Source organism: Cibotium barometz, chromosome 5 (assembly GCF_041138505.1).
Source record: "Cibotium barometz isolate CiBa-2024 chromosome 5, ASM4113850v1, whole genome shotgun sequence".
Taxonomy (NCBI): domain Eukaryota; kingdom Viridiplantae; phylum Streptophyta; class Polypodiopsida; order Cyatheales; family Cibotiaceae; genus Cibotium; species Cibotium barometz.
The window spans coordinates 41,479,428-41,551,516 of record NC_141050.1 but is presented as its reverse complement, the minus strand read 5'-3'; the positions used below and the strand labels follow the sequence as shown (position 1 = coordinate 41,551,516).

Below are 72,089 nucleotides of genomic sequence, written 5' to 3'. Positions count from 1 at the left end.
GGGAAAGACCATTGCCAAGGTATTGGAGATGTCTTTGCTCCATTTTGGTACATGATTATGGTGGAATAAAGGAGTTACCTTTCACTCCCAGAGGGTGTTCCCTGTTTGGAGTTATCTTTCACTCCTAGAGGGCGCTCCCCATTTGGAGCCTATTTGGAGTTCAAGAAATATGGTCAATATCAACATGCAAACAATGACTCTTTTTACACTATGATGGAAAAGTAAAATTCCAAAATTCGTCATGTTACACAAGCACCAAGTATAGAAATGGTCAATAGTTAACAAAGAATACAAATTTGTTAGCTCTATATGTTTTCAACATACTCAATGAATAAACCTTCTCTTTCAATAGTGGGTGTATAGTTGTGTTTCATCATCATTGAGTTAATAGCTAGTAAAGCTCACAAGAAATTCCATGTTGTTCATCGCGCAGATTGTGCTAGCACACATCCACCAAATAGAAAATGGTATCCTTTGGTTATGCTATCACACATCCAATAGCACATGCTAATGTGTCGATGTGAACATGGACGATCACATCCCAATTAGGGGTGATCTCAATATGGATGCATTTATGAATGCCCTCTTGAGTTTTTTAAAGTCAATTGATGTAGATTCTTATGGGTCTACTTGCTGAAGGGGTGGTGAGGGACTATAGAGAGGTAAGAAGTAAAGGGTAGATAGGGTTGTTGTTTGCCCATATCTTGCACATTGGAAGAAAGTTTTGTGCATTTCTTGATAGAGATGGTGTGTTTCACAACTTTTGAAGGAATCCCCTATCTATATACTTCCACATTTTAATACTCTTTGAGTAAAGCTAACAATTTTGTTTCTTGTTCTAGGGTGAGGTATTTGGCAATAAATACGCTAACAAGGTTTACTTCATTGGCCTCAGTAGGGCCATCATAAGAAGAGGTATGAGGCTCTCCACCTCTTGGGCTTCTTTGGGCCCTCTTGCTATTATCTACCATGTTCCCTATGCTATAGGGCTTGAAGTACTCAAGAACTTTCCTTAGATCTTCTTCGGCAAGATCTTTAAGCTTGTCTTATTTCTCTGCCTTTGCCTTGAACTTGTTGAGTGGCTTGGTAGAGCTTTGCTTGCTCAAAGCCGCTAATAAGCTCTTTGTCATATTGGCCACTATCTTGGCTAGGAGCGTGATCGGGTTCAAGTTTGTTTCCCTAGTGTAGGTCTCATGTGGGTCTATGGCCTTGACATAATAACAAATCCAATGTAGGTCTATCTCCATGGGGAAACCATACCTTTTTGGCTTTCTCTAGGGTTTTCTCTCTCTTTGTCGAGTGTTAATGGTAAAAATGAGGTTTTGTTCTTCTGTTTAAGGAATCTTCACTAAAAGAGTCACTAGAAATCATGGTTCAAAATTATTATTATCTCCCACAAGGGATGATGCACTTAGCATGAACAAGAAGGCTATCTCAATCTCGTCCAATTTTGCAAATCTTGTTCCAAGCTTGTGTGAGAGAGTGTCCATGGTTCCCAAGGAGGTTATCTCAGTCCACCAATCCAATCTTGCAAATCTTGTTCCAATCTTGTGTGGAGAGTGTCCAGTATGACAAGGAGGTTATCTCAATCTTGCAAACCTTGTTCCAAGCTTCTGTGGGAGAGTGTCAACAGTTGCCAAGATGTGAATCCAATCCTCAAAGTCATCAAGCTATGGGAGTAGCCGAGCTCTAAAATAACTTATTATAGTAGGATCCACAAATGCTCAGCGAAGTGGCCCATGCTATTACCTAAGATTCATCCACAAGGATACCTTAGCCCATCCATGCTATTGCCTGAGACTCATCCACAAGGTTACCTTAGGTGAGTCTTCCATGATTTTAAGTTCACTTAAGGTTTGACCCCCCTCGTATATTTAAATATGCTTAAAGTGTCTTGATCATGTTGTTGGCGCTTTACATCTTGCATGTAAGGCCTTACAATGATCATGTTGTAAGGCCCTCCCCTTGGAAGTCCATTGCCACAAAAGGAGTCTTCCCTTGAGGATTCCTAGTTTGAGAACTAATTTTAGGAGTTGGTACTTGTCTTTGGCCCTCATTCCCTATTCCTCCAAATTTATGGATTGGGTAAAGAATTACCCACACCTAAGGTTGTTACTACAAAAGAGAAATTTCTCTTTTTTTGAGGTGGTAAAGAATTGCCCACCCCTGAGGTTGGTAGTACAAAAGAGAATTATATGTTCTACCGTTGAGGTGGCAATTGATGTGTAGTCTATTTGAGTGTTGATTGATTGATATAACCAAAGATTGGGTGGATTTGAAAAGGTATGGTTAGGTGGACTGAAAATTATGTCATATTAGAGGTTCATAATTCCATAAATCTCTCAGATTAGAGGTTCATTAAGAACTTTCTCAAGAAGATTAGTAAGCTAAGGCAGGTGGGTTCAGCAAATAAATCATAGATCAAAACTAGATTATGAGATAGGCTATCTGCCTTTCTATTAGTCAGTATCAACATGGTACCATCTGATCTCATCATATCCATGCTCCGATGATTGGATGTACTAATGCTACTATGTGAAGTAGCTCATACTCTAGCATGTGCATGATGTGTCTTAAGACATCCATCCATGTCACCTGTCATCTTGGACATGTCCTCCATGTCCTGCTCTATCAACCTGCCATTGTCACCTGTCATCTTGGACACATCCTCCATGTCCTGACTGCCACAACACTAGTCCATCTGAAACTCGCCTTAAATATGCATATGTTCTAAATGCAACAAACTAAATAGCATATACTACTACAGATCCAAGACCAAAACTGAACCCAGGTGTTGACCTCCTGTCAAATACTGCCCAGCCAGTATCTGTATAGCCACCCAAAAACAACTCACAATATGCCCAGTAATTCAGCCCATACTCACAGTCCATACTCAATTATTGATTTAGCATATCTACTAAGGATCCTCTTGACAGCATCCAGGTGTGGTTCCCTGGGCTACACCAGCTGCATAACTCAAATCTAGTCTAGTGATTGTTAGTAGATCAAGCTTCCCACCATCTGTCTGTACATACTGGGGTTGTTTAGAACATCTCCAAATTCAACACTTAACTTCAGATTATTGAGATTTTGATTCAATAGAGTAGAATGGCTTACTACTTGTCATACCATACCTTGCTAGCATGATATTCCATCCATATGCTGCTATCCTCGGGGCTTAATTCAGTCTATACAAAGCTTTCCTCAGCTTACACACATTTTCTGGAAACTTAGGGTGTATGTATCCTATTGGTTGTTGCATGCACACCTCTTATGTCAGCTCTCCATTCAAGAAGGCATTCTTAACATCCATCTCATGCAATCTCTAGGCTTCACCTGCAGCCAATGTACGATGGTTGCCATCATAGCTACTAGACTAAATGGTTCTTCATAGTCAATGCCATATTGTGTGTGCATAGTCCTTGGCCCCACCAACCCGGCCTTATACATGATAACTGATCCATCTGTATTATATTTGACCTTGTACATCCACTTTTGCAACCTATCACATGTTTTCCCTTTGGCAAATCAACTCCAAGTTTGGTTGTCATCCAGTGCATGCATATATTGCTGCTGACCTATTGCTTGTTCAAATGTCTTTGGCTCCTGGAACTGTTTGATGATTGATTCCAGCCCTTTCCATATGCATCCACATGTCCAATCATCTTTGAAGTAATGTTTACAGCATGTGGGGAGGTGAGACCAACATCAAAACCCATGCTTAGATCATCCCAGACACCATTTTATTTAAAACAAGGCTGCCATAAACTGCAGCCTGTTGTGTTCTGTGCTGCCACCTGTAACAGGTCTAATGAGGAACCCAAACCTTAGTTTGAAGTGAGGTTTGACATGGAGATAGTCCAGCATGTATACTACCACCTGGAGAAGTCAGATTCCCAAAACCATAGCTGAGCTGACTATGCAGGAACTTGGCCATTTGTGTACTGCCCTGCTACTACAAGTTCCCTTCCACCTGCATAATCTCCCTGACCATGGTGAGGTGTCACTTGATGCATCACTTACTTCACATGGCGGCATTACCTTCTGCCGTGTCATTGGCATGGGGGGTCCCATGTGAGTCACATCATCAAACACTACATCTCTGTTAGTGCAAAACTTCCTACTAGAAGGGTTATAGCATAATTAACTTAGCATCATACCTGATTATCAGCCATCGACACACGGGATTAGATTTGGTAGCGCAAAGTAAGTTGGAGAAGTTCTTCAATGGGATTGATGTTTATGATCTTTTCCAAGGTCTTGTTTCAAAAACTTTTTTTCAAAGTTTTAAATAAAAGGGCATGATTCACATATTTATCCTCATTAGGATCTTGGTTCTTTTTGCAAAGAACTCATAAGTGTGACAATGCAGTGGTAGCTATGGTGAAGTGTTTGTCTTGGGAACACACGAGGTCATAAGTGCAAACCTCTACTAGGTGTTCGCTCGGCAGAAAAAAAGCACCTACGAGCGGTGAAAAAACAATAACTATGGGAGGATTATGGGCTCAATGGCTAGTCCAAAAAAAAAAAACTCATAAGTGATAACACATAAGTGGTAAAGCACCTCTCTGTCCTTTTTTAATTGCATGCATCATCTAGGGGTTCTCTTCCACTCTTTGTAACGGGTTAAGAGTTAAGACCTTTCGATCTAATTTACACATAAATGGCAACATCCAACATTGAGAAGTTCATTCGCACAATTTTGCACATGGAGGAAAATGAAGAGACCCACCTTCACTTGATGGAGAAGGAGCTTTGGGAAGCCATCATTGACATAGGTAACCAAGATGAAAAGAAAAACAAAAGGTCCCTCGGGTGATTTTACCTCACCAAGACGTCAAGAGAGGTGCAGAGAACAACCACCTCCACAAGATCTTTGGAGCCAAGGTGAAAAATTCCAAGTCTATTTTCCTTAAGCAACAATTCTTTGCATTAGAAATGAAATTCTATAGCCTTTCTCGTCATCTCTATGCCTTCAAATGGAGAAGGAATCCAAGAGGATGACTTAGGACTAAACCATCTTGTACTTGTCTATTTAAAGAGGTCTCAAATCAATGCAAAAGAAGTATTGCATCTCGAATCACACATTGTATGTGCCCTTGTCATTGTACGATCAACCATCAAGCCTAACATCTTACGTGCATTGGCGCTTAACTAGCGGCACTAAGATGTGGGCAACGGCTGCTTAGAGCGCAGTCAGCAGCACACGAAGCCGCAAGTGTCGGCAAAGCCTCTTGCAAGCAATGACGACAAAAAATGTTTTATGTTTGCTTTTTGGGTGATGTTTGAAGCCTAGTTTGGTGCTTCACACTCGTGTGAAGCTTTCACACAACTGGCCGTCAGTTTGGGAACTAGGGGCTAGTAGTTCACATGCGGTGGCACTTGGCGTCCGTTTGAGGTGCGAACGGGGTAAATTGTGGATGAGTCACACTTGCAGGGATTTCTTCATCTTACATGCCATTGCAAGTATTTGGATCTCTGCGCTTGGAGAGTGTTCACACGTGATCTCCTTTGGGTGGTTGGGCACACTAGACCTCAGTGACCACTTCGTAGGTTAACATGGTTTCACCCACTTGATATACTGTAAGATACTTTGCCATCTGACCTGCTTGAACATGCACATATCTTTTGTAAGATGGCACTAGAACATATAAAGCGGCCTTACCATGAGCTTAATGTCAAATTTGGAAAGTCTAAGGACTTTGTGTACATACTTACTTAAGACTCGTAAGCCATACCATTTTTAAGTTTTAGCCAACCTAGTGTGAACACTAGTCACTTGTATATAAACACTAGTCACTTGTATATAAGTTAATTTTGAGAATAAACAATACACGTTTATTTCCTTACAATATAAAACATGTGAGATCTTACTCTTACTTTTTACTTGTGCTTCATTGGATCATTACATGCTTTCTTGAATAGGTTTGCTTGATGGTTGCTCCCTCTCTTTAGCTTCTTCTGGTTTTGTGAGAAAGAACCATCGCAAAGGCCACTCTCTTCTTGCCTCCATCTAGGCATAGGGAGCTCTTCCTTCACCCCTCATAAGCCATGGAGCATTCTGGTATAATAGAACCCGATGGATGAGTTAGAACACCCACATCGAGGGAGTTACATTATGAATTGAAGGAAAGACCCAACGACACATGATTCCACAAGGCTAAAGTAAATATGCGTTAACACGGGGAGAAGATCATTGCAACATGTTGAATTTCTTCATCCTGGATGGGTGCATAACAAGGCCATTGTGTTCGAGATATTATGCTTTTGTTGACGTTGAAAAAGGCAGCTAGTGGTTGGTCATGATAGGCAAGTAGAAATGAGTGGGTGCTTGTTTGTGCTTGCTTTGTTGGGAGGTGCTAGGATGGCCACATTAGTGGTGGTGGTGTGTGTAGATTATTGAGTGTGACCATGGAGCTTTTAGAGCTAAAATATAGGAGTATGTTGCATACTTTGAGATGCGGGAGTATACATGCTTTATGTATAGAAATTGGATAACTCATTTTTTCTCAGACAGAGGGGGAAGTGCCTGAACCAAGGTTCTCACATGTCAGTTTATGGTAGTCTAGAACAATTGGCAATGTGTTGAGATTGAGAGGGGGACTATGAGTATTTCATATTAGACATATTTGATTGGCAAGTTGGGAATGCATACCCAAACCTAGGAAGATGTGAGGTGATCATGCCTATGTCATTGCAGTGCTTATTTGGAGCTCTTAGACGGGATGACCGCATGTTGCTATCTATGCACATGGATTGATCATCACAGGCTGGCTTCCTAGATTGATCAAAACAAGTACGTCCTTTGGTAAAAGTTTAGAATTGCAGTACTAGTATTCAGAGGATGAGAGTTGTTCATCAAGACCTAGGTGGTTGGTCGGATGTAGATATCTCAAAGCTAGAGTTAGCATGGAAAATGTGTGACACTCCTACTAACACTCCTTGATCACGTTATTGTTGACATGGTTTTGTACCTTTTTCTATAAGTTCTAAGGTATATTTGATCGAAATTTCAATGTAACTGAGAGTAGGTGTTGGATCGAGGTACCATGGAAGATCGTACTTGAGGAGGACATGGAGTTGGTCTCATCGGTAAGTTTGGAGTGGATTATATATTTAGATGCGCGCATGGAGATATCATCTAGAGTTTCACAATGAGCATCAACATCAACATGTCTACATCAACTTCACAATCATGAGATGAGCAGGGGTGTTGGACCTAGTGTGCTTACTAGTTTTAGTGGTCACAATAGTCATGTGTGGACATGGTCCTAATTTGGTTGAGTGGTCTAATTGGCTAGGGTTACTCACCCCAAATCATTATAAAATAGGACCCTTAGGTCGTGTATTCACTTATCACTTATGTGAGTTTGAGGCACCCTATAGGAGATCATCCCTACCAATTGAAGGTATTGAGCCCAGCATAGGTCGGGTAGTGTGGATAGAGAGAAGATCATTGTAACCACTTGTCTTTCAACAATATATTCATGGTGTTAATCTTCATACACACTTTGTCATCTAGAACTAGGCATGCATCTAGGTGTGATGATTTGCTTGATAGCCCCCAAGTTGTTAGTAGAATAATTTAGGGAGAAACCTTCTAGATATTCTGTAGAATTTATGAAGGCTTGATGAAGAGAGTATCAAAGGGTTGTTTCATTGAGCACAGTGCATGTTATTTTGTGGTTAGTGTCTTAGTTTGTAGGAGGCATATCCACACTTAGGCATTAGGCAAAGGTATTTTGAGAAGTGCATGCCTGTTGGGAATTAATGCTCCACCCCTCATCATTGTTATTACATGTTACTCTATTTTGAAGTCCCCCCCCATTGAGAAGAATCCACTTTGTGTTTGAGCATATGTAGACACTAGGGTTGGCCACAAGACCCGAGCTTGAAAGTTGCACGTAGAGACCTATGGTCTTATGTTTAGTCTAATATTATCTACATCAGGTGATGTGGTCAATTCGGTCTTTGGATTAGTCATAGTGTGGTCGACCTTGTCTGACCTATGATAAAAACCAATCTTAGGTGCTATATATAGACAGGTTTGTCACCCTCTTCTTTCATGGTGGTGGTGAGATCGACCTTGAATGCATTGTGTCCCCTTGGTACATAGTAGTGCATGAAATTCTTCGTCTCAAAGTCTACCTAGAGTCACCATATTCTTCGTAGAGCACTTGGGTGGGTAGGTGCCAGGGTGGGCCAATAGGTGGGGTAGGCACCACGGTGGGTAGATGCCTAGGTTGGTAGACACCATTAGTTTGTAATTCAATTCAATATTATTTTCCATCTCTCTTGCCTTAACTTCTTGGTCTTATTGAAGATCCCATTTTTTATGTGAATGCACAAGTCATTGTCTCAAAGTCTACCTAGAGTCACCATATTCTTTGTAGAGCACTTGGGTGGGTAGGTGCCAGGGTGGGTAGACGCCCAATAGGTGGGGTAGGCACCACGGTGGGTAGATGCCTAGGTTGGTAGACACCATTAGTTTGTAATTCAATTCAATATTATTTTCCATCTCTCTTGCCTTAACTTCTTGGTCTTATTGAAGATCCTATTTTTTATGTGAATGCACAAGTCATTTTTTCTTACAAAGCCAAGTTGTATGATACTCATAAGAATGGACATATGTTATTGTCCTTATCATGTAAATTTAAAACTTTGTATGATATGTTTCATTCCCTTTTCTTGATGCCTTGGTGGTCATAGTATTATGAGTTCCTTCACTCTCTATTGTGTCCACCACCACCACGGGTTTATATCATCACCTTGATTGTGGGGACATATAATGCATGTGGTCAATTAGCCAGGCCACCTATTCTTGCTAAAGGATAATGGTGGTGTGGAGATAATGCATTGGTGGCACTATGATTATGTCATGTATTAGCTAGATGGTGGTGGCACATCCAGGAGGTTATGGAGAAACAAAATTCACAAGTAATCCTCTTCATTGATGTGTTATTTTCTCCTACATATGATGCATGGAATGAGAAAGTTCTTTCCCCATACAAGACGCCCATGATATTAGTGCCTTGTATGATGGGGTTTATTTATTTTGTGATATTTTTCATGTGAGATGTTTTGTAAAATTTGTGAGCTTTTTCAACACTACCCAAATAAAGAATCGGATCACTAATATTCTTCAAACAAATTTTTTTTTTCTAGATATCAAAAAATGTAGAATCAAATAAACCCTAACTTCATAATATTTTAGTATGAATGCAAGCATGTATGTAAGTTTGTATGTGAGTTCATACATGTAAGGTTAGTATGTTAGTATACATATAACCAACCTGTACATATACTAATAACTAGCTTATAAACAAAATGTATATTAATCTTCATTTCAACATACTAACCTAGCCTAATATATGAAGACTTTAAGAATACATATAGAAAATATATAAAGACTCTAAGATTACTTATAGACAATATGTATAAAGACTTTAAGAATATATATAAACAATACATATAGACTACATGTCAAGACTTTAAGACTGTATATAAATGATGTGTAAAGACTATAAAGGCAATATATTAGAACTTGTGTTGTGTTGTTTGTAAAGAAGTATTGATTTCATATACAAGCACAAAATTTTCTTGTAAATACTTTATTCTCTATGAAATGCTTGTCTTTACACTTTCATTTTGTGGATTACATGCATTCGAAAGACATATGTTTAACCAAGTAAAGATACTTATCTTATGATTGTCTACAACACACATGTTGCTTTTATTTTGGGACATGCATTGTAATGAGTGTGGCTTTGTTTATACTGTTATCTTTTCATTGCCTAATATCGTTATCTTTTCATTGTCGAGAAATCCTAAACCAATTTTTTCAATGGTGAACTAAAGTTGTTGAGTTTGTCATTGTGACACAAAACATATTTACATGACTATTCTCTGAAGTCAAAAGTTATGGCATGCATAAAGTGATAGGTTAACATGCCACACATGCTAGAATTTCCAAGAAGCTAGTTTTTTTTAAAAAAAGCTTCACATAATCAGAGCTAGTTTTTAATAGGAGATACTATTTTCTAGTCTACTTTTAATATTATCAATGATCTAGATTTCTACTATAGTGTTAATACTCTAGGTCTTGGAAAAATCTCATAAATTCTAAAAAGAAGTTTGCATGACAAAGCTTGCAAAAATAAAAGTGCCCCTATATGGTGTTGACTGTGACCAATTAATCAATTTATTTTCTATAGTGTTAATACTCTAGGTCTTGGAAAAAGCTCATAAATTCTAAAAAGAAGTTTGCATGACAAAGCTCTCAAAAATAAAAGTGCCCCTATATGATGTTGACTATGACCAATTAACCAATTTATTTTCTTTTGATGATATGTTTATAGACATTACTATAGATGGAAATGTGAAGCATGCAGATTACTAGTTATTGAGATAATGTTTTGTGCTCAACAAGAATGTGAATGGTCATGGGATCTTATTGGGGTCCTATGATCATATTTCATGCTCGTAGCATGATTGTGGGTGGGCACTACTTTCAACAAGTTTGAAGGCATGGAAAATTCATTAAGCTTGACTAGTATTAGGTTAATTGCAAAGCACATATATATATATATTCCCACCTTATGATTGTAATTAAGCTTCAGCTTGATCGATGTTTGCAGAGCCACAAATGTGGCTATCGGTCTCACTAGAAACTTGTTAGATGAGCATGATAGCTTATTGGAGGCTTCTAGGGTGCTAATGATAGATCCTTGTTCAAAGTTTCTTATTGTTTAAAAGTGCAAAAAATTCTTATCATTATTTTATTGAGATAGTTTATCATACTTTATGGGTATTTGTGCCTCATTAAATCTCATTATATCAAGGCTACTCATCATGGTGATTTGATATTTCCTTGTGATTGAATTTTTCTTCTCATTTGATCATTAAAATGTGCTCATTTGTCATTATCTATAAATATATACATTAGAGTCTTAAGGTCTTTTAACTAACCTAAGGTCTTTAAGTGTGTGTGTACACACATACACATACTTACACACATACGAACGTGTACACACACACACGCACATATGCACGCACGCACACACACGCGCTTTCAACTCTACTAACTTTGGAATTTCACATGAATCCAACTATCTTCTCATCACACTACATCTCTCCATAGAAGATGATGGAGATACACACATACAAAGTGGGTAAAAGTTCTAACCTTCCCTTCAAGATCTACAATTTTATTCATAGAGAAAGTAATCATCCATCTTAATTGGCCCATAATGTCATTATTGCTCAGCTTAATCCAATCATTTATTGCCATTCTAATCCACTCAAAGCATACTTATCCATTAAAAGCTTAATGTAATGTAACAATGGGTTTGAAAAAACAAGGCTATGGAGGATAGTATGTCACTATCTTAGCCATTCTGTATTTCTTGATGCTTAAGTTGATCACAACAAGTTAATGGATTTTGTAAACACTAGTGGAGCACTAGGACTTCTATACTAGAGGCCTACTGTACATATAAAACTATTCATGGAGTTTCCCTAATATGTCCTAATTTGGGATGGATGGAGGTTGGCAATTTAATTTTTATCCATTAAGGCATTATTACATCTCATTCAAAATTAAAGTCATTACTCTATGTCTCTTAAACATTATCCAGATTCCCATGGCATTAATACATTTGAGAAAATAAGCACATGCAATGGTATATAAAGTTGGTGACTTTCCTACAATGGTTAGCTTCACAATATTATCATGGCCACGCAAAATAGATGCCTTAAAGTTGGTAACTATCATTCATCACCTCCTCTTAAACAACCACGCACGTCAGCTTGCAAAAATGCCATGAACACATCTCTATATCTCTCTATATATATATTATATAAAGGAAGAGTTTCATAAAGCTACCACGTGGCATTATCAACTTGTTTGATCGATCATATGTGTACATGGAAAATTACATACAACAAATAGGCTTGGTGTGACCTTTGAGTCGACGTTGTTACGCATGCTTCATAGTGGGAAATACTACCTAGGTTGCGAATTGGATTATCCCAAAGATAGGTAATGGCATGGATAAGAGGAGGGCTACCACAGTGTTGAAAGTCATGAAAATGTTTCATGTACTCAATGCATAGAATGATGAAAACTTCTTTTCCAAAAATTTTCCTTTCAAGTTCTTCAAGAATGGATGTGGTCTTGGTAGAGTGAAGAACCAAAATGCTATGGTGATCGTCTCAAACAAGGAAGAGAAGCCGACGAAAATGATGTGCTCAATAGCAAAATCAACCCAATCTCCTTGGATAGTGATGATGAAGAAACTTCCTACCTCGACTACAACGACAAATATTCTTTTGTGTGGAAGAAAATCCACCTAGCAAAGCCTATTGTCAAGTCTCATGATTTTGTGCCTTTTTCGTCTAGTTGAAAAGGCAAGGAGGTGACTTTTATGTAAAATGTCACAAAGGGGAGGCAGTGGGCACAGGCTTGCTACCACTTGAAATTTTATGAATCTAAATACATACAATTTTTTGTTATTGAAAATAAAAAATATCAATGGAAGCAAATCCCTCACTACGTTGAAATCTTTTGGAGCCATGAATTTTCAGAGCTAGTAGAGCCATTAGTAGTAGACCCTCACAAAAAATTGAGATTAAGTGTATATACACTCATTCATTTTTCATGCTCATTTGCCCTCTTTTACAAATGGTTATATCCCCCCCCATATGTAAATGTTTGGATGACGTCGATTACTACTGTGTGTCATTGGGAGTGCATTGCTCGGCCTTGATTGTGTGGAGATGATGGTTTAGCAAAGATGATAGCCGCCTCCCTGAGAGTGTGCTGAATAGGAGACCACCACATGCTTGATAGGCTAGAGAACTAGGAAGGATCCCACGCTTCATAGGCTGAATATGTTTTCTTCCCAAGGTCTTTGATATGCTAGGTTGTTGTTCTAGACAGAGTGCTCTAGTTGCGTGAGGATTGCAACATGCTTTATGTTGTTGCTTGGTAATGAATTTGACCTTCTCTTCTTCATCAATTGGTTGATTTGATTTATAGTGTTGCTTATTAAGACAAGCACCTTTGTTATGTGCTTAGAGTGCTTAAGACATGCCAAATTTGATTTGTACAAACAACCAAAAATATGTTGCTAAAAATTTGCATTTAAGATCCTGTAAAGAGAGGATAGAGGCTACCAACTAAAATTTGATAAAGGTAGTAATACCTCTGATTGTTTGCTAACCGAGAAATTCAAAATAAAGCTAAACCTATCCTAGGAGCCCTAAGCTCTGATACCAAAATGAAATTCTAATTAACTAGGGAAGATTATAATAAGAGAAAAAAATCCATAATTAAAAAGCTAACCTAATTAATTAAGTAAGTATTAATAAAATACTAAAAGAATGGCTTACTTAATCAAGAATTAATCAAGCTCTAAAATAAGCAAGGAGTACATCATTAGCTTCATGGAAGCATCTAGAACGACAATCAACTCCACCTTTTCCATCTCTCCCAAAAAGCCCATGCCACCTCGTCACATAACCTTAAGGGATAACCTTAAGGGACACTTTGACACCTCATTACTTGCATCACTTGGGAATACCTTGGAATTTGGCATCTAGCCTTCTTACTTCTTCTTCTTACATCTATCTCAATAAATAACCTTTGAGCCGATTCTTTTATGGCTCAACACATTAAGGTGCATGCTTCCCCTCATTCCGCATGTACCCTTTATCACTTGTTTTTTCAACAAAGTTGAAAAGAAAAATTTGGGAGGATCATAACTTGCAAGAGTAATTGGCATGAAAGACGTTAGGTTTGATGGTTGATTGAACAAAGAGAAGGGCACATCTTTCTGATTCAAAATGCACGACTTATTTTGCATTGATTTTTTGAGACCCATTTATATGGTTTGATCCGAATCTTACTCCACCTCTCTTGTAATTTCTCTTCCTAGAATCACTCCATCTCCTCATGAATTTCTTCCTCACTCCACCTCTTCTCTTATAACTTCTCTTCCTAGAAATCCACCTCCTCATGGATTTCTTCCTCACTCCACCTCTTCTCTTATAATTTCTCTTCCTAGAATCACTACACCTCCTCTCATGGATTCCTTCCTCCTTACCCTCTCCTATAGCTTCTTTTCCTAGAATCACTCCACCTTCTCATGGATTACTTCCTTCTCCACCCCATGTATTATCTCATCATTAATTTGACCCTTCTATACTTTACACATTACCTTAAACAGTTTGGCATTGCTAACAAACCATAATTTCTAACAAGGATTCAAGGGCGCTAACTATTATGTAAAAACCTCATGTAGCACGTTGAGGGGTAATTTTTAAACCCCCCTATTTATGGATGTTTGTAATCTAGCTACAGTCCTTTTGAAAAGTTTAAGAAGAAATCCTCTTTTGTATTGATTTTTTTCCCATTTTTTAAGTTTAATAACCCTTATATATGTATATTGTTTATAACTTTACATGAAAATTAAACCCCTTATATTGAATGCACATGATATGGTACATCCTTTTTTATAGATCCCTCCTGAGAGGAGGAGGAGGGGGAGAGGGTTTTGGATTTAGGGCAGGGATGGGATGGGATGGGGGTGGGGTGGGGTGGGGTGGGGGGGGGGGGTGGGGGTGTGTGTGAGATGGGGTTGGCTTATGGGGAATATCATGAAAAGGATGTGCATCATCATCAATGGGGCAGGTCAAAGACATGCTCTCCGCTCACTCTTGCTCATAAGCTATCTTTTTCATCTCCTTTTCATTGAGCTCATGGAGTTCCTCCTATTCTTATCAGGTTCCTTACTTTTACGGCTTTGGGAACCCATTCTCTAAAAATCTAGAGAAGAATAAAGAAATATGAGGGCTATGAGCAAAGCTATAATTGACAAAGATAGTCATATTATGTAGGAAGGACATTATCCTTACCTTACATTAAAATGGATTTTTGAGGATACATATAATAAAACATCCTTGAAATGATGATTGAGAGGGTTAATTATGTAATCTTAATCCAATGGTATTTAATCTATGATTGGATTCAATATGATCTTAATGGACAAATTAATTTTTAAATTATATTTTTAAATTTAGTCAATATTAATTGTACTAAACTACATTATTTATTTTTAATACTTTTTCTATGTATAAAAAAAGGTGAATTTATTATTATGTTAATATTTTTTTAAACTTGTCTTCGTATACTAAGGTCTAAGGCCTTATAGTAAGTTTTTATCTTAATGTGGCATATGCATGTATCCATGCACACTATGGTAAACATGCAAATATCTATGCATGTTATGGGTGAAAATATATCCATACATACTATAGTTGACATGGTAAATGTATGTATTTCTGCATGATGTGGTGCCATGGTATATACATGTATATACCATGATGTGTTGCCATGGTATATACATGTATCCATGCATTATGTGCTTGACATGCCACCTTGAGTTGATGATATGGCACCTACTACATTGACATAGCAATACATTACAATGATGTGGTATTGGATGAGTTGGCATTTCATCTTTTACATGTCATATAGGGCCTAAAAGTGATGATGTGTCATCACACCAAAGATTACATGTGGTTGATGATATGTCAATGTATTGTGCATCAACAATGAAGTGGCAATATTAGATGTGGTAGGTTGAGGTGGAAATCACTATAGTAGCTAGCTTGTGTTGAGCCCAATGTCCTTTATCATCCTTAAAATTATGAAGTATCTAGCTATTGATGCATTACTTGGGTCACCTCTAACATGAAGAAGATGTGGATTAAGGCACTATAAGGCCATGCAAGGTAAGAAAGAGAGCTTAGGGGTTAGGGGAGTGCAAATCTATCTCTTACAGAGATCTATTATGTGCTTTGTGACATTTTTGGAGAAAATAAGAGTGACAAAGTCTATATTTAGCATGATAATGGTAGAATGTGCATGGGTATAGTGTGGGATAAGAAAAAACACATTTTTAGGTGTTGAAATTATATGCTCATTTTATAGATAAGGTGTGTGTGTGTGTGTGTGAAGCAAACCATCTCTTGTTGACATAAGGTTTGCCTAGAGGCTATAAAGGGATCATCTCTCTCTCATACTTTGTGAGAGGAGAAAGGTATTGCAAGCCTGTTTTTAAGCTAAAGTAATAGACTTTTTACTAGATTTTGTCTCTCTCCACGTTTAGGTTATCTTCATCTAGCTAGGTTTTCTCTCATCCATTTATTTCAAGTTTAGGATGGTTCAAAAGTTGAGGTGCATTAGGATAATTCGGGTCTAGATGCTAAGTCATGCTCTGTGAGATTCTAGGAGAAAAGAAGAGACCTAATTGAACAAGATAAAGATATCACATGCATGGGTATGGTTTTGAAACCTGAATGTTTGAATATATCATAGGGCATGGGAATGTTGGAATATGTCATGTCATGGAAATGATGGCATGAGTCATTGAGATGGTGCATATGGATGGGCATGGTATGGGGGAGGGTTGTTTGGGGAGGTTGGGTGCAGACAGAGAGAGAGAGAGAGAGAGAGAGAGAGAGAGAGAGGAGGGAGAGGGTGGCGACTTTTTTAAAACCCATATAGCACGTGTGTGTAATAAATTTGGGGAGGGTTGTTTGGGGAGGTTGGGTGAAGAGAGAGAGAGAGAGAGAGAGAGAGAGAGAGAGAGAGAGAGAGAGACACACACAGAGGAGGGAGAGGGTGGCGACTTTTTTAAAACCCATATAGCACATGTGTGCAAGAAATTTTTCCCTTTTTTTAACACAATCATCTACCCCTCTTTTTAAATTATACATGTTTGGATTCCCTATATAAAATTTTATAAATTAGTTACATTAAATAGCATTCTCTTTACACCCCTCTTCTTGCATGTATATGACATGGAATTCCCTCACTAATAAGTGTTAGATTTCAATGTTCACCCTCACTTTACTTTGTATCGGTTTAGTTAGCTCATGTTTTGTAAGGCACCCATTATGAGGAGAAGCCATGGTTGAACAACTTGGCATATAGGCCTAGACTAGACACTAGAGAGGGATCTTAGTGGTTAGATGGTTGTAATAGGTCTAGCATAGTGTCAAATAGGCTATAGGTACCATTAGCCAAAAAATAAGTTGCACTGAGGTAGGTAGACATGTTTCTTCTTGTGGGGCCTAAACAAGCTAAGATGAGCCCAAATGACCATGGGAAATGGGGTGGATTTACTACTAATGTGTTCTAGTCGTAGGGGCTACCCAAAGTCTATAGGTCAAATGTAGATGCACTATGATTCCCATCTCTACCTAATTCATCAATCATCAATCTGTGTTCACCTCCTTACCCCGTAGATGCACATGTGTGGAATGCAGCCATCATTAGATCTTTAATTAGTGTAATATAATCTACTTCTCTCTATCATTGTCTTCTATTGTGCTTAAGCTATGTTTTTAAAAAAGTTCATACATTTTGTGAGTGTTATAAGTTTACACCACCATTGTAGGTTTAGAGTTGATATGTTACATATGTATAGAGTGACCTCCTCTCCCTACCCCTGATCAAAGGATTAAACATTTCAAATTTTATTTTGGGGAAAAATTAATAAACATAATGCTGGGAGAGGGAGAGCTTGATTTCCTTATATAAGAAAACACACACACACACACACACACACACACACACACACACAAGAGAGAGAGAGATCGATGGCTGAAATGTCAATGTAATAATTCAGTTGATTGTAGTCATACGAGATGTGGGTATAAAGGTCTCATCATAATTTATGCCCTTATCCTAACCATAACCTTTTGCAAAAACAAGCCTTGCCTTGTAGCACACACAACGCTACCATCAGATTTACGCTTAAGCTTATAAATCCTCTTTGTACCAATGGCCTTTTTTCCATAAAGCGAATTCATCAAATACCAAGTGTCCTTTTTGAGAATTAAGTCATATTGATCTTGTATGGCTTGCATCCAATGATCATTTTTCTATGCTTCCTCAAAATAACTCAAAGGAAATAAATTCATTACATATACTGGCAATGAGAGCATGATCCACAAAAGAATAAGATGCATGCCGAGAACCTACACGTGTCTTGTTAGGCAAAAGGTTAGCTAATTTGCTATCTTGCAATCTTCTTCTCTTATCTACAATCCATAACATAAAGAGATAAGAGTATATACTATAAGGGAAAGCAAACTTATAATGGTTGGTCCATAGTGTGAACCCGACTATATGAGCTGATGCTATAATCCATAACATAAAGCAAACTTGTAATGGTTGGCCCATAGTGTGAACCCGAATATATGAGTTGATGCTATAACTATGTCACACTCTAGTAATCCAAATACGGCTCTCAAACAGCCTCCTGTCATCCCACCACTAACAACATATCAACCATAATCTCACCAACTATGTCAGTGTGGTAGTGCGGAAGTTATCACCTAGGTTGGTCAATCAATGTATGTAGAGCAATAGTTGAGCTCTCCCCCTAGAGCTCAACTCCACACACTACACTCCAAGTAAGCTCCTAAACCTGTGAAGCTTCTCTATACCAAGTGCCTTCATCAAGATGTTAGCCATTTGATTCTCTATGCTAATATATACCAGATCTACATAACCTACTAGAACCTTCTCTCTCACAAAGTGAAAACCTACCTCAATGTGCTTCATTTTAGCATGGTATACTGGGTTACTAGTGAACTATGTGCTACTCGTTGTCACGCTAAATGACAATAGCCCTATGTTGCCATAATAGCAACACCCATGTACTCTTCCTCTATACTTGACAAGGTAACTATCGGTTTATGTACCTAAGAATCCATCTAGTCACATCCAAGTGTAGCTTCCTGGTGATGTTGCATAAATTGACTTATAAGTCCAATAGCATAGCTCAAATCTGGCCTAATAATGGTCATGTAGATCAAGCTACCCACTATGTGTCTACACATAGTGGGGTCCTCCAAAAGCTCACATGTATCAATAGTAAGCTTTGTGTTATGCTCCAATGGAACTAAAATAGGCTTATAGCATATTATACTATACTTGGACAACATGTCCAAGCCATACTGCCTCTGTAAAACAACAAAATTCCATGAGGTGATTTCACCACCTCTATACCCAAGAAATACCGTAGCTCACCCAAATCCCTTATCTTAAAATTTTGCTTCTGCAAAAGCACCCTAACATCATATGTATGTCAGTATCACTATCACCAGAGTTAATCAAGTCATCCACATAAATGACATAGCATGGTTCCTCTATCTATCTTTTTCACATAAAGCAAAAAAACTGCATTGGATATTTAAAATCCAATGGTAACAAGATACTGCCTATTCTTTTTTGTCCATTCTTTGGGTGCCTTCTTCAAGCCATATAAGGCTTTGCATAACCTACACACAAAATCTAATGTGTGTTACTCTCACATAACCTGATGGTTGCATCATGTAACTTCTTCTTACAAATTAGTATGCAAGAATTCATTCTTTACATCCATCTGTTATAAAGGCCAACCCTTCACTTAGCCATAGCAATGATAGCTCTCATGATTACCATTCTCACAATCTTGGCTGAATGTCTCCTCGTAGTCAATTCCATACGAGATTCCATAAGTCTGTTCATAACCCTTGGCAACCAATCTTACCTTATACCTTCTCATCAACACTGATTCATCTAAGTTATGCTTGACCTTATACACCCATTTACATCTAATTTTCTTCTTTCCTTAGGTGAAGGCACTAACACCCATGTTACATTTGCATCCAATGATACCAACTCCTTATCCATGGCATCTTTCTATTTTTTATTTCCAAGTCAAAACAAGTGGGCTCCAGCTCTTGTATTGCTTTAAGCATGTAAGCATAATGATGGGTTGTATATCCATCATATCTCAACCTATCAAGAGGGTATCTAATCCTCGTAGACCTTTATCTTGGATCACAACCAGGTATCCTCAAAGTATCCCTAGTTCTCCTTGCACCAAGAGTAACCAATTATAGAATGCTAAGATCCTCATCAAGGATCTGCTTAGAGCCACAAGAGTCGCCATCCATATATGAGTGACCTACTAAAAACAGATCAAGCATAAAAGGTTGATCTACCTTTTCCTTCCCTTTGTATGATACATGTGTACCTAGATCTGTCCTCAACCTGCTGCCTGACCTTGGACTAACATTAGATCCACAATTAGAGGACTCTCAAGGCCCACTAAGCATATGTATTGTGGGTCAGCATCATCACTTCTTACATCTTCATCTTCTATTTCCTTCAATATGCATACCAGCTATTTTTCCTTTTTGCAATACCATTCTATGTTGCAGAGTGTACCTACATGTAAATTGTCTCTTGATTCCATGATTTCTCAAGAAATCACTTAACTCATTGTAAAATAAGTCTTCCTTGCCATTCGATATTAGAAATTTGATATAGCATTCATTTTTCCTTCTCGAGCCAAGGCTTTAAATCTTTGAAAGTGAGCAAACACCTCATTTTTATCCTTCATAAAATAGACCCTTATTTTCCTAGTGTGATCATCAAGGAATGCAACATAATACATGCAACCTGTAATTATTGCAGTCTTGGTCAATCTCCCCATATATCTGAATGTATAACATCTAATGGCCTTGCACTAACATGCTTTTCATGCAAGAAAGCATATTTGGCCTACTTACCAAGCTAGTATGCTTCACATACTTTATGCATACCATCAACCTTAAACTTTGGCAAACGTGTAAGAATATTTTGAGCCTTCATAGAATTCAATCATTGTATATTCACATGATTAATGTGCTTATGCCATATGTCAATATCTATAATGACACATGTCTCATGCACAAACATGGTTGCCTTCACCTTGTTACCATTGAAATTAAAGAGCTTGCCTTTTTTGTTACCCTTTGCACCTAAGCAGCATTGATTTTTAAAGTCTTCCACAAAACACCCTGAGGATTGAACCTCACTTTTGCAGACCATGTTCAACCATATGTCCAATAGAAACTAGGTTCTTTGTAATATTTAGAACATGAAGCATATATACTTAGTACTTGGCACTTTACCAACATGCGCAATGATGGGGTATTCAATATCATCACTTATTTCTACATAGCCTGGTTTTTTCATTTTTGCATATGTTTAAACCACTCACCACCATGACTAGTCATGTGGGTAGAGGCATGAGAATCCACATACTTGATCTGGACATCTCTTGTTGTAGAAACTAAGCATGTGATGCATCACAAATAGCTGCTCACTTTTCTCATCAGTGAGATCACAGACAGTTGCTCACTTTTGTCATCTGTGAGATCACCCTTTTTTACTTAATGATGCATAGCTTCCTTGCTACAACTTTCAACTTTTAGTATCATTCTCCTTTCTATACTAGTCCTTTGCTATGTGCCCTCATTTGCCATAGTAATAGCACTCTATGCTATTTGTATTTTGATTTCTTTGCCAACCACCTCGGCCTCACTAGCTCTCTCTCTGCGTCTAGAGTGGCCTCGTCTACCTGTTTGTACATTTAATTCCTATTCTTGTTGTTGCCTATGAAGTTTGTTTCTAAAACAGCCTCCACCTCGACCTTATCTAAGTAGAAGGCCTGACCCCCCCATATTAATCTCATCGTGGATTCATGAAAATCAAGAAGTTCTAAAATTGGTTGTATTCCTTACCAAGATCATTCAAGATCATTGAAACCATATCATCATCTTACTAGAGATCCAATAGAAGCAAGGGCATCTACAAGAAGACCAACTTTCCTTTGGTCACATTATGTTGCTCCTAGTTTAGCTGCATCTTTCAAGCTTAGGTGTTTGTGCTGTACATATTCACTAAGGTTTCCCAAGCCTCCTTAGGTTTTTGTGTATCCTGTATATGCACAATCATAGAATCTATCACATTAATAGACAACTAATAAAGCAACTTTTTAACTCTTTCATGCCATGCTTTTTATGCCTGCACTTTGCTAAGGGTTGGGATTTCTTCACCAATCTCTAGTTCTTTTTCATCACCTGTCGAAACGTGCCTAAATCGTGTCAAAACGCGAAATAATATGGTGTTCTTCCTTCACCCGAGATGATGCCTCAAAATGAGATAATGACTTCCATGTCTGCTTGTAGCTCTTTCATAGCTACCAAAGGTGTTGCTCCAAAATAAAAAAGGGAAAGAGATGGAAATACCCTTACATGTTTATCGCTTCCTTGTGTGCCTTGCTCTTGCCTCTTGATTGCCTCTTTAACTCAAACGAACAACTGAGCTCTGATACCCTGAAGAGAATATGGGGGAGAGAGAGAGAGCTTGAGTTGATTTTCTTCTGTTCTCTACAACTTTTAATATAAATACATAAGAGTACATAATATAAGGGAAAGTACCCTCCTACTATAACTTACAATTATCAATCCATAGTGTGAACCACCAGACTATATGAGCTAGCGCTATAACTATGCCATACTTATATGGTTGTCACACAGCATGTCATCCACTTGTGGCATATTAACCATAATCTTACCAACGGTGCTAGTGGCATAAGTGTGGAAGCTATCACCTAGGCAGGTTATCAATGTCTGTAGCACTAGTTGAGCTCGATATTTCAACAATTGAAAAAACGTGTTTTGGGTCACATGTAAATCCAAAGATGGTTCCAAAAGAGGCAAGGAGAACTAGATCTAATACCTTTTCCTCTTCTCCAATTATATTGAAGAAGCTAAAATGTGGTCCATTTCTTGTGGATAAAATTTGCACATCCCCCCTCCCATTGGTCCATTTTTTGCACTTAATAATCAGGCATTTCACTAATAAGAGGCTTTTTATATCCATTTCATTCTAATGTGCCAAGCTATTCAAAGGAAAAATATAATTATATGTGTTTTAAGGCAATTTTCATGAATTTTATAGCTACCTTTCTCTACTGCCATTTTCCTTTACATCCTTAGTTTGACTATCTCACCTTGTTGAGATGTCCTTTGGCCTTGCTAGGACCTTATTTAGCCTCCTTGATCAGATACACTTTTTACCTCATCTTGCCTAGTTTAAAACTCGATGTTTGAGATATATTTTAGCTACTAGCACTACAAGAACTTTCGTGATTCAATCCTATTATTAGCATGATTATTCACATACAAACCATCTACAATAATTCCACCCAACTCACTAAACAATGTCCTCATAACTAAGAAGTTCATGTTGAATGGATTACATTTTCACTTTCTTTCTAGAGATTACCTTACAAGGCTCAAAACTTTTATTCAATCCTTTGGGTTTACTTCATATCTCTTACTTTATTTTTATCCCAACACTTCTACCTCTTGTTGTGTTGATCTATTCTTTTGGAGTTTAACAAATGTATACTTCTTGATTTGGTGAAGCTATTAAAATGTCATATAACTTTCCTTGGATATCACCACTCTTTCTATGGATTTTTATAGATCACTTAATAACTGCTGTAATTATTTGATTAACTGCATGATCTTATTCAACTTTCTTATTAAGTCTTAAAAAGTACCAACAAGTTAGCAAAATTTAGCGTTGTTGTTTAAAACATGATATGCTTTGAAATTATATCATGGCCAAAATATCCCATCATTTTTTCTTTTTTAACTCATGTATGCATGAAGAAGATTTACAAAGACCTTCAATGCTTATATCCCACTATTTAAGCTTTCATTTCTTATATCTCTATGTTAAGGCAGTGATAATAACAAATGATGGGGTGGGGGGGTATGGTTTGAAAAGAAATAAAACACTAATACTAGGTAGCTTTAGCCTTTTAGATGTCTTATTAAAATAGAAAATAAGATAAAACACTAAAACTAGGCAGCTTTAGCCTTTTAGATGTCTTATTAAAATAGAAAATTAAAATTTCTTTGACCTTACATTCTAAAGTTTTACTTTGCGCGAAGAGTTATCAAGAGTTATCAAGAGTAGGACATTATTATCATTATAAATATCTCAACTTCTCTTTACTTAAAACGCTTTTTAGCATATGTAGATGGACTTTCCCATAGAAAAAGGATATAAATAATAGGTTGTCCCATCCTCATTTGGTTGCATGTGTAACTCACAACAATAACCTTACTTTGCTTGAATTTAATATAGGAAGGAATACACATACACCATAAAGGGGTTATATTATAATGGCCTTATCTAAGTACAATTGATCAACTTGCCCTGGCTTTTTGCTCAAATTTAATATAGGAAGAAGGAATAGACATACACCATAAAGGGGTCATATTACACTTATCAAGAATGGTCACAAGTTGATTGTACTTAATCAAAAGAAAAGAAGCTTATAAAAATTTCAAGATGATTACAAAATTTGTGAAGATTATCTTTTCCTAATTTTTAAGAGAGTATGAATAACTAATTCAATGGTGACATCCAAAATTTGTGAAGAGTATTTTTTCCCAATTTTTAAGAGAGTATGAATATGACAAGAAACGAAATGATAACTAATAGGCTAATAGCTAAAGATGGCACAAGGGTGTGCTTGGAAAGAAGAAAAACAGTATTGGTTCATGGAGATAAATACATTGTAAAGAAAAGATAAGGTTTCTTTAAAGAGGGAAGAAAATGCAAGGTTTAGTGGACTAAGGGTTCAAAGATGGAAATGAAGTGTCCTAATTGATTTTTCCACTTTGTATGTACGTCAATTCCTCCACATTTTAATAAACTTTTCTTGATTTTCACTTTAATCATTGATATTGCAAACTTCTTTTTATCCTTTGTATTGAATCAAGATTCCGACTCTATTGTGACTTGCAGATTTGCAAGTTTTTCCATGATTTAACAATTGACATTTTATTATCTATGTTTATCTGGGGTTTTGTAAGTCAAAATAAAAAGTGAGTTAGAGCTTGGGTTTGTTGCTACTATAGGGGGGAAAGCATGTAGTACATTAAATTCTTTAACATTTTTAGCATAATTTGTAAAATACATTCTTGTTTGACTAGCTATGGAAAGAAACTTCTATAATAAGTCAAAAGTGTGACAAACTATGGAAAGAAACTTCTATAATAAGTCAGAAGTGTGACAAACTAGAAATTATGCCTATGGGTTGGAGAGTGAACTATAATAAGGGACATAAATAAAGTAGAGCAAGTGGGTACAGATGCAAACGAGCAATCAATCCTAGAGAACTTACTCTTTGTCCAAACTTGCTTCTTTTTTAAACTTTATTTAGGATTAGAATAAATTAGCATTTTTCCACAGTGATATATTGTAAGTTTTTGTTAAAGCTAATGATTCATGTTAAGTTGGTGTTTTACTATAGTTAGTGTTTTTTAGGCATGCTATGGATTAATGCTAGTGATTTAATGTGGATTAGTTTTCTTTCATCAAATGGAAATAGCTAGTAACTAGAGATAGATAGTTAAGCTATGTGTCACACCCTTAAACCTAAAACCCCATAAGAAATTACAACACTTAAGAAAAGATAGAAATAAACACTTGAGAAATCCCCATAAGAAAGTGCAGCTCTTGAGAAAAGAAAGAAATAAACCAAATTTTGGATTTTTTTTTAGTGAAATCAATGAGATAGAGAAATGAACCTATTGTTGTGGCCTTGTTGTAATAGTGTCATGATGCGCATGGCTAATGAACATGGGATTGTGTGGTAGAAATGGCATAAGTGGCAATGGGTACATTCCAGTAAGAAGATTGTGTCTTTCTTCTTAACACTTCTATGTACTAAAACAAAAGATGATTTCATGTAAATGTAAAATATGATATAACTTCTTGTAAAGATTTCCTACAACTAACAAGTTAAAAAAAGAGCGTTGCTATTTTCTAAACATTATATAATTTCTTAATCTTTTTACAAGGGGATAATATCCTTATTGGTTTATGATCATGCAAAACATTTATTGGCTCTAGGATGAGTGAAGGTGCCCCTTTCCTAAATAGTGTTTCTATGATGCTTAGATTTGCCCTTACTTTTGTTTTCAACAAATATCTACTAAATTCAATAGTGTTATTTTCTTAGAAGTATTTATACCTTCTCTTTATGACTTAATTAAAAATAAATGGGGATATGTAATAATCAAAACACACATTAAAGCATTAGAAACTTCTTGAAATAATGTTATGAGGTCTTTGATGGTGTACTTTTGATGGTCTTTGATGGCGTACTTTTGAAATGTTTGTAAGGCTTACAAAAGTGATATAGTAAGCAATCAAATAATATGATGGCCACTTTTTCAAAATACATTAAGGTAACGATTTTTCAAAAAGTAAAACGTATTCGACATATAAGATCTATCTTTGCTCCATATCATAAATTTTTGCAGTTTCACAAAGAATACTATCTTATTGAGTTTCTAGATAAAATGCAAAACATAAAGTCTTTCAAAACATGTTTAAATGTATTAGTTAAATTGAAATACGTGATATATTAAGGCAACGATTTTTCAAAAAGTAAATCATATTCAACATATAAGACCTATCTTTGCTCCATATCACAAATATTTGAAGTTTCACAAAGAATACTATCTTATTGAGTTTCTAGATACAATGAAATACATAAAGTCTTGCAAAACATGTTTCAATGTATTAGTTTAATTGAAATATGTTCTGATTTTATTTAAATCTTTGAGGAAGTGAAATGATACAATAATCCATATTTTATATCCATAACTAAGTTTGGCATCAATGAAATAATATTGAATAGTCATTAGAGGTGCATAATCTCAAGGAAAATATTAAAAAAAAGCAACATTAAAGACACTATAAAAAACTATTACACATAGACTAGGCTACATTTTCCCCTCTTATTCTTATCTCTATTTTGATGTGAATATTTCCCACATGTTAGAAGAATTTATGCCCCCCCTTCTTGTCCACCATTGTGAATCGACATTTCTAACTAAAAGCACATAAAAGACTTTAATGTTTATGTTAGACAAGAATTACCACCAAGAAAGATGCAAATATAAGCATGGATGCAAAAAATCATTTTTAGCCACTTGAGGAAGGTGATTTAAAAAAAAAAGGAACACAAATGGAATTCAAGGACAAAGTAAACTTGACTTATTATGCTTAAGGGTTCTAAATCAAGCAAGTTATTGTAAGCAAAGGAAACTCATGCATGGATTTAGAAGGGTATAAGAACCACAAGGGAATTGATTTATATCCCAAAAGTAAACTTAAATTAGATAAAAATTTTAGTATGCATTGTGATTGACCGTTTATATCATAGGAAGGCAACATTGAAAGAATTGGGGCTACTTACATTGACATTTAAGCTATATTGGCTATATTGGTTGAATGTCAATTTTAATTTATCTCTTGATATTCAATTATCTTCTCATATTAACAATCTCTAAAGAAGGCAAGTTTGTTGTTATCTTAAAAGAGGCTTCCAAATCACATTTTATATCTAGAAACATGAGTCTTTGAGGGAACATTTATTTTCTTACTAATTACTTTTAAGTTGCACTACTTTAATCAAGTACTTTGACCACTTACACCTCTAAGGAAATAGATTTTACCAATTCAAGTTATTTTTTAATCATTTATTCATATAATAATGATGTTTATTTTTTTAATGATCAAAGCCTCACAATAAGTTCATTGTATTTTGTATAGTGCATAATATTAAGCATGTTTTTTTAAATGATCAAGGCCTTACAATAAGTTCATTCTATTTTGTATAGTGCATAGTATTAAGCATGCTATTTAAAAGGGAGACAAGTCATTTGATAAGTCTCATACTCCTCTTCCTTTAATATGAAGTAAGATCTATTTATGCCATATGCCTTTAAAAGTTATATGATGTGTTAAAAGATCATGATGCAAGAAATCATGATTTTTTGTAAGTTGCATCGTTTACACTCCAAGTTAACTTACCATTTCTAATCATCAAGAAAAGGCCAATACTTGGTTATGCAAAAAGCAAAAAGCTCCCCAAAAAAAAAAAGAACAAAGACGGCTAAAAAGTAGACAGAACTCTTTACAAATAAATTTAATTTTTTGTAAGGAGTGCCACTTTATGTGCACTTCAGTTTTTTCACCAAGTCTAAATAAAATATAAGTGCCGAACTGAGGTTTACTTCACTTATATATTGCATGAAGTTATAAAGCTCTATGGTTATGTAGCATGAAGTTATAAAGCTCTATGGTTATGTAGTAGGTATGATGTAATCTACTTATAAAGGACACAATAAGAAAAAAAAAAGGGTTTTAGGAGTCATTAGTTGCCACTTTTGATCAAAATTCCATGCTCAAGTTTTCTATCTTGCCTCTTTGTTTGTTGTCTTTAGTGCATGTATGAAAATTGATGGTGGGAAACATATGTACATATCTATAGGTATTTGTGTAGCTATGGGAAATAGAAAAGGTGTCATTGCATTATTTCTTCAACAATGCCATCATACCTTATAAAATGCTTTTTATATGCATTCTTCATTTTACCGTCACTATCATCCACCAGCATACATTACTAAGGGGGTTTACAAACCATGGGTGGAACTGTTTTTTCAAGAAACAAATCGCTAAATTTTTGGTGCATCTTGCTTGCCAGATTCATGGCCACCTGCTATCCCTCATCCATCTCCCTGTGTGCACTGCTTTTTCACCTAAAAACTTCGATTGCAACCATATAGTTGCTTTTGATGGGCGTCATGCCCATTTTTTAGCATTTTGGTCACATAAAATACTTGTGAATTGTTGAAGTGTCCACCAAATTTTCGCTAAAATACAAAAGTTTCACCAAACCCGTGAATTTTGAAGGGCAAGGGTGCCCGTAAAAAATCAAGCCTAGTTCCAACCCTTCACTAAAGTATCTTTATGTATTAGTAAAAAGCATCAACCTTTCATTAAAATTATTTTTACTACTACCCTATTTAAATATCTACTTTTAGAGTGTGCTAAAGCTACCACAATTATACTCTATGAATAAGTAATAAGAGTCGCACATTTCTTAATACTAGTCATGTCTATTCAACTTGATTTTTTGGCATCCATTAGTAACTTCTTCAATAGATTTTCAATGATTTTGTAGCTTGCATTAACAAATCTTTTTTACTTTCTACATGTCCCAATGGCTATAGGTAATATCTCTCTTATTGTGTTCATACATCATATATTCCCAAACCAAGGATTTTTAATTACCAAACATTGTTAAAAGTGAAAACAAAGTCTCCATCATTGTGAAACTCAAAAACTTAGATAATGAACATCCTACATTGTCCTACATAAATTAATCATGTTTGAAGGTGTGTATGTACAACAACTTATTTCTTGATTATCCAAAACATGCCATGTGATCACTGAAGGTGATGAAGTGACAACTTGGCTAAGGATCCCACGTGAGCCTTCTATTCTCTCTATATCTTAGGGAAGTGCATCTCTCTCTCGGGGGAAGTGCATATATATCTCTCTCTAATATCTTAGGGAAGTGCATCTCTCTCTCTCTCTCTCTCTCTCTCTCTCTCTCTCTTGGGGGAAAGATTTAGGATGATCATTGCTCTATTCTCTCTAATATCTTAGGGAAGTGCATCTCTCTCTCTCTCTCTCTCAGGGGAAAGATTTAGGATGCTCATTGCTCCATGTTCTCTTGCTACACTGAAGAATGAAAATAATGAGGGATCATTTTGTATTGATGTGAGTAGTATACTCATGTATATCAAGGCATCTCAAAATGCACATCACTTCTCCTAATTTAACCCATGTAGAACAAATAAGGTAAAAGTGTGATCACAGCTCATGGATCCACACTTCATTTGAGGGAACTTCAGCGCATGGGCACATACTACATTCTCTCCAAATTGGTTAAAGGAAAAACTTATCATTTTGATGTCATGCAAGGATTTTTACAATGCTGTAAATTAATGAATTCACACGACCTCGAAGCTTGTATGGTTTTTGAGAAAAAGCTTACAGCCAACCAAGAGTTATAACAAAGGGTCACTAGGACGCATTCAGTGTAACATTTTTCAACACCTACACCCATCTAAGAGGCTTCACTTAGCCTATTGGGGACACTTTAAGGGGCAAACCCATCTTAAGGAGTTGCCCCATTCTCACCTTCATGTTCTGCAATAACCACAAACACCAAGTCTACTAGCATTGTCTTTGGATGGAAATTGGAAAATAGATATCTTGGAAGATCCTTTGCCAATCTATATAAGGAGTAAGGATATCACAAAATTATGTCATAGTGTAGTAGCAACAAATCCTTGAAAGATGACTAAGTTTCATAATTTTTAGTTCTCTTATCAACAACCACCTTATCTATGATGTATGTTTAGCTTTACCTAGACAACTCGTGATTTTTGGCAACCCACGCTATTTACTACAAGAAACACACACATCCTTGAATGCAAAAAACTGACCACAAACAAGGCATAAAATTTCACAGCTTTGAGTGATTTACACCTCCAAAACCATATTAGGGACTTTGGGAAAATCCCATTACTTTGGGAAATTTCTTTTCAATCTAATTTTTGGTGTATCTTGAACATACCAATTCTAAATTTGTCAGAGAAAGTGGATTTCACCATGCCCCCCATTTTTTGATCTTACAAAATGGGAATTGGGATTTTTCCAAACAGCCTAATATGGTCTTCTTCCCTTGTGTTATATTTAATATATGTATCACTATTTATTCTAGTGAAACCGACTGAGATGGTTACTCAAAACCTAAAACTTAAGATGCTCAAAAAAACACTCTAAACTCCAAAAACATATGGCTATTCACCATGTAAGCAAAGGCACTATCTGTGTGTTAATCAAGCTACACTTATTCAGAGATGTGCTTTGACAGTTTTGCATGTCTCACCCACCTATGCTTGCTTTGGACTTGGGAGGAATAGATGATGGTGGAGGTAAAGCTTAAGCATGAATGAGCAATAGTGTCTAATTGTCAATGAGCTAGATGTGTAAAGCTTCTTCTACTTACGTGAGTTGCATTCCATATTTTGGAAAAAAAAAACCTTCACGTGTACGTATGGGTGCCCCATGAAAAGCTTCTTGTGCTTACTTGAGTTGCATTCATATTTTAAAAAAACACTTCTCACACCTGTTCATGTGTATGGTACGGGTGCCCCATGAAAAGCTTCTTCTACTTACATTTCATATTTGAAAAAAAAACCCTTCTCACACGTGTACATGTGTATGGTATGGTGCCACATGAAGACTCATTTACTTTTTTTTTAAAAAAAAAGAAGAAAGCTTCTTAAATTAATTCTACAAAACAACACACCACACCACACAAGTAAACTTGGAACCAATACGACTGAACTGACAATAATTATTTACAAGCATGGTAGTAGTCCCATGGCTGGTTATTAAGACAACAGCTATGGTCCCTAACTCCAGAGGCAAAAGGGGTACAAACTTTGCCTCAACTTTGACCACAACCTTCATGCATGCAACTGAACTGTGCCTCTTGCTGGTGCGCGCAGCAAGGGGGGGGATTAGACACTAAAAGGAAAGGAAAAGAGGGGCCTTTGTTGATTTAATCGGAAAGATGATGATGATGATGCTGATGGGGGCGTTTAGACCCACGCAGATGCAGACACTAGAGTTTTGTTGTACCATCCAAGGAGAAGGGTGCCGTTTTGTTTGACGAAGTTGAATCCTGAGTTAACGGGGGCTTTGACGAGGCACCCGGCCTGACTCTCCGCCGCATTGCTGAAGGGAAATGCTGAGAAGCCGTTCTTCTGCAGGAGAATGCGCCAAGGCGGCAGGCTGCCCGCCTGGTTCAGCCGCCTCGCGTTCACCACATCGGCTATCTTGGGCGCAAAAATGAGACTCTCGATGTTGAACACCGCCTCCCTGGGCAGCTTGGCGGATTCTAGCGACTCGAAGAGACATGAATAGAACTGCAGCGAGCCGGAGAGGTGCGAGGGTCCGTCGAACTCGAACTCGCTGTCCACCACCGCCACCACCTTGGGAGAGAGGCTCCGAATGAGCTGAAAGAAACCGAAGAGAGCGTCAGTGGAGGAGAATTCAGACATCAGCCGGTTCAGCCCAAACCCGAAATTCACAGCAACCGCCTCTTTCTCCCCCTTTCTGAACATAGATGGCTTCAAACACTCCAGCTTTTGGACTGGCAATTGATAGAAATGGAGGATTAAGCCGACATCCTTCGCAAAATGAAGCAAATTCTCCTTCGCTAGCCGCATTTCCAAGGAATCCTTGCCAATGGTCGTAATCTTGAGCTCTGGAGGACCCCTGCTGCGCTGCGAAATCTCCTGCATGAAGGACGCCCATTGCCCGCCGAAGCCCAACTCGAAATCGATGAGATGGATGCAATCCTCGCCCTCCGTGGCGTCCAGAATGGCCTGATTAGCAGTGAAGTGGGCGAACTGCGGGATGGGGGAGACCTCACAGAAGCTCTTGTAGGCACTGATTTTGTTGATGATGTCCAGAGGAGAGTTGTTAGCTTGCTGGAAAGAAGAGCTTGATCCCGCAGCAACCCGCTTGGCGAGGGCCTCCTTGAAGTGGAAGATCACGCGCTGCGAGGACTGCTGCCCTTTGGGAGAGCTTTGCTGATTGAGCCGCGCCAATATCGCTTTAGCCGTGCATAGGTCACCGAGCCCCACTGCTTCCGAGGCGGCAAAGAGCTGCCGCTCCGCCAGTGAGAGCTCCTCCAGCCGCACGCGTAGGCCCACATGCTCTGGCATGACGTGCCGCAGCAGTGGCTGCTCCGTTGGCATGGAGAACTGCGGACTCAGCACCGGAACCCTGACGTGTCCCGAGCTGAGCCGCTCCACCTGCCATCCAGTCTCGGGCTTGAGCTGCCATTTGGGACCACCTGGCGCCACCTTGGATGTCCCGTCACCGTCCAGAACGCGCATCTGCCACGGCTTGGGATCTGGGAACTCGGCGTTTGGAGGGCGGTATTCAGGCTTGGGAAGCACAAATGTTTGAGGTTGCGGTGGGTACTTGTAAGTGGAAGGAAATGGAAAGGCGGGGAGCTCTGGAAATTGCACTTGAGGTGCAGAGTGAGGCGGGGGCGGGGCGTAGGTGGCGTTGAGGAGGCGGCCTGAGGCGGCCGAAGGAGGGGTTGGGGGCTTGTTGTCGAGAAAATCTGGGGCAAAAGGGGCAAGGGGAGGAGCTGCGCCGCCGAAAACATGGCGGTGGAATGGCAGAGGAGCGGTCCGGAGAGAGAACGGCTGGTCCATCTGGGAAGTGAGGGGGGCGGAATGACTGCGAGAAAGGGCGGGGAGAGGAGAAAAGGTGGTAGGGCTAGGGGCGGCTGTGGCGCAGCCTTGAGTACCACCAGCGCCTCTGCCGCCACCCGTGCCAAGCAACACGGCCTCGTACAGGTCTAGCTGCACTCTTGCAGCACTGCTATTGTTGCCTGCGCCACCATTGCTGCGCGGCACGATGGCGCCATAGCTTTGGGACTGCTGCACGGCTGGCGGATTTTCACTAAGCCAAAACTCTGCTGGAGGAGGCGGCGGTGAGCCGACAAAGATGTCATCCAAACACTCCAGCTGGCTCTTCTCTCCAGCCGGCGGTGGTGCTTCCCCAACTTGGAACTCATTCCAAACAGACGGCCATTCTGATTCGGCCTTCTGGACCCCAACACCACCACCTCCTCCCACCCTCTGCACCACTTCTCCCAAGAATTCTTCCCGATCTCTCTTTCTACACGACATCACGCAAGCTTCCAAGCTCCCATCTGCCACCACCTCATCTTTAACCATCTTCTCCGCCCCCTCCCCAAGCAACACACCTTTGCCTCCTCCTCCCAACAAGTTGCTGAAGCTGCTCGCAGACGGAAAAGTAAACTGCTCCGACTTACATAAGCTCTCCCTGCCTTCAAACCCCCCTTGCGCCTGCTTCTCTTGCACCGTGCTTGCAGCCCGCGTGACCCCACTACCCAGCAGTGCCCCCACATTACCTTCCGCCAACATGCCTGCTCCTTTCATCCCGCCGGAGGGTACCTCCGCATTCTTGTGAGCTCCGTCCACGCTAGCGCCTCCAGTGTGACCGACGTTCCTCTCCCATCCCCGGCGCACTTCACTGCCTGCTTGCCAGGTCCCCACAATTTCATCCTCACCTGCCCTTCCATGCTCTCCTGCCGCGATCCCCCACACCGATCCTTCGTTGCTGGTCTCCAACAGACTCGTGCAATCCGGCAGCTGCCCCTCCGAAGCACCTTCGCAGAAGAGCCCTGAGACAGCCACCGCTCCACTCTCGATCGATCCCAACCCACCCTCACAGGAGCCTGCAAGAGAAGAAGACAGAGTCGAACTCGGGCTGGGGCTGCGGATATCGAGCACAGATGTAGGCTCTAGTACCGAATCGCTCCTCCCGCTGCTTGGCCAAGCCTTGCAGAACCGCTTGCTTGAGTCGGCAGAGACAAAAACCGCACTAGTCACCAAGGCCGGCACGTTTGCAGGTGCCCTGCCAAGCATCCCGCTCATTAAAAAATCAGACCACGAGGAGGTGTTCCCCTGACCCCTGGTTGTGGCAATGGCAAGAGAAAAAGCTAGAGAGCTTGGAGTCTCATGTCACACGGAGACTATCGTGATAGGTGGAATGCGTGCTTAACCCACAACTGTCAGCAGCAACTAACATTCGAGATATACACTAGAGGGGTTGTGTCTGCGGCTGCGGCGGTGGGCATTGAGAGGGGAAGATTGGAAGGCGAATGGGCGGCGATCGGACTCAGAAACTGCTATGCTGCATAATCAGAAGGGGGTGGAGGCTGATTTTGCCATAGCAGGGTGGGCTAGAAGAGGACAATTGAGAGGGTGAAGGGGTAGGGGACCTTTCTCTCAGTAACAGAGGGACAAGGGAGGAGGGCCGGCAAGAGGTGAGAATGCGTGGAGGTAATGCATTTTGTTTTTGTGTTGTACACAAAATGAAGTTGCTAGACAAGCTACCTATGTATGAGAGATGGTGAAGAGATGAATGGAGGTGAAGAAGTGCTGTGGAGGACAATATGTACCGGCGGGAAAAGGGGATCAGATCCACGGGACGGAGAGGGTAGAAAAAAAAAGAGACGCGGGCGGCCTTGTAAAAAGCCCGAGTAATGGCGATCTGTGTTTGCAGCGGCAAAAAAGCGGTGTGAACACATCGCGTAAAAGGGAAAAGGTCACCATGGGAATTATTTACGACGGTAGGGGCAAATTATTAACGTAGGGCGCTAGGTATTTACGGGGTACCGCACGTGAGGAAAAATAGGTGGCGTTTTGGCGGCCAGCGTGATAAATTTGGCGGCTTGCCAAGTTTGTCCGCCACGCCAAAGTTGGGGGAGCACTAATACAGAGCAATTACGGCATCTCTATTTGGCTGCTTGCACCAGCAGCCTACAGGCTACTGCCCGGGCCGGTCGGCTTACCGCCGCGGGGCCGCTACAAAGTGGGCCCTAGGAGTAATTCTTTAACCAATGGATGATACGATTCACCTCCTGTAGCCCGTCCTCGACCACGGGATAGCCGGTGGCAACTCGTAGTAGGTCTACTCACCCCGGCGATAAGGCCTGAAGAGACACAGAGCCAGTACATAGGTTGAAGGGCCTTTGCTGGAGTGCATGGGGTCCACCCCTGCACCGGCAGCGCCAAGTTGGCTCACGTCATCTTCGCCTCCACTAGCACTTGGCCTCACTGCCTCAGCCTTCCCGCCCACTGCGCCCAGGCCCCAGCCCCTTTTCACTTTTATTTTATTTTTTTATTTTGCGCCCTGAATGATTATGGACCTCGTCTCCAGAGTGCTGACTAATAGCAGGCAGCAGCTTCACCTCCATTGGCAACCGCTCCTTTTATTTAACCACAGGAAATAATACTTACCATTTGCCACGCTGGATGTCGCACTCGTAGCTATGATAGCGGTATGCAGGTAAAAGCGAGTCCTCGTGGTATTTTTTTAACAGTAAATCGCTACTACTACCAATAGCTCCGTGCCACGTTGGCTGCTTAGTATCGAGATCCGTGTGTGTGAGACAAGAAATTTGTGTATCCACGCGCCACATGAGCTCTTTTCACTCTCCTTTTCGTCCTGTTCAACCAGCGCAACACCCGCTCCTCTGGCAAGGGTTGCCACCTCCGTGGCACAGGCTTCCTGGCCCAATCAGCTGCTACAGCAGACCTGCCATTAGGTCAGAGACGCATGGGTCCTCATCAGTCTGATGGGGGTCATATTTTTACTTGGGTGACGGGTCTCGCCCTCTCTCTCATCGCCCAGCACGCGTAACAAAGCCCTCAGGAGTCTTATCGCAACACACTGCTCCACACCAAAGCCTGTCACCCCATCTGCCTTAGCTCTCATGCTGGGTCCATCCTCCTCTCTCTACAGTAGTATAGAGACCAGCCACTGGGGCCCACTGCGCGCCCCGCGCTTCAAAGCTCATGAGTCGACCCTACGAACAAAGAAAATTGTTATCGGGACTGCCAAATTAGATTGAATGTCCCCGCAAATCCCTAACTCAAAAAAATATCGTCACCCTCCCCAAGTTCCCAACCCTCCTCAATACTCTCACCGATGACGATAGGCCCGATCCATGTCCGTCATCCTACAATATAGCCGCCATAATATCTCCTTCACTAGTCCCGCAATTTCGGACCCTCGTTAAATGCAACTTCTGATAATGCCAAATGCATTATACTAATTTTGTAGTCCTACACATACATTGCTGCTTGATGCCCGTCCGATCAGATCACCAAGCCTTTGACCTCACCTCGTCCGCCGAGCGCTCGGTGCCTCCTCTCTAAATTCCATAAACGACCACATCCAACGGTGTTCCCCTTCACACGTGTAGCGTTGCCCATCCGGGTCGCCACACCGCACCTCACAACACCACCGCTTCCAGCAAAGGCTAGCAACAACTAGCAAGCTGCAACTTGCTAATTTTCACACATATATAGAAAAACTTTGCTAGTTTTTCACATCTTAAAAAAATAAAAACTTTACTAATCCTCACGCTAAAAAATCATCTTTTAATAACGACCGGCGAAAAGCAATAATGCGGAACAAAATGCGCGATGACGCGAGTAGGGTCGCAACGTGTCACACGATCATAGGTCTGGGACCCGCTACTAGTAGGCAAAGGCCCCCAGGCACGCGGCGACCTATCGTATGAGGCATGCAAGCGTGGACGCCGAATACGATAGCGACGTGTGACGTATGTACCGCTAATTTCCTTTTTTTCCTCGAAATAAGAGCGAGCGCCTAGTCTACTAGAGAGTCGGGGGTCCGCTTGGGGGGGGCCTCTTTCCACCGGGCTCTCTATCAAACCCGTTTACATCAGCTATTAAACTGCCGGCTTAAAAAATCAGAAAAATGGAGGCCCCCCCGACACGCCTTGGCCCTTTACAGAACACTCTCGATCGACATGGTCCCCAACTCCCAATGGAGCTTCTTCCCCTCGCTCCCTCCCTCCTATTTCATTCCCACACCATCTTGTCACACACCTACCCTCCTTCATATTGACGTCCATTACGTGGCCTCCCCCTCGTGCCCATCCCTTTCATCCCAACCTACGTGATTCAAATATACATACATGGTTTTTAATAAAACATCATTTTGTCTCCCTAAGTTCTTAATCCCAATTTCCACCTCGTACGACTTTGGAAAATGCGCACTCGCAGAACTCCCCCCCCCTTCTCTCTCTACGCCCTTTCTCTTTCTACTCTGCCCTTTGCACGACCAACATCGCTATTGCGATTGGGCTCCCCCCGATGTTGCCTAATAATCCAAACACTTGTACTTTCATTTCTTCATTTTCCATGCTATTTAGCCCTTATTTTAATTAGCCTTTTTTCCCCCCTTTCAATGCAAAACTATGCGGTCAATAGCCTTTTTCCTCTCTACTTATTTGCGCATGTCTTGAAATGACAATTATAATGCTTGCATGCCTCTACATGGTAGGTAAACCATTGGTTCAAAACCATGGTAGGTAAACCATTAGCTCATAGAAGTGTACACATTTTGTTATCCTAATTTTGTTAATGCTTAAAATACCCCAACTTAGCCCTCTTTATCCACAAGGATGACAATAACATTTTGTCCTTTGCTCTTGGTGCATACCAAGAAATCTTGTGATCAAAATTGAAGTGCTTTTCTTTATCCCCAAGTTCCATTTATTCATGAAACTTTTCTACCTTGGTGTCCTTATCACATTGCATGCGTTTAGGTTGTATGGGCACGTATTGTGTCAAACGAAGATAAATATGTTACCAACTCTATCAAGTTACCTACAGTACATTGTATGGGTCAAACTGTGTTATTAAACACAATCTTACAAACTAAATCTTTGATACCAAGACAATCAATACCCAAAGTTTTAGCTTCACTCAAAAAAATTGTTTCGCGTCATGGCACTTTTGAACATATCTTCCCTATAATATCTAGGGCAACTGTTTCTTTGAACAAATTTTGATTTTTATTACCCCTCTACTTCTTGCATAAAATAATCTCTCTCTCTCTCTCTCTCTCTCTCTCTCTCTCTCTCTCTCTCTCTCTCTCTCTCTCTCTCTCTCTCTCTAACAAAGCATGGAAGAGCAAAAGCGAAGGGACACCCTAGCCCTGAAATTGAGGGTCGGGGTTTACCAGTGTATGAGAGCTCGTAACTATCGACCTCTTCGGGCAAGGGGTAGGCCATAATCACCTTAGAATCAAAGGAGGCAAGACTAGACATACTCAAGCAATCCAAGCTTCTCAAAGGAATCAAGCTTTGGATATATCAGAGGAAAAATTATGTAATACTTGACCAACAATATGTGACTAGGTTATGTACTACTCGACCAAATGTACTTGAGCGGAGCTAACTAATCTCCATCTTTGAATTTTTAATTATTAGTGGAAGCCTTGATCAAATTAGGTTTTTCCTTTTTGCTTTGCAATGGACCCTCAGTCTGTAAATAATATGTATACATTTGTGGCTGCTTAGTACCAATCCCTTTAGTCATATTTGGCCTCCCTCGAACATTAAAATCTCTCTCTCTCTCTCTCTCTCTCTCTCTCTCTCTCTCTCTCTCTCTCTCTCTCTAACACATGCACAAAGTGAAGGGATTTTGAGAAAAGTTTTCTACTCGTTGCATGCTTTAACACTCAAAATGCTTAATCACTTTTTGAACATTGATAACTTGATTAGTTTTTAAGTCTTTTTAATAAGTCACTAAATGTTGCAAACTTCTTTGAAAGTACAACTAAAATGTCTTTAAATAAGCTAGTAGGCAAGCACAAGTATTAAGAACTTTAACTATAAGCAAAAGCTTCCATGTTTTCATTCCATATTTATTCTCCAATTTGTTTTTTTAACAATTCCACTTTGAAAGTCAAGTTTCTTTTTTATAAAGATAACTTTTATTGGTTTAATTCTTGAATCAAACACTTTCATTAAAACATAATATTCTATGGTTATAACTAGATAGGCTTGAGCTTCCTACAAACAAGTAAATAAAGTCTTTCAACTATGTGTTATACACTATGTACTTTCATAGTGGATTGAATGTTAAATGCTTGTAAGCCCTTAATTCTCAAACTTGACAACAAGAAACTAATCTTTCTTTATTTCGTGCTCCCATGTTATTACAAGTATTTTGAGGTCTCTATAGAAATGAGTTACTAAAAGTTTAAGATGATTCTCATCATGCAAAGAAATAAAACTTAAAAATGGTTGGTTCTATTAAATGGTTATGGTTCCTTTAAGAAACAAGTGGAAAGAGTCTATATTTCCTTGATAATTTATGTTATAAAATCTTGATTTTAATTAAAAAATAAAAACAAATTTTATGTTAAGATATTGTTAGTATCTCATTATGTTGAATCAAACTGCATGATAATTCTTAGCTCACCCAAATTTTTATTAATCAATATGGGTGCTATTTAATGTATGAATGGTTTACATGTTGTCATTTAATGTATTAAAACATTACATCACTACATCCTATAAGTATGAGCCTTGGAGGGGAATTGGGGGGGGGGCTTCATCACATGAAAATCATGTACGTTCCGCCAGACATGTTTTATAGTTTTATCTTTGTGATTTTTTACATTTTAATTTAGACACCTCTTGTGAGTTTGGAGGTAAGAAAACTACCCTTTTTGGATCAAACATACAAATTTGTTTGCTTTAAATTAAAAAACCCTTATGTATGTATTTTTTTATAATGCAAATAGATATATAGTCAGACCAGTGCTTTTTTAAGTGTGAGCCTTGGAGGGGGAGGAGAGCAGGCGAGGAGGAGGGCCTCAACACATGAAAAACATATATATCACGAACGTTTAATACATGTTTTATAGTTTTATCTTTGTGATTTTTAACATTTTAATTTAGACACATTTTGTAAGTTTGGAAGTAATTAAGCTACCCCTTTTGGATTCTCTTGGTTACACATATAAAATAGCTTAAAGAGGGAATCAACAAATCAAAAAGAGAACCACCATTATCACTCTAGATGCTTAGATGATCTTTAAAGAGAATGCAGAGGGGAGAGGGAGAGATTGAGCTCCTTGTAAGAAAAAACACATATACAAGAGAGAGCAAGACACAAGAGAGAGATGGATGGCTGAATTTTCTTCTATAATCTTCTCTTCTCTACAACCATAAACTAAAGAATAAGAGCACATAGGCTTTCTTGAAATTAATGGCTAAGGTGCAAAGGTGTAGGGAGAATGAAGGGTGAGATCACGACACGTTGTAGGGGTATCCTAGGGAATTAAGTTGCACATGTCGATGCATGAGGTAGTACATTAGTCGATGGGTACTGCGGGTCTCGCGCATGCAGACGGGCACATCGATAGTATCCAAAAGATGGAGAAAGCCTGGGATCAGTTCAATGAGCCACCCAGGAGATGGTGGATGGGGGGATTGGGAACCGGAAGATTACATGAAGAGACATCGTAAGGAGCAAGAAGGTAATAGTGTGGCAAAGAAGCTATGGCAAGATTGGATCTCCTCACGCCTACATGCCCAAAAGTGACAAGAAAGTATGCAGAGTGGCAAGGTATGTGTTAATATCCCATCAGAATTGGTCAGAAGGTCGGTTGTCTTGTTCTCCATGTGTAGTACTATTCTATTATGTTTGGGAAAGCCACCTAACAAGGCTAAAATTGGGAAATGGCTACAAGATGAGGTGCTTCATGAGAAAGTAGTGTCTCAAGTTTTCTATCTAGGGAAAGGCTTCTTCAATGTACTATTCGTTAAGGGACAGATTGTTGTCGACCTATTTGCGATGGCCCCACTGTTCATGGGCACAAAACTGGTGCATGCAATGCCTTTTAACCTTGCCTTTGATGTAAATATGAGTCTTAGAGAAGTTTGTCTAGTGTGGGTCGATATAGTGGGTCTTCCTCTCTAACTGAGACCTGCACACTAAGGGATTTGGCCAATGCTTTGGGTCTAGTATTGTTTTTGCCAAGAGACAATGATAATGGCCGCCACTCGAAGAAAGTCTATATATCTTGGAATACATTGGTGGAGACACCGAAAGTGCTATAAATGGATTTAGGGGAGCTAGGAAAGATGGAGGTGAAATTTAGATTTGGGGGTTTTCTGGGAGCGTTTTTCAGATGCAGAGGCTTTGGACACATAGCCAAAAATTGTGGATTGGAAAATAAAGCAGAGATGGATGGAGAAGGAAGGAAGGAAGAGGGCATAGAGTGGGGGAGCAAGGTTGGGACTAGTGTGACAGAGACAGGAGGATAAGGAGGATAAGGGGAAGGGGAAAATGGTTATGGAAGGAGGGGAACATGAGGGTCAAGGATGGACTAAGGTAAGAGATAGATATAAGGAGGGGGAATAATCTCAGAAAAGTTAAAGGAGAAGATAGGAAAAATCAAACAAAAATGGCAGAGAAAGGGGGTGGGGGGCCAAATCTTTGGAAGGGTTGAGTCCTCCTCTCTACTCTAATCCCTTTAGCCCACTAGGACATAATATTGGGGGAAAGGGGGTGGGTACCAAATCTTTGGAAGGGTTGAGTCCTCCTCTCTACTCTAATCCCTTTAGCCCACTAGGACACAATATTGGAACGACTTCTATGGGAAGGTTTAATTGGCAAGTGGACACATCATGGGAATTGCAAAGAGGATAGGTGGAACATAGGGAAAATGTAGGTGGGGAAGAGGATCCTGAAGTGGAGATGGTGCCGGCGACCACTGCTTTAGAATGAGGGGGAACATAGGGAAAATGTAGGTGGGGAGGAAGAGGAGCCTGAAGTGGAGATGGTGTCGGCCACCACTGCTTTAGAACGATTAAGGAAAATGTGACTAAGGGATGTACTTGTAATGTTAGGGATAGGAAGAAGAATGCACCCTTTTGGGGGTTGGTGAAAGATTGGGGGTTGTCTATAATGGCAATTCATGAGCATAATCTCTTTGGTATGAAGAGTGGGATAAATGAAAGATTTAGAGATTGGGTGGTGCTGTATGGGGGAGTAAATTCAGAATTCAGTGGGATCTTGGCCATTATTAAGAAAGATTTAAAGCCAAGCATTATTGCCAATCATCCTAATGGTAGGATATTAGTTGTAGCGATCCAATTAGATGAAGAAAAGGTGTGGATAGCCAATGTTTATGGTGCTCATAATCATAAGGTTAGAGTAGAGATGTAGGATTGGATTTCTAGATTGGATATTAAATGTCCATGCATTATGACGAGGGACTTTAATATGGTAGAGAAATAAGTAGATAGGTGTGAGGGAAGTACAATCATGATGGGACAAGAGAAAAAGAAGTGAGAGAATCTTAGAGACAAGATGGGGATGATTGATGGCTGGGAACTGGGTCCATGGGGCTCTGATCTAGGGCATACATACTTTTAGTCTTTAGTACTTTGGGCCATCCTCAAGATTGGATAGGGTTTTTTTAGTCACCAAGCATCTTGGGTTCCTCACACCTTCTCAGCTAAAGTGGAAACTTCCTCTATTCTATCATATCATATGCCTTTGATTTGGGGGTGGCAAATAGCTGATTGAGGGGGAAGATAAGCTTAAAATTTTCTTGTAAGAAAGTTTATTATGAATAACCTTCTGCTTAAGGATGAATTATTCATTGCCCTTACAAAAAAGGCCATTAAAATAGATTAAAGAGTAAGGGGGAAAGGGAAGGGTCCTGGAGGAAATTTGCTAATGAAATGCAAGGTATCATTAGAAGAGTGGGTAAGCTAAGGGCCGAGCAGCAGAAGAGCCAGGAGAGACGAAGGTCTGGGGGGGGGATCTATTAGAATTCTTACAAAAAAAAAGAGGTAGACTGGAGGTCTGTCCAAGATAGAGATGGATCAATATGTGGAGTGCCAGATGCATTTGAAGAGTGAAGATGATAAGCTAGCTAAGGAAATGGTGATAGCTGGATCTCTTATAATAACATGAGTAGATATCTATTTGGGTTAGCCAATTATAAAGGGAGTAGGGAACTGCAAGGACAAGTTAGAGATGAGAGGGGTCACGAGCTAGGGGGATATTAATCAGATTGCTATAAAATGGGTTGAATTTCTAGGAGCCACCTTGAGTTTGAAGGAAGATGGGTCCCAGAGAAGATTTCAGGCATAAAATAGACTGCTAGACTTGGTCAGTAAAGGTTTACAAGCTGACAAAGCTAGGTGGCTAGTGAGGGATGTGGAAATTGATGAATGTTGGGAGGCCCTCCTGAAACTTGGGAAGGAGAAATCCCCTGGGTGGGATGGACTATCAGTAGAATTCATTTTTTTTTTTGGATTCTCTTAAAGGATTGGGTGTGGTCTACTTGCAAGAATGCCTTTGCTATAGGAATGTGACTTGAGGGAAGGAATTGTGAAGCTAATTCCTAAACAACTTTCTTGCAACAACTCTACTCACAATGATTTACAAGATATTAGCAAAGGTTATTGCACTGACCAGCCCTGCAAGAGGTGATCTCTAGAAATAGCATGGGTTTATTAAAGGAAGATATATATGATAATATCTTCTTAGTAATAATAGACAAAGAAGTGGCTCAAAGAACTGACCAGAATTGTGTAATCTTTCCTATGACAAAGTTCATTGGTCCTTTGTGTGTAGCAAGAGTTATGGAGAAATTGGGCTTTGGAAATATGATAGCTACATCTATTTATACTCTTACTGTTGGAGGTCAATCTAAGCTATTATTAAATGGGAGATTAGTTGGGGGATTTGAGATCAGAAGGTTTGTGAGACAAGGTTATCCTTTGTCCCCTCTGCTTTTTGCTTGTCACCCTTTGATAGTAGCTTTAGAAGAAGAAGGGGGAAGAGTTACCGGGCTAAAGCTAAAAAATGGGGAGCAACTGATTATCTAATGTTTTGTTGATGACTCTCTGGTGTTTTTAAAAGCTGATAATGAGAATGTAAGGAACGCATCGCAGCTTGTGCAGCTTTTTGTTGATGCCTATGCAATATACACAAATCCCAGATTATCATCCTGAGACTGAGGATAATAGTTTTGACATGGAAAGATGGGGGTGTGAAGTAATTAAGAAGGGACAAATCATCAGACACCTGGGGGTGCCTTTGGGGTTGGAGTTAATAACAAGGAGCTGACCGATTGGGCAATGGAAAGGTTCTTTAGAAAATTGAAGAAATGGGAAGGGATAAGAGTTCCATTTCATGATAGGATGGCTATTGTTAACACAATCCTTAATTCCTACATTACATTTCTCTGTCTTGTGGTAGATTTTAGAAAATGTCATTGGAAAAGTATTATGGCCCCCAAATTAGAGATTTCATGTGGAGAAACTGCAATGGTGGTAGGAAGGCATTTGCATGGCTAGCTTGGGATAAAGTAAGCTTGCCTAAGAAGGTGGCCTAAGAAGGTGGGAGGATTAGGGATGCTTCATTTGCCTACTCATGCTAAGGCTAGAGTTGTAATCAACTTGCCTAAATGTCTTCAACAAGAGGGAATTTGGAATAGGATGCTTAGAGGTGGTGGAAGAATATGAGGTCCAATTTAAAGGCAAGTGGACTGGAAGGATAAGCTACTATCCTATGCTCCTTTGAAAATTGTGAATTCCCCCAACATAATGACAAATTATGGAAACTTAATATTGATAACACATTGCAATCAAAACTCGTAGTCGGCAAAGAGCTCATCTCCTACCTTGAGGTTACATATAGATTCAACATAAACGTATCCATATTCAAGGTTTTTGATTGACATGTGAGTTTGTTTATGCCAAGGTGGAAAAGATGGAGAAAACACATATCTCACATTTCCTTGCTCATTGGAACGCCTACAACTATTTATGTAACCTGCCACATTTCTATCTCTAACATCACCCACTATATAGACATGATCCTTTTTAATGTCAATTGTTGGGTCCTCAAGAATGGAGTACCTCCTTGATCTGGGGTGCATGGAACACAACAAATTCCATTCATCTCATGAAGAAATTTAGATCCACAATAGTGCAACAAAGCTCGGCCAAGAGGAACACTTGATTGGATGAATAGCCCTTGACTAGCACCCACAATTGTCGAGTTATTAACCATGAAGGAAACCTCATTAATGTAAAAGACTTCACCATTTTGAACTGGCCAATGAGATGGTTGTAAATGGTCGCCATTTGCTATCGTCGTAAAGGCAAAGCGGAGAAACTTCAAATATCCTTACCACTGAAAACAATAAAAATTCATGATCATTAGTGTTTACTCTAGGATAAACAATATAAAAGAACCCAATTAGTGTTTGCACTTGTAGTATGCTTGGAGTTGTGATATGAAACCCTTAGCTGCAGTCCTTTGATGAATCTTTTCTTATAACCTAGTTGTTTCGCATAGTGCATTGCAACCATTTCATTAAGTTTTGACACTGGTGGTATTTTTTTCAATATCTTTAATTGTGCAGTACTTAGAGTTGATGGAGGAGAGTGTATTTTTCTTGAAAATGTAACTTCAGAATCATGTTTGCATGTTTAATAACACCTTGGCATGAAATGAATACGTCATTTTCATCACATATGCTGAGCCTGCATATTCCTTGGATTCATCCTTGTACATCTCCTCCCACTCTATAATCACACGAAAGTATTCATACCAGGTATGTCCTTGTTGGAATACTGTCCATATCTATCAAAAGAAATCATTGTACGAATGTCTCTAGCCATATCTAAATGGCATAAGTATCTGTATAAGTCTTCCAATGTGTTGTCATATGCATTAATGTCAAATTTGGGTGAAAAAATGCAATTCTCTGATAGACTTGCACATCCTTTGTATGGACTATTATCAATGAGAACTGTCCTTGTTACATAGCATTGTGCATTATATTGGTGTCAAACCTTTTTGAGTAGTTTGAACATGGCCTCCACACCCATCTTTTCTGGCCGAAATATCTTCTCATGATCATACACATAACACTACTCTTGTCCCCACACAATAAAAAATGGTAATTATCTCCCTACATGCAATTCTAGAGTTTCCACCATATGCACCACATTTTTGTGCAAAGCTGTGGACCATATCCCAACATGGAACTCTATGAATAGATTGGCTAAAAACTCTATGCATCTTGGATGAAGTACAATCCATTGTTTCCCACAACGCAAGCTTGTATGCTTATTTGACTTTGTGAAGCAACTTTCTAACAATAATCCATTCAAATCCAATATTACAGACATTTGGCCTGTCACATTCCTTGTATCCAATCCTATGTTGTCATTATCTTCGTTAACACATCTGTGATATACTTTATCTGTTGAAAAAGAAGAAGATGAAAGACATGTTAATCAACCAAAACTTAATCAAAAAGTCACACATATAACTTCTCACAAATATTATATATATTTAATATATGATAAATTATCCACATATTGTGGATGGTTTGGAATGTTGAATTTAGTTATTTATCCAAATCTCACTAGATAATGTCTTGTGCATGCGTGTTATAGGGAAAAGAAAAGACAGAAGAGACATTGAGCCAATCAACCAAAACTCAATTAGAAACTCACAACCACATGATTTCATTACTCTTAAAATACACGATATATCTCTAAGTACATAGAACTAAATTTGGTCATAAAGTTAGTTGTTCACAAATTTGGATAGATTTGAATGTTGGATTTGGTCAGTTGTCCAAATCTCACTAGATGATAATAGACATCTTGTGTATGGGTGTTATTGGCTAGATTCAATTACTTGTGCATGAGTGTTATTGGCTAGATTCAATTACTTGTCTAAATCTATGTTAAGGATGGGTAATGCTAGAGGTTAAATCTTATAGATGGATGTGAATTTCTAGATTTAGTCACTTGTTCAAATCTATGTCATGGGTGTAAATGCTACAGATTTGGCCAATTGCCCAAATATTATGTATGACTATAAACTTTATGTAGCCTTATTGACATACCCAAACGATAAACTATATGTAAGGATCTCGAGGGGTTCACCTCAAAATATGTAAGTATACCACGTGAGTTCAAATGAAGGGATTTTTTAATTCAAAATTTTAAGGTAAATTTATATAAATAAATTTACAAAAGGGTTTTTTTAAATCGATTTTGGAAAAAAAATCCATAAGTCTATAAAGAAAAAGGGGTCATTTTATTCATGGAAAATTCACAGGGAAGGGGTTTTTTAAATACCCCTTGAACGCACGTGATACATAGGGCTTCTTAGTAGTGAAATCCCTTGAGGTAAGGATTATATTTGAATAAGTGTCCAAATCTTTGTTTGGGGTGTCAATAAAAAAATCATAAACACATGGTCTAATTGATCTAATGTGAGCATGGAATTATTTTACTTTATAACAAAGAATAAATTATGATATAGTCAAATTAGCTCAATAATAGTGTCTTTAAATTTTACAAAATGAAATAGAAGTTTTTCTACATCATAAGTACCATATATAAAAATCTAATTGATGATATTCCTGGAGCATTTACTTACATATCACAATGGAAAAAACTATCCTACCAATAAAATGAGAACTAAATATGTTTTTTAAACACCTGTTGTGTTTGGATCATCAGGAAGAAGTTGATCAACAAAGTCTAACATTGCCCCTTCATGCTCCTTTGTAAGTGTAGCTATATGCTCTAGTGCAAGGCCTTCTATCAGAAACTTCTCATTTATAAACAAAGAATCATCTCCTTGCTTTGTGATTCCAGCCCATGAACTAATTTCAAGATTCCCCTCAACAAAGCTTGAACACATTGATTCAATCTCACGTAAATATTGTAAACTTGGAACCATTGCCACTATCTTTCATTTGTTTGCAAGACCCATCATACATGCACTTCCCAATGCGAATACATTAAAAACATACTCATCCTCCCTACAAAAAGATCGTATAGTTGCAGAAATAACATCTTCCATCTTTAGTAATAGTCTTTGTGCACTGGTTTGCTCTTCATGTCCATCTGAGTCACCACTATCACTATCACTATTGTCAAAAGTATCTAAAATATATGGTCTATGCTCCAAATCTTGGTAGCGACGATTGTCCATGAATTCCTTCTCTTTACTCTCACTAATACATGTGCCAAAAAAGTATTGATTGATCCATCCACATGATCTGTATTAGGAGGGTTAATATCCATGCTACCAATTGCCATCTTGTAGTTCCCAGTTACCTTCTCTAAAGCACTCTCCAAGGTTACAATTTGCTTGAATGTTACAAATGCGATAAGCACAAATTGATTGATCCATCCACATGATCTGTATTAGGAGGGTTAATATCCATGCTACCAATTGCCATCTTGTATTTCCCAGTTACCTTCTCTAAAGCACTCTCCAAGGTTACAATTTGCTTGAATGTTACAAATGCGATAAGCACAAATTGTGCAGGTTTAGCAGTAGTTTTAACAATCCATGCAACATCATCTCAAACCTGTTTGAGCTCCATGTCATGCTACAAACCCTATGAATTGCATCAATCACCACTGTGCCAATGGTAATTGGTTCCTTGAATGTGTTGCACATGAACTCCATCCCTTGCATGTCTGGTCCAACCCAGTATACACTCCAAGGATCCTTATCAGAATGTAAACTAGTTCCCTCCTTTTGGTTTACAATCCATTGAATGTATGCTTGTGCCGATGAGGCAATGCATCTTTATAATCTCTATGAGCAAGCTTCTTTTTCAACCATATTTGACTTGATCCAACTATCTTTTCATAATATTTTGGCTGGATGTTGTAGTAAGTCACACACTGATCCCATAGCCTATCAACCTTGTCACTTGACTTTTCCTTGAACTCCTTCACAAGCTCTTCCCTGCAACACCTTATCCTTGATATCATTACTATGCTCAGCATGATAGGGCAGTGATCCATCTCTGTATGCATCCATAATCCTCATCCATGATAGGGCAGTGATCCATCTCTGTATGCATCCATAATCCTCATCCATGTCTCAAATACGTCATCTGGGCATATTATCATGTGTGCATTCTTTGTTGCAACACTATCATCACCAAATGCAACTCGTGCTAGCTCGATAAATTGCTGCACAACATTCTCAACATTAGGAAATATTACAAACTAATTTATCAATGATACCAATAATATATTGAGGTATTTCTAAAAACACCAAATATTGAAGGTTGATAGTTACTTACATCCCATTCTACACGTTGTTCACTTCCCTTTGGCTTTGCAGGTCTATTGAATGCAACCCATTGATCCCTTACTTCCTTTAGATTATCATGATATGGAGATTGTCGCATTATATTTTCAGATTCTAAGTTTGCCATTCGAGATAATTCCACACTCTCCTTTGGAGGGAAATTTTGCACTATCCTCGCCACCCTTTCCATATAATAATTATTTCTTTGATTCATGGCTTCATCAGTCACACTCTCTGTGAAAACTCTAGCTGCATAAATCGAGTGTTGACCAGAAAGTATCCAATACTTGTATTTATGAAGATGGTCTCTCCTCACTATCTCCAAGGGTTTGCCAGTGGCTTCATCAAAAGTATCCATATAATAATTCTTTCTTTGATTCATGGCTTCATCAGTCACACTCTCTGTGAAAACTCCAGCTGCATAAATGGAGTGTTGACCAGAAAGTATCCAATACTTGTATTTATGAAGATGGTCTCTCCTCACTATCTCCAAGGGTTTGCCAGTGGCTTCATCAAAAGGCATTAGATTAGCGCATGACACAGGTGGTCTAGAATTCAATCCAAAGTCGAGAGCTAATTTTTTGACATGCTTCTTGCTCAATTTTCTATAGACATATATTGTAGGAGCTTGTACACAATTTCTCACTGGGATGTGGAAAGTCTCTTGTAGTCCAAATCTTTTTTGCAAGCTTCTTCTTTGTTTGATCATAGTCCACCACAATAGCAATATCACCAAATGGAACAATGGCAGAACCTTCAACTGTATTTGTCACCAAAGTAGATGATGTTTGTTGTTTTTGATTCACTATTTTGGTTTTACCTCTAGCCTCATCCTTTGAAATATTGGCTTGAACCTTGTAAAATCCATCTATGTATTGTTTTATCATAGGCTCATCCTCCTCCTCCTCTATACACCAACCCATTGTTAACATAGACTAAGCACCATCGGTCTTCATCTTTGCATCATCATAAGAAAATGCATCCAACAAGTATGATTTATTAGAGTCTCTAATATCCACACGAATGCAGGGAATTCCTTCTTTTCCTACAATCCCCTCAGATAATGCCTATACTACACCAAGCTTTTTGTATGCCTCATTCTTGGGTTGTAAATGAAAACAATTGTACATGTTTCATTGGCTTCCCATCTTCATTGTAGAAGTCAAGGTACCAAGTCCATGCCTTGTCATCATTAATGCTATAAAAAATCTCAAGCCTTGAGCTTCCCTTGGAACTTTTAGTAGTAGTGGATGATGTCTTCCACTTTGACATTTTGAACCTATTCAGAGTTTGATGTTATTAACTTACTTAGTTTCATGCATTTTGTAGATCTTTAAAATTTTAAATCATTTAACATTTACATTAAAAAACAATCTATTAATGAGATCATGATTGAGTACTCTAGAGGGATGAACTTAAAATATTAGACTTAGTTAAATACTTTAAACGGATATGAGAGGGAGTGAGCTATGAAGGGTATATATATTTGGATAATTGTATTGAATGGTTGGCAAAATCTATTGTGTGAAGAGCATTAGGCAAGTCCTTAATAGGAGTGAGATATGAATTGTTTATAGATTTGGAGAATTGTTTAAATTTAAATTAAACGGTTGGTCAAATCTATAAGAGGAGCATTAGGTGAGTCCCCAATAAGAGGGAGCTATGAATTGTATATAGATTTGGAGAATTGTCCAAATCTATATTAAATGGTTGGTCATCCAGTGAGAGGAGCATTAGAAAAATCCCCAATAAGGGTTAGCCTTAGGTAGGTCTATAATATGGGTGAGGTCTAGTGAGAGTAGCATTTTGGAAGTCCCTAATAGGAGTGAGCTATGAATTGTAGTTAGATTTGGACAGTTGTCCAAAAATATTTTGAATGGTTGGCCAAATTTGGTGATATGAGCATTAGGAAAGTCCCCAAAAAGGGCTAGCCTTAGGCAAGTCCCCAATAGGGGTGATGTGTAGTGAGAGGAGCATTATGGAAGTCCCCACAATAGAAGTGAGCTATGAATTGTAGATAGATTTAGACAATTGTCCAAATCTATATTGAATGATTGGCCACATCTAGTGAGAAAAGCATTAGGCAATTCCCCAATTGGGGTGACTTATGGATTGAAAATAGTGAGAGAAGCATTAGGAAAATTCCTAATAAGGGTTAGTATTAGGCAAGCCCCCATGGTTAGTATTAGGCAAGTCCCCAATTGGGGTGAGATATTGATTAAAAATAATGAGAGAAGAATTAGGAAAATGCCTAATAAGGGTTACTATTAGGCAAGCCTCCAATAGGGACATGGGGTCTAGCAAGATGATCATTTTAGGAGAGTCTCGAGTGAGCTATGAATTATAGATAGATTTGGATTGTCCAAATCTATATTTAATGGTTGGCCCAATATAGTGATAGGAGCATTAGGCAAATCCCCAAAAGGAGATAGGTATGGATTGTAGGTAGATTTGGACATTTGTCCAAATCTACATGGAGCGGTTAGTTAAATATAGTAAGAGAGGAGCATTAGCCAAGTTTGTGGTTAGGGTTAGTATTAGGAAATCCTTTAATGGGGTTGAGTTCTAGTCAAAGGATCATTAGGCAAGTCTCCAATAGGAGTAACCTATGAATTATAAATAGATTTGGATAAGTGTCTAAATCTATATTGTATGGTTGGCCAAATCTATTGAGAAGAGCATTAGGTAAGTCCTTAATAGGAGTGAGATATGAATTGTTATAGATTTGGAGAATTATCTAAATCTATATTGAATGGTTGGTAAAATCTAGTGAGAGGAGGATTATGTGAGTCCCAAATGGAGTGACCTATATAGATTTGGACAATTGTCCAAATCTATATTTAATGGGTGGTCAAATCTACTGAGAGGAGCCTATCAGACAAATTCCCAATAAGGGTAAGCCTTAGACAAGTCTCCAATAGGGATAAGGTCTAGTGGGGTGAGAGGAGCATTTTTGAAGTCCCCATTCGGAGTGACCTATGAATTGCAGTTAGATCTGGACAATTATCCTCCCCAATTGGGGTGAGCTATGAATCAAGAATAGTGAGAGAAGCTTTAGGCAAATCCCCAATAAGGGTTAGTATTAGGCAAGCCCCCAAAAATAAGGACGTGAGGTATAGTGATATGAGCATTACGCAAGTCTCCAATAGGAGCAAGCTATGAACTACAGATAGATTTGGATTATCCAAATCTGTATTGAATGGTTAGCTAAATAGAATTAGGCAAGTCTCCAATAGGGTTCATGGATTTGAATAATTGTCCAAATTTGCATTTAATGGTTGGCCAAAAGTATTGAGAAGAGCATTAGGTAAGTTCCTAATAGGAGTGAGCTATGAACTACATATACATATAAATTTGCATTTAATGGTTGGCCAAAAGTATTGAGAAGAGCATTAGGCAAGTTCCTAATAGGAGTGAGATATGAACTACATATAGATTTAGACAATTGTCCAAATCTATATATTGAGTTGTTGGTCAAATATAGTGAGAGGAGAAAGGCAAGTCCATGGTGATCGTTAGCATAAGTGTGTAGTTAGAGGAGCATTAGGCAAGTCTATGGTAATGGTTAGCATAAGGATGTAGTCATAGAAGCTATGAACTATAGATAAATTGCCCAAATCTATATTAAATGGTTGGCTAAATCTAGTGAGATAAGCATAAGTGAAGGGTTTAGGATTGTAGGTAGATTAAGATAATTATTAAATTCTATATTTAATGGTTGGCCAAATCTACATTTAATGGTTAGCCAAATGTGGTGAGAAGAGAATTAGGTAGGCAAGTCCCTAATAGGAGTGAACTATGAATTAATTAGGTAGGCAAGTCCCTAATAGGAGTGAACTATGAATTAATTATAGATTTGGAAAATTGTACAAATCTACATTGAGTGGTTGGCCAAATCTAGTGAGAGGACCATTAGTCATGTCCATGGTTAGGGTTACCATCAGGCCAATGCCCACCATTAGGAGTGAGCTATGAACAATAGATAGATTTGGACAATTGTCCAAATATGTATATTGAATGGTTATCCAAATCTTGTGAGAAGAGCATAAGTTAGTAATATGAGTGAGCTATGCATTGTATGTAGATTTGGACAACTGTCCGAATCTATACTTAATGTGGTTCTAGTTAGAGGAGCATTAGGAAAATCCCCAATAGGAGTGGTATATGTATGTATATAGATTTGTCCAAATCTACATCAATGAATGATTGGCTAAATCCAATGGGAAGAGAATTAGAAAAATTTATATCAAGGGTTGGTCTTACGCAAGGTCTTTAATAGGGTTGAGGTCTACTGAGAGGAAAATTATGAAAGTCCCCAATAGGGTTGAGGTATGTATTGTAGGTAGATTAAGACAATTCGAAATCTATATTTTATGGTTGGCTAAATCTACATTTGATTAGTTGACCAAATTTACATTCAATGGGTTAGCCAAATGTGGTGAGAGAAGAATTAGGTAGGAAAGTCCCTAATACGAGTGAACTATGAATTAAATATAGATTTGGGAAATTGTCCAAATCTACATTGAGTACTTGGCCAAACCTAGTGAGAGGAGCATTAGTCATTTCCATGGTTAGGGTTAGCATTAGGCTAATCCCCAAAACTGAGGCCCTCTTAGATTTGGACACTTGGTCAAATCTTTGGAGAGAATTAGCATTAGAGGGGTATGTATATATGGATGGTTAGGTCCTTAAAAGTATGGTATGATGTGTGTCCATTTAGATATAGATTTAGACACCTGGGTAAATACTAAAGAAGTAGCATTAGATGGGAGAGGGTATGTAAAACTAGCTAGTTCATATGAGATGTTTATGAGACAATTCATATTATATATAGATTTGGACAGTTGACCAAATGTAGATATTTACATATAAATGGCTAGGTTCATAAAACTAGGATGTGATAGAATTCTAAGAGATAGATTTAGACACCTGACCATTTCTTTAGAGAGTTGTGGCATTTGTAAGCAAGAATGGGATTGTTGGAATATGTGATCAATGTCATGGCCTAAGGTTAAGGCACACAATGAAATGTAAAAGGACCATGTAATATGAAGAGAATCTAGGTGAATGAAGGGTAAACCCCCACTTGGAATAGGTGAGTTTCAGAAGATACTCTGGAGGCTATATTCTAGGGAGCCATGTGGGGGGAGATGGCCTTGGATGCCCTTGATGATATGTAAGCAATGATGTCACTCAACCTTGTACACTTTGGCTATAAAATGATGGCCCTCCTAATGAGAAAAATACGAATTTCTATGCTATGTGAAGCTCCTCATCATGCTGCCATTGTGTTCCCTTAATCCTTGATTAAGTGCTAGTTAATTACCTTTTTGCTCATGTGACCACCATGGTTTATCTTGAACCACCATAGCTCATTTATCATCCCTTGCTCACATTAAGCTTGCATTATCACTCATTATGCTTTTACCAACATGGTATCAGAGCCATGATTATCCTTAGGCATAGTAATTAACACCATTAATCATATTTCTCACTTTAGCAAGCTTTCCATTAAAGCTCCAACTCACCCCCTACTGGTTTTTTGCTTCATATGGGCTCTATAATCCATCAAATCACAAGCTTGTTGATTCAAAAGAAAGCTAGCAGCCGGCTCCATCGACGCCTAGCTCCATGTGAGCTCCCACGCTATCTACGCGGCGCAATCAACTCTGCAACAGCACGCTGCCTTCTAGCGAAATTCGTCAAATTCGCGCTGTACGGTGAATGGTTTGCTAATTCCTCTTGTGAGCATAATATTGATGCTATGAAGCCCCCACGTGTTGATTTTCATGAGCAATGGTCCACTGTAGCTGCTGTTTGAACTAATTTATCAGTAGCAGTACATGCTGTGTTGCAGAGAAGATTTCCAGAGATTGAAGTAGCATCTTGGCATGTTTGAGTGCTGAGTTTAAAGCCAATACCTTGGTTTTCACGTGGTTTAAAGCATTTTATGTTTCTCATTTGGGAAGAGCTTCATTCAATTGCTCAAAGCTCACTCTGTTTTTTGGGGCAGTTTTCTCTCTTTGAATTAATCACCTCCATTAATCATCATGTACTTAATAGTAATTATCTATTGAGATGACATTTTAATATGCATATTGAGTTGAATACCTCTTTGCAATCATGCCTTCGGATGCGGAATCATCTAATGAAGCTTATATCAAGAAATCATTGAAACCCAAAAGCAAAATTAGAAAACCTAGGATGAAAATCAAGTCTAGGCCCAGTTATTATTACTATGCAAAGGGTTATGGGTTTGGGGAATTCTTGAGTAATATCATGCATCTATATGGTGAAGGGGGATTCTAGCTTTTTAATACTTTGCATTGTTCAATTCCAATCATGGAGTCAACTTACATATCATCCTCTTTCATCAAGAAATTCAACGGTCATGACTTCCACACTTGGCAAGTCAAAATGAGGTTCTTACTAATGAAAGAAGGAGTTTGTGGCATAGTCAATGGTACTATACCTAAACCTATCACACGAGAAGGAGGTCTCTTGGCAAACCAAGGATGAGAAAGCATTAGCTCTCATTGCCCTTGGAGTTGAAGATAGTTATATACATTACATTGGTAATGGAACATCTTCACAAATTGCTTGGAATTCATTGGATAAATCCTTTGGTGCTCAAGGCCTCCACAGCAAAATCAATCTCAAAGTAGACTTTTACAGTCTAGAGTTCAAGGTTGATGAGACACTTGCGTCTCACATCAACACCATGAAGAGCTTGATGGCCTAGCTTGAAGCCATCAATGAACCAGTCAAGGAGAGTGATGCCATAGCCATCCTCCTAAAGTCAATGCCATCCGAGTATGATACACTCATGCTGACCTTAAAGTACATGCAAGATCCCACTTTGGAGGGGATAGAGAGTGTTCTCTTGGAAGAAGAGAAGAAGTTGAAAGGTAGGGCCATTGATCTTGTCTCAACCCAGGCATACCTTGTTCAAAAGCAAGCCAGCAAACCACTCCAATGTACACATTGTGGAAGGACAGGCCATCTTCTCAAGAATTGCTACTACAAAGACAAGCCAAAGCGAATGTGCACCAAATGTGGAAAGCCAGGTCACCTCGCCGACAAATGCTACACCAACCAGGCAAATATGGCAAGCACTTCGAATGATTCCGAAGAAGCAATTCAAGCATGTCACAATGTTACTACCTCTTTTGATGAAGCGGTAGATGCAAATTGGGCTTTCTAAAGCCAACAATGTTTATGCCCTCTCTTACCCAAATGTATGGACACCTCTAACCACTGATGATGTAGGTTATGTGTTATTTTTTATGATGCCCACAATATCTCTTAGTAGGCCATGTAGCCCTCAAGGGGGGATTGATGGGGAGTTGGGTCTCCATGACCAACAAATGATGATGATGCCCATGGATATGATGATGATGATGCTATGATGATGGGGTATGGGAGAGGAATGTTTTCATGTCATGCTATTTTCTTTTCGCAATGTAGAAGCCATGCTCCCTATGAGCTATGCTAATTTCTTTTATGTACTGTAGAGCTATACTCCTTATGAGTTAAGCTTCTTTTCTTTCATGTAATGTTTGGATCAAGGGAGGGCAATATACCATGCCATGACCAAGGGAGGGTGTTGGAATATGTGATCAATGTCATGGCCTAAGTTTAAGGCACACAATGAAATGTAAAAGGACCATGTAATATGAAGAGAATCTAGGTGAATGAAGGGTAAACCCCCACTTGGAATAGGCGAGTTTCAGAAGATGCTCTGGAGGCTATATTCTAGGGAGCCATGGGGAGATGGCCTTGGATGCCCTTGATGATATGTAAGCAATGATGTCACTCAACCTTGTACACTTTGGCTATAAAATGATGGCCCTCCTAATGAGAAAAATACGAATTTCTATGCTATGTGAAGCTCCTCATCATGCTGCCATTGTGTTTCCTTAATCCTTGATTAAGTGCTAGTTAATTACCTTTTTGCTCATGTGACCACCATGGTTTATCTTGAACCACCATAGCTCATTTATCATCCCTTGCTCACATTAAGCTTGCATTATCACTCATTATGCTTTTACCAACAGGGATATGTATAAATATTTGGGTAATAATCCCAAAAAAAGGAGTAGTCCATGTATTCGGTGGAGTTAAAGGATTTTTCCACCTAGTGACCTCAAAAATATTCATTTGTATTGAGATTTAGAAAATTGGTCAATTTTATCAAGTGGTAAGTGAAAGAAGATGATACTAATGATAGATTATAACGTATATTCTACTAACTAAATTTGGACACTTGATCTAATTTGGAGAACTGAATCTATGTATTTTTTATGTGTAGGGAAAATGTCATCTCAATTTTCTCATGGAGAATGTGTAAGATTCCTCCCTCCGGCTTTTGAGGTGTGCAGGTGTAAGAACCTCCCCTTCTGATCTTATAATTATTCCCCTCTCTGAAATAAAAGAAAGATCCTGCTTTACCTTGTTTTGGCCTAGAGAGAGAAAATATCTAGAGGGAGGTAATTCAAAATTGAGATATTTTTGGATATAAAAATCCTCCTAGTGTTTAAAATGATTTTTCTTAAAACAAAAATTCAATAAGAACTTTCCAATGTGTAATTGGAATTAATTAAAAATAGGTAAAAAGGACCTTAGCGGATAGGGAGGAGATAAATTGAAGAATAAAAGAAAATCTCCCAAAAATGAGTAAATACTCACATAAGATGAAGAGTTGACTAAGGACAAGGTTTATTAGTTAAAAAAGAAGAGATATTTAGAGGAAATGATACATTTTTGACACCTCAGTGTGGAGAATTCCCCTCATGAAGGAGGTGCCTATTTCATATGTGTGGATGAGTTTTAAACTCACAAATAATGAGATATTTTCATCTCTCCTCTCTCCTGTTTCAACTAGATCCAAAAAGTGAGCTAAATTGACAAAAAATGGTCAAAAATTGACCAAACTGATCTGGAAAATTCTAGAATCAGTTTGCTTGGTTAGAGGCTCATCCTAGAGTCAAATACATTGAATTCACTTGATAATTCAATTGTTTTTGACTAAATCCTCTCCAAAAGAACTGGTGGCCACTCTTGCTGCAAACAAGAGTAGAACCCTCAATCCCTCAAGCGCCAAAGGAAAGCTTACAAGCTCCATGTTAGCTTAATTCTTGCTTATTGTGAATTTTAAATCTATGGTTTTCTTAAATTTTATGCTTTGTAAATGTTTGAATTAAAATCTGATGCTATGCCTTGATGGAAAGGCCACCCCCTTCTCTTCTTTACAATTCAGCCCTTCTTAATCCTAGAAAGTTTAATTAAAAGATTGATTAAACTCTTTTCATTGTTTACTCTTTTGATTTTTAGAAAATGGAGTAGATTAGAGATATTAGAATTCAAATTGGATAAAATTCAAGTCATAAATTGAATGTTAAAATTTGAGAAATGGTCAGCCATACAAAGGAGGTTATGGCAAAATTGGCTTAAACTTTGTGGAACTAAAGTTAATCATTAGGTTATTCTAAAAGAGTAATTCCCTCCGTTTGTGTATTCTAAAAGATTTATTTTTATATCAAAAGTTTTATTCTCATTAAAATTGATTTTATGCATAGAAAGATGCATAAAGAAATTTATTTTTATTTCAAAAGTGTTATTCTCATCAAATTTGATTTTATGCATAAAAAGATGCATAAAGAAATTTATTTTTAATTCAGAAGTGTTATTCTCATCAAATTTGATTTTATGCATAGAAAGATGCATAAAGACATTTATTTTTAATTCAAAAGTGTTATTCTCATCAAATTTGATTTTATGCATAGAAAGATGCATACAGAAATTTATTTTTATTTCAAAAGTGTTATTCTCACATCAAATTTGATTTTATGCATAGAAAGATGCATAAAGAAATTTATTTTTATTTCAAAAGAGTGATTTTCATTAAAATTAATTTTATGCATAGAAAGATGCATAAAGGATTTATTTTTATTCCAAAAGTGTTATTTTCATTAAAATTGATTTTATGCATAAAAAGATGCATAAAGGATTTATTTTTATTCTAAAAGTGTTAATTTCATTAAAATTGATTTTATGTATAGAAAGATGCATAAAGGATTTATTTTTATTTCAAAAGTGTTAATTTCCTTAAAATTAATTTTATGCATAAAAAGATGCATAAAGGATTTATTTTTATTTCAAAAGTGTTATTCCCACTGAAGTTGATTTTTATGCATAAATAGATGCGTAAAGAATATTTATATCAAAAATTAGAATTCTCTTAAATTCTATGTTTAAACGAATGTGATGAGAGAACAGATGTGATGAGAATCAGATTGATGTGAATGAATGGATGGATGGATGTGATATGAATAGAAGCGATGAGAATGCGAGGTGAATAGATGTGATGAGATGTGTTGTGAATTAGATAGATGTGAATGAATAGATGGATGGATGTGATGTGAATAGAGGTGATGAGATGAGAGGTAAATAGATGTGATGAGATGTGATGTGAATCAGATAGATGTGAATGAATGGATGGATGGATGTGATATGAATAGAAGTGATGAGAATGTGAGGTGAATAGATGTGATGTGAATCAGATAGATGGGAATGAATGGATGGATGGATGTGATGTGAATAGAGGTGATGAGAATGTGAGGTGGATAGATGTGATGTGAATCAGATAAATGTGGATGGATGGATGGATGTGATGAGAATAGAGGTGATGAGATGTGATGTGAATCAGATAGATGTGGATGGATGGATGGATGTGATGTGAATAGAGGTGATGAGATGTGAGGTGAATAGATGTGATGTGAATCAAGTAGATGTGAATGGATGGATGGATGTGACGTGAATAGAGGTGGTGAGATGTGAGGTGAATAGATGTAAAAACGAGATGTGATGAGGATCAGATAAGTGTGAATGAATGGATGGGTGGTTGTGATGTGAATAGAGGTGATGAGATGTGAGGTGAGTAGATGTGATAAGATGTGATGTGAATCAGATAGATGTGAATGAATGGATGAGATATAATGTCATGTGAATCAGAATGTAAATGAATGATATGGGATGAGATATAATGTCATGTGAATCAGAATGTAAATGAATGATATGGGATGTGAGTGAATGTATGTGATGATAATGAATGTGAATGTGTATGTGAAGAATAGATGTGAATGAGTATGTGAAAGAATGGATGTGGATGTATGTGAAAGAACGGATATAGATGTGTATGTGAAAGAATGTGATGTGATGTGACATGAATATATGTGGATGTGAAGTGGTAGATATGAATGTATGGATAGATATGAGTAGTCGTACATGTGAACGATTGGATGGATGTGGATGATTGAGATGAGATGTGGATGATTGAGATGAGATGTGTATGAATGAGATATGATGTGGATAGAAGTGATGTGATATAATGGTGATGAGAATGAATGTGATGGATATGAATGAATGTGAATGTGATGGTTATGAATGAATGTGATGTGATGGGATGTGAATTGGGATAGATGTGAATGAATGAGATGTGAGGTAAAATGAATGGATGAGTTGTGAGTGAATGTGATGTGGTCTGAATGGATGAGATGTGAATGAATGTGATGTAATGAGATGTGGATATGGGTAGATGCGAGTGGATGAGATTTGATGAGGTTAAATTGAGGAAAGATGCGATGCGATGAAAATGTTGTGATTGGATGAGAATAGGAATACCTATGAAATGGTTGTGGAATTAAATAATGTGGTTTGATGTGAAACAATGTGGAAAGACGAGAGTTCGTTATAGAAACTGTATTTATGACCTGTTTTTAAATGAATGTTTTATGTCAAGAATGCTAGGGAAGCATTTTGACTGTCTTGTGAATGAGGTCATGGAGACCTAATCTAATAAGTTGCAACAGCTGACGGAGAGTCAATGGAGGACGTCTCGCGTAGCAAGGCGGTCGAGGTCTTGACCAGTCTCGGTTCGATTAAAATGGTGAGCTTCCGGTACGGTGGATGAGGGACCAAGGAAGCCAAGAAGCGGCCTATGAGTGAAGTGCTAGGTCACCTGCGAAGGATCCTAGAGGGTACTGACCATACGGTGCTCGGGCTCTGGGTCACTGATGATACCCACACGTGCGTCGTGAAAGATATTGGAACAAGGAGTAAGAGTTATTTTCTGAATTCGGGCATGGATCTGGTTGATTGACCTTGCTGGTCCTCAACGGATGAGTCCATGGCTCTTTTATATGGATCCGTTGGTTGATCTTGCTGATCTTCAACGGAGATTCCATTTTGATATGTGAAAATATTGTCGGTTACTATGAGCTAGGAACTATCGAAAAGGCCCTTGAGTGGATAGGTGGTGAGCGTTCTGGTTACCAATGATGCCATAGGTACACCGATGAAGGAATGATTGGAAATAAGGATTCAACCGGAGATTTTGAGGATTATGATCAGTGACACAATGGTCTCATTAAAAGATTATTTTTAAAGATAGCTGATTCTGTGAAAAAGGCAATTTCATATTGGGTGTGTAAGTGGTGTGACTAGTTTTAAGTTTGCATGAATATCCGGTTAGGGGGCCTGGGAACTCTTTTCCCTGGTACCCGGGAAAAAACCTAACCAAATTCTTAAATTGGATCCCATCACTACAGTGGTTGGGCGGTTGGCTAATCCACGGGACTGGATGGGGTTAGGCTGGACTGATGGATCTCTAAAATGAGACTCAATTTCTGTTATGGTACGATAGATGTAAATCCCAGACAAAAATTGTTCTATGGAAAAGAATCAACGGCTGTGCCTCTTAATGAGGAAAAAAGCGTTGGTCTCTATGATCCAAGTGCAATCTTTTCTCTGATCTGACTATGGGACTTACGGGTTTGGTCAGATTAGTTCAGTTAGTTAAGGCTTTTGACTACGTTAGAGAAAAATTATCCCGGAGGAATCGCCCGTGCTTTCCGGGCAAGGGATGTTTTTCCGGGTTCGGTTTTGGAAGAACCGATAGATTAGTCTCCTGTCCCGATATCCGTGGGGGCGAGGCCTCGAGTGTAGGACCCTGCCCCATGTAAGAAGTGCTACTTCTGCTGCTAGCACCCCTGAATTCATTGCGCGGTGGGGACAAGGATCTCACAGAATGTGTCAAGTGGATCATCGATAATGTGATGGTGGCAATAGGCAAGATACATGCAACCCATGAGGAAGATATGTGCCATGGAGAAACACTTGGGAAAGACCACGTCTCTGTGAGAATTGATAAATGCTTCAACCATGACATTGCACTACCATTCCCAACTTTAGATGTAAGCAAATTCGTCGATATGCAATCGGTAGCATTGTCAAGTGGTGTAAGAATTCTCTAGAGATCTTGGGTGTAGCACCTAACATTCAAGAAGTTTTGGGCTCAACCATGGATGGTGGACATGATTCAAGAGTAGTGCCATATGATGGAATTTCAATCCGTGAGAGTTGGAGAAGAAAAATTGTGTTATTGTGGTTAGAGGGCAAAGAAGAATGTGTTGGGAAAGGGATCATATTGTTGGTCTTTCCATATGAGGCTATTGTTTTTGAAGCTTTAGGTGGAGATGATGTGGGTGTGGTGGTTGATCAAGCCATCCAAAACGTTCAGTCACCAGTGCCTTCTTTAAATAATGGTGTTAATCTCATTAGGTGGCCTATTAAAAGACTCACATTTGAGGATGGTTCAGCGCTCCTCGTTAAAGAGGATTCCAATGATATGGATGACCAATTCATTGATAAATGTGTTGATTCTCCAACTAAGAAGAGGAGATACTACATGGTGAAGAGGCAGCCCAAAGTGTTGGGAATAACAAGGAATTCAAAGAGGACAACACTAGATGCTGTTTTTCATGTAGGTACAATTGATTGTTGCAGGAGAAAATGTTGCCTAGTTGTTGATCGTGATGCAATGATACAACTCTGCAAAGATTTTTGGGGGCGTTGCTTGCAATCTCGCACTGATTATGTGTATACATGGAAATGGCATGCCATGTGGATGGAGTGGGGACAAGACAGCATAGTTTCACATTCAATGGTATGAAAGTATGTTCAAGGGCATGGTATGAGATGCATGGTATTCCAACTATAACATTTTACAAATACAGGGGTCAGTTTGAGAATGGTATATGAAGATCAATGCATGAAAACAAGGGGATTATAAGAAAGGCATGGAATCACACTGAACTAGGAAGGGCAATAGTTAGAGAATTTATACAAAATAATTCTGAGAAGATGCCTCACACGAGCAGGACCATGACGGATGGTTCTATGGAAACCCAACTAGTTATTTCGGATGTCTACAAGCAAGTGGAGATTTTGAATGAGGTTAATATGACATTGAAGAATATCAATAAAAAAGAAATGTTGGCATCAACATTTGGTAGGATCTGCAATACAAAATTCAAGCATGTTAGCCTTGCCAAAACAAGCGAATTTTCAAAGTGCACTATATGTAGTGGAATAAAGGATCAGTTGGGAGCCACAAAGTGCCAAGATGAATGTAATAGATTGATGCGTAAAAGAAAGGCCCACATGTTGCAACAACCTAGTTGTAGAAATCTCTAATATGCATGGAGATTGACCTCACAATTAAATCCTAATAAGTACTTATGCATAATCCATGATAAGATGGACCAAAAGAAAACAATGATCCCGAGATTGAAGTTGTAGAAATCTCTAATATGCATGGAGATTGACCTCACAATTAAATCCTAATAAGTACTTATGCATAATCCATGATAAGATGGACCAAAAGAAAACAATGATCCCGAGATTGAAGGTGCGTTCCAAGGAGACATGTAAGTTTTAACCCTGATGGTTGTTATGTTGAAGACTTTAAAGACAAGTGCAGGTTGGTTGCAAAAGGCAACAGAGTGGGCAGAATGTTTACATTGAATGTAAACATGCCTGAAGTGAGTGCTACGATGTTTGCAAATGGTTCAGGAATTGTTGCAGACACAGACATTTGGCATAAAAGAATTGAACATGTGAATGTGCAAAGAATGAAGTCTATGTAGACTAAAGGAATTGTGACAGGGCTGCCAAAGTTTAAAGTTGAAGGTATGCAGAGAATATGTGAAGCATGCCAATTTGGAAAGCAAACAAAGCATGTATTTCCACATAACAGAAATGTGAGCAGAAATGCACTAGATATTGTGCATTCAGATGTATGGGGTCCTACGAAGACCATGTCTATGGGAGGCTGCAGGTATTATGTGACATTTATTGATGACCACACAAGGAAATTGTGGGTATACTTCATGAAGGAGAAGAGTGAGGTGTTCACTCATTTTCAGAATTTCAGAGTTATGGTTGAAAAGCAATCAGGGAAATATGTAAAGTGCCTAAGGTCAGATGGAGAGGGAGAGTACTTCTCCAATGAGTTCTCTGAATTTTTGGAGAAGAATGGTATTCGGAGATAGTCTACATGCAGGTACACTCCGCAGCAAAATGGAGTTGCTGAGCGAAAAAATAGGCACATTGCTAAGATTGCGCGAGCATTGATGGAAGAGAAGAATATGCCGCATAGCTATTGGGCTGAGACTGTTTCTACAGCAGTTTATATCATGAACAGGACTCCAACTGCAGCCATACATGATGTAACTCCAGAGAAGAGGTTTATTGGCAGAAAACTTGATTTGTCTCATCTAAAAGTCTTTGGATGCATTGCATATGTGCATGTGCCAGATGAGCCGAGAACTAAGCTGGATCCAAAAGCTGAAAAATGTGTGTTTATTGGATATTCCCTTGAGCAAAAGGGATACAGGTGTTATAACCCTGCTACACGTGAGCTGAGGGTAAGCAGGGATGTTTTTGATGAGATGAGTAGCTAGTATGCTGCTGAAAAAGAAGCTATTGGGGCTGATGCGAGTGGAAGTGTGGTTACACAGAATGCAAGTCAACAATCACAGTCTTTAAGTAGACCAGGAGAGTCCTCACCTAGTGGTTCAGTTGATAGACCATGGAGTGGCAGGCTGCGTCATAATACCAGTCCTGCAAATGTGATTAGTACATCATGTAAAGGAAAAGAGAAAGTGGTTGAGCCCCTTAGTATGCCTGACCTTTTTTCAAGGCATTCTCATGTTGATGGAGAGTCTAGTGGCTCAGAGATGAGCCTTAATGAGGAGCTTGGGATACCAGCTCTATGAGAACACCTCTGGTGTAAAGAAGGTTATGGAAGCCATGAATGCAAAGCTGCGAAGATCTGGGAGAGTGAAGAATCCTGTGCAGAGGTTTACCTATGATGGTTATGTGGCACATCACTATGCATACATGGCAAAGGTTGTGCAGGTTGTAGAGCCCACATGCATTGATGAGGCTATTGGAAATATGTGTTGGGAGAAAGCTATGGATGAGGAGATGGATGCACTATATGGAAATGAGACTTGGGATTTAGTGCAATTGCCTGAAGGCAAGAAAGCCATTGGATGCAAGTGGGTGTACAAAGTAAAACATAACAGTGATGGAAGCATAAGCAGGTACAAGGCTAGATTGGTAGCCAAAGGATATACGGATATACGCAGACATATGGCATTGACTATGAAGAAACTTTCAGCCCAGTTGCCAAGATGGCAACAGTGAGAGTTGTGATAGCAGTGGCTACGTCAAAGCAATGGTCTTTACATCAGATGGATGTAAACAATGCATTCTTGCATGGGGATTTGCAGGAAGAGGTGTATATGTTGCAACCACCTGGTTATGAGGATGTGAGTCACCCCGAGCATGTTTGCAGGTTGAAGAAAGCCTTGTATGGCTTAAAACAAGCACCAAGAGCATGGTCTGACAAGATTTTTGAATATCTTGTCACTATTGGCTTTCATGTAGCCAATGCAGATTTCTCGCTGTATGTGAGACACAGTCATAGAGGGGTTGTACTTGTTGTCATCTATGTAGATGACTTGATCATTATGGGGAACCATGATGCAGAGATCTTTGATGTAAAGATCTTACTTCGGCAGAAATTTGAGAGATGAAGGATCTGGAGGAGCTCAGATATTTCTTGGGCAGCATTGAGGTGATTAGGTCACCACATGGTGTTGGATTACTGCAGAGACAGTATGGCTTGGACATGTCCAAGTATGGTATGACAGCCTGTAAGCCTATCTCAGTGCCATTGGATCAAAATGGCAAGTTGAGTGCAGATTCAGGAGAGATTTTGGAGGATCCTACTATGTATAGGTGCATAGTAGGAAGCTTGATCTACATGATGATCACCAGGCTAGATTTGAGTTATGCTGTTAGATTGGTGAGTCAGTTTATGCAAGTTCCTCGGAAGCCACATTTGGATGCATTGAGATGCATACTGAGGTATGTGAGGTCTACTTTGCATTGTGGACTATTTTATGAAACTGGGATAGAGATCTGTGTACATGGGTACACAGATGCTGATTGGGCTGGTAGTATCTCAGATAGAAGATCTACTAGTGGTTTCATGTTTTCTTTGGTGAGTGCTGCTGTGACTTGGAGTAGCAAGAAGTAGCCTACGGTTGCTTTATCTAGTATACAGAGGCCGAGTAAAGGTGCTGCTATGGCAACATGTGAGAGGTAGCTTGGTTGAGAAAGCTGCTTGCAGATTTGGGTCTATCAGTGGATAAATAAGTTGTCATTTTCTGTGACAACATTAGCAGTATACAGTTGGCCAGGAACCCAGTTTTTCATATTCGCACGAAGCATATAGAGGTCCACTACCATTTTGTCAGAGAGAAGGTCTTGGCAAGAGATGTTAACCTTGTTTATGATCAGGTAGCTGATATCTTCACCAAAGCATTGGGTACAGAGAAGCTCCGCAGATTTTGGGATTTACTTGGTGTACATGAGATGGAGTTGAGCTCGAGGGGGGGGAGTGTTGAGATATCGAGCTCATCTAGTGAGGCGATGGACACTGATGACCCGCCTGGGGGATAGGCCCCACACTTACACCACTAGCATGGTTGGTGAGATCATGGGTGATATGCGGCCAGTGGGATGACAGGCTGTGTGACAGCCATTCTAGAGACTTGCATAGTTATAGCGCCAGCTCATTTAATTGGGTTCACACTATAGAGAACCCAAGTATGTATTTGGTTGAGTACCTTTTCATATGTGTGTACTCTTATCTTTGTATATGGTGTGTTGTGTTGAGTGAAGAAGAAGAAGATTTTCAACCTCTCACCTTGTGTGTTCTCTATTAGAGTTTTGAGTACCTTTTCATATGTGTGTACTCTTATCTTTGTATATGGTGTGTTGTGTTGAGTGAAGAAGAAGAAGATTTTCAGCCTCTCACCTTGTGTGTTCTCTATTAGGGTTTTGTGAGTGTGTGTGTGTGCTTTTGCAAGAGCTCAAGCTCTCTTCTTCCTTGCATCTTTTCACTTAGGCAGCTGTTAGAACAAGGGTTTGTAAGACCCAGTGTTTCACCTTGGGGAGCGCCAGTTCTCTTTCAGAAAAAGAAGGATGGAATGCTAAGACTCTGTGTGGATTACAGAGGTCTCAATCAGCTGACACTTAAGAATAAGTATCCTATCCCCAGAATTGATGAGCTTCTGGATAGGCTAAGTGGAGCCCAGATCTTCACAAAGATAGATCTCAAATCAGGGTATTACCAGATCAGGATTAATGAGAAAGATATCCCGAAGATAGCCACGCTATGGGCATTATGAATTTACAGTCATGCCGTTTGGATTGACAAATGCCCCAGCTACATTCAATCGCCTAATACAGGACATTCTCAGAGAATACTTGGATGATTTTGTTCTTGTTTTCTTTGATGATATTTTGATTTACTCAAAGAATGTAGCTGACCATGAAGCTCACGTCCGAAAAGTTCTTGAGATTCTAAGAAAGCACCAACTCTTTGCAAAAAAGAGCAAATGCACTTTCTCTGCCGAGCATGTTGAATACTTGGGCTTTCTGGTATCCAAAGATGGAATTTCTCCAGATTCCACAAAAGTCCAAGCAGTCATCGTAGATTGGCCTAAACCAAAGACAGTAAAAGAAGTCAGAGGATACTTGGGATTAACTGGTTGGTATAGAATTTTTATACCTAAGTATGCTCTGATAGCTTCCCCCTGAGACTAATCTTCTCAAAAAGAATACCCCGTTTCAATGGTCTGCCAGGTGTCAGAGTGCTTTTGATAAGCTGAAGACCGCCTTGGTAACCAATCCCGTTCTGAAGTTACCAGATTTCTCTCTACCCTTTGAGATATAGTAACTGATGCCAGTGGTTTTGCACTGGGAGGTGCGCTCATGCAGGAAGGTCATGCAGTGGCCTATGAATCCTGAAAACTCAGAACGCATGATGAGAGAAATTATGATATCCACGACTTGGAGCTACTTTCAATAGTCTATGCCCTAAAGTTGTGGAGACATTACCTACTGGGTCAAAGATTCACTTTGATGAACAGATCATCAGAGCTTAAAGTGGATTTTCACTCAGAAGGATCTCAACATGCGCCAAGGATGCAAACCCTAGAGGAATTTGATTTTGAAATCAAGTATCGCCCAGGCAAAGAAAATGTGGTAGCAGATGCTCTCAGCAGAAAAGCCTCCTTGCTTGCAATCACAGTGGTGTCAAATCCATTGATTAATGAAGCAAGAGAGAAGATCATGCAGGATAGATTCTTTGGCCCTATTGCTACCCTACTTATGCCTGCAGGAAAGCAAAACTCCTCAAGAGTTGAACTGAGTTCAAGGGTACAGCCTGGATGATGGAATTATGTATTACAATAGCAAAATTTCCCCAAAACAGAAGTTTAAAAAGAATTTCCTAAGAGGCATTAGAAATAAATTATAATCTGCTCAAAAGACAGCCTAAGGGTCCAGATTTTCTGAAAATTTTGGATTAAGGTTCTGAGGGACCAATAAGATTAATCCAAATGTAGGGAGGAGATAAATTGAAGAAATAAAGAAAAATCCCCCAAAAATGAGTAAATGCTCAAATAAGATGAAGAGTGGACTAAGGACCAAAGAAAACATTAAAAAATTTGAGTTTTGACACCTCAGAGTAGGGATTCCCCCTCATGAAGGAGGCGCCTTTTTTTCATCATTACTCCCCAATTTTAAATCAATTAAATGACATATTTCATCTCTCATCTCTCCTATTTCAAGTCTAGTTCCAAAAAGTAAGCTGAACTGACCCAAAAATGGTCAAAAATTGACCAAACTGATCTGGAAAATTCTAGAATCAAATATCTTGGTTTGAGGCTCACTTTTTCCTATAAATAGAAGCCTCCCTCTTTGTAAAAGCTTAATAGTGTTTATGCACTGTTACTCTACTCCTACCGAGAGCCATTTACATTGAATTCTCTTGATAATTCAACTGTTTTTGGCTTAATCCTCTCCAAAGTAATTGGTGGCCACTCTTGCTTCAAACAAGAGTAGAACCCTCAATCCCTCAAGCCAAAGGAAAGCTTACAACTCTATGTAAGCTAAAATTTCTTACTTTTTAAATTTAAATCTATGGTTTTCTTAATTTTCTTGTTTTTTTTAGTTGATTGAAGTAACTTCTAATGCTATGACTTGATGAAAAGGCCACCCCCTTCTCTTCTTTACAATTCAGCCTTTCTTTATCCTAGAATGTTTAACAAAAAGATTGATGAAACTTTTCTTATTGTTTACTCTCTTGGAAATTGAAAATTGTGTACATTAGAGTCCTTTATATCTAATTGGGGTTAATTTAAATTGAAAATAGAATGTTAAAAATGAGAAATAGTCATCCATACAAAGGAGGTTATGGTAAAATTTTCTTGAATTTCGTAGAAAAGAAAGTTTATTTTTATGTTATTTTAAAAGAGTAATTCCCACTATTTGTGCATTCTAAAAGAAATATTCTAATTTACTCCATGTACATATTCACCTATGAATATGCATGGATATTACTGATATTAATTATTAAAATTTAATTTCTATGCATAGAAAGATGCATAATGAAATTTTTATTATTATAAAAGTGTTATTTTCATTGAATTTAATTTCTATGCATAGAAAGATGTATAATGGAAATTTTTTATTATAAAAGTGTTGTTTTCATTGAATTTAATTTCTATGCATAGAAAGATGCATAGTGAAAATTTTTTTTATTATAAAAGTGTTATGGGTCATCAGTGTCCACCGCCTCACTAGAGCTCGATATCTCAACAGTCCAGGTGTGCTACGAGTATTCACTTGAGGGGAGGTGTTGAAATATACAAGTGAATAGGATGGGTGCGGGAAGTTGGAACAAGCCCTTGGCTAGAGGCTATAAAAGAGAATTTGTAAATGTGAGAGAACCTGTGAAAAGGTGAGAAGAATCTACTGGGAGAGAATAAATGGTAGCATGAGGAGATTTAGGAGATGTGGAGATATTCTGGGAGAGGTGGAGTGAATCAAGCAAAAGAGGTGGAGTGAATCAAGCAAAAGAGGAGATTTAGGAGAGGTGGAGAGAATCAAGCAAAAGAGGTGGAGAATCAAGCAAAAGAGGAGATTTAGGAGAGGTGGAGAGAATCAAGCAAAAGAGGTGGAGTGAATCAAGGAGAAATCAGTGGGATTGGATGCTTGGATGTAAACTCTATAAATTGAGGCATTGGCCTAATAAACTCTATAAATCAATGGGATTGCATATAAACTCTATAAATTGAGGCACTGGCCTAATGAGAATTTGCTGGTTTTTGATTATCCATGCCTACATTAAGCTATCAATTAATTGCTCACTAATCACATCTTAATTATTGTCTAATCTCTTTGTTAATAATGTTGATTCTAGCATTTAATCCACCATAGCTCATCACATTGCTGTAATTTTAACACAATCTGTGTCCTTGACTTCCTTGTCCTCTTGACATAGCAGAAGTTGGGCAGCCTTTAAGCTGGTGACCGAAACTCTGACATCCAAAACACCTGTTCTCACTTCTAAGCTCTTCCCTCTGAGTCCTTGAAAAAGGTGGGGCTCTTGAGAAAGTGTTTAGAGGGAAGGGTCTTCCTTCACTTTTGAATCTCCTAGCATCTTGATTTTGAATAGGGCCTTGCTACCTCTTTGGGGGTGGAAAGTTTGAAGCACTACTCGGGGTTTGGAACCTTTTAAAGTTTGAGGGGGCAGGCTTTGGCAGGACCTTAACAACAAATGCCTTGGCAAAGTCCTTTGCTATTCTGACAGCTTCTGCCACCATTGAGACTGGTTTGGCATTTTTCACTAAAGTATCCAATGGCTCGTTCATCCCTCGAATGAATCTGGCCATCAACTGCTCTTCATCCAAAAGTGGAGAATATTTGAGGAGAAGGGCAAATGCCTGATGGTATTCTTCAATTGTCTGGCTATCCTACTTCAATTCCAAGAACTCATTCATTTTGGTTTCCAGGAAGCCTAGAGGATAGAACCTCTTCCTGAGGTAAGCCTTAAGATCTAACCAGGTCTGGGTATTTTGATCAAGACGGTTTGTCTCGCAATGGTTCCTCCATGCGACCTTGGCCGTTTCTACAATTTTTAATCTGGCGAGAGCCATCTTGCTCCTCTCATTATAACCGGTTACATCAAAGTACCCTTCCATTGCATCGATCCATTTTTCCATTGTTTCTCCTAACTGTTTCCCTTCTCCCTTGAATGGACCAGGTTGGGATCGGTGTGCAGGGCTTTACAAACGTCCGAATCTAACTCTTCATCATCGGTAAGAGGATCCGGCTGCCTAGCACGGGCCGCCCGCCTCACGATTCTGACAAAACGAGATTTTTGTCAACTTAACTTTGTCATTAGATTTATGACTATTTAATTT

The 72,089-nt window shown here is 38.8% G+C and overlaps 1 protein-coding gene across 1 annotated transcript; it reads right to left on the bottom strand.

The window, feature by feature from the left end:
- Window positions 1–31,172: 31,172 nt before the first annotated feature.
- Window positions 31,173–35,641, bottom strand: LOC147638499 (uncharacterized). The gene has a single exon (XM_086798413.1). The coding sequence runs from the start codon at window positions 34,330–34,332 to the stop codon at window positions 31,450–31,452; it is 2,883 nt and encodes a 960-aa protein (XP_086654539.1). The 5' UTR covers window positions 34,333–35,641; the 3' UTR covers window positions 31,173–31,449.
- Window positions 35,642–72,089: the final 36,448 nt, after the last annotated feature.

Coding starts and splice junctions, on each gene's coding strand:
- LOC147638499 (XM_086798413.1), bottom strand. CDS start 34,332: ATGAGCGGGATGCTTGGCAGGGCACCTGCAAACGTGCCGGCCTTGGTG.